Genomic DNA, 72,089 nt, shown 5'->3' with positions numbered 1-72,089 from the left:
AAATTTTTCGCCATGCCCGATGAGACTGCCAAGTTTGGTGAATTTTTGTGCATGTTTCGGGGGTCAAAAATGCGATCGAACAATCGGAAAAATAATAATAATAATAATTTCTACAAAAACAATAGGGACTTCGCAGCCGTCGCAGCTCGGGCCCTAATAACAATAGGGACCTCGCAGCGGTCACTGCTCGGGCCCTAATAATATTAATAATAATAATTTCCACAAAAACAATGGGGACCTCGTAGCGGTCGCTGCTCGGGCCCTAATAATAATTTCTACATAAACAATAGGGACCTCGCCGCGGTCGCTGCTCGGGCCCCAATAATAATTTCTACACAAAGTCCATTGTGGTGACCCGCCCCCTTTTAAGTAAATTCAAAATGGCCGACTTCCTGTAAAACCTAGCTCATTGCTCCAAGAGACTTTTTTGTAGGTCTTGGTCTTATACATACAGTGAACCCTCGCTACTTCGCGGTTCACCTTTCGCGGGTTCAGTGCTTCGCGGGTATAAAAAATATTCGGGGGCATTGTAGTTTCGCCGAGCGGCACGACGGGGCGCTGGAGCGGTTAGACGGCCGGCGTGCGCCGAAGAAGAGCGTGGGCGAAGAGGAGAGTGGACGAAGAAGAGCACGTTCCCCCGGACACGATCGGTGGCGACGTTTCGCGCGGTTCGGACCGTACCAGAGCTCCGGCCGGCGTGCGTGGCAGTTAAGCCGTAGAGGAGCACCTTCCCCGGGCACGGGCGGTGCCAAGCGGCCCCTAAGTTTAATGGAATGGAAGCTCCGGAGGAGGAGGGCATGCTCGCGTCACAGTAAGCCGAAGAGGAGCACCTTCCCCGGGCACGGGCGGTTCCAAGCGGCCCCTAAGTTTAACCGAATGGAAGCTCCGGAGGAGGAGGGCATGCTCGCGACACAGTAAGCCGAAGAGGAGCACCTTCCCCGGGCACGGCGGTGCCAAGCGGCCCCTAAGTTTAACCGAATGGAAGCTCCGGGGGAGGAGGGTGGGCGTGTGTCACAGTTAAGCCGAATTGGAGCACCTCTTCCGCCCGGGCACGAGCGGAGCGCGAAGCTGTCAGTTATGAATGAATAAATAAATAAATAAATAAAGAATGGCACCTTTCATTGCACAGGGCACACCGGACGGCGTACCAGCAGGTAAAAGTCGGAGTAATTAAATAAATACAAAAAGAATGGCTGGGGAATAAAAAAATAATACGTTTTAATAATAATTTGTTTTTTTTGTTATAACATGAATTTCACTCTCTCTCTCCCCGTATATATATATATATATATATATATATATTGTATTTTTTTTTAAAGCATTTTTGAAGGTGCGCCGCTACTTCGCGGATTTTCAGTTTTCGCGGGTGGTCTCGGTCCCCATTAACCGCGATAACCGAGGGTTCACTGTACTCCATAAAATTTACAAAAAGCGAGGTGAAACACTCAACCAGGGCTGCTCTGCATGTTGTGCTGGGCCACCTGGAACAACAGCGGAGCTATGCAAGGATGCTCTTTGTGGACTACAGCTCGGCATTCAACACAATCATCCCAGACATCCTCGTCGCCAAACTGGACACTCTCGGCCTCCCTGCCCTCACACACATCTGGATTAAGGACTTTCTGACCAACAGACCCCAGACTGTGTTGCTCGGCCCCTACACGTCCTCCACCCTCATGGTGAGCACCGGTTCCCCCCAAGGATGCGTGCTGAGCCCTCTCCTGTACGCCCTCTACACCTACGACTGCAGCCCGGCCCGCGGCAACAACACCATCGTCAAGTTTGCTGACGACACGACAGTGGTCGGTCTGATCTCGGAAGGTGACGAGACAGCCTACAGAGAGGAGGTAGGGAGACTGACAACTTGGTGCAAGGACAACAGACTGCACCTTAACTCTGCTAAAACAAAGGAGATTGTCGTCGACTTCAGGAGGAACAAGACGCTGCCGCACCCCTCTGCATCGAAGGCGTGTGTGTGGAGAGGGTCCACACGTTCAAGTTCCTGGGAGTACAGATCTCCGATGACCTTTCTTGGAGTCACAACACCACAGCAGTGGTAAAGAAGGTCCGCCAACGTCTGCACTTCCTGAGAGTCCTCAGGAAATTCAACCTGGACAGGAAGCTGCTGCTGGCCTTCTACCACTCGTCCATCGAGAGCCTGCTGACGTACTCTGTCTCCACCTGGTACAGCGGCTGCACTGAGGCGGACAGAGTGAGGCTCCAGAGGACAGTCAAAACAGCGCAAAGGATTATTGGCTGCCCTCTCCCCTCGCTGTCGGACATCTACACCGCCCGGTGCCTCAGAGGGGCTCTCAACATCGTCAAAGACAATACCCACCCAAACTCACACCTGTTCGACCGGTTGCCCTCTGGCAGGCGCTACAGATGCATCAAATCAAGGACCAATAGACTGAGAAACAGTTTCTTTCCGAGAGCCATCTCCATACTGAACTCTCACACACACACGAGACCACCCTAACCTTGCAAAACAGCATTGTGATGTGTTTCTATATGCCCTATTCAGTACTGAATTCCATTGCACTGTCTTATTTATTTATCTAATTTATATATTGTCTGTATTATTGTTGTATTGCACTGGAGAGGGGAGCCCTCTAATCTCGTTGCACACTTGAGTACAATGACAATAAAGGGATTTCTATTTCTATTCTATTCTTTTTTTAACTTTTCTCGAGGGCCAAGGCGAGCCATTTCAAAAAAGCTGCACAACTAACGTATAAAATATTGATAAATTTGCTCTGCCTGATGTGTGTGTAAAGTTTCACGAGTTGTCGTTCATATTTAGAACCTCATAATCAGCGTTGTTTTATTGCCGAACAGTGCAATGCCACTCCCACAACTTTTCACGAAAAAGGATGAATTTCGTATTGTGACATCCTCATGGCCGAAACAGTCATCCGAGCATATATGAGGGCGACCTTGTTGAGTTGCACGGAGAAAAACATCCAAGAAAATAACTTGTATTAGCTTTTACCAGTTGGTGGCGCTACTACTACGATGAAAAATAAGTTGGTAGATGTCTTCAGGGCTGAAGTATCCTCAAATGTGTACAACTTCGAGAAGATAGGATCATCTGAGTCATGTTGCCGGAGCTTTTGTTGCCACAAAGTACAATCGGACTTTTCAGCACCGTAATAGCCACGCCTTTTGCCAAAACGTCACAAAATTCGGCAGAGAGTAAGATCATTGTCTTGAGTCTTTTCTGACTAATTTTCAGTCGGATTCGTCAAAAGGGCACCGTGCAGTACGTGAAAATTAAAATAAAAACACATTTTTGATTCCACTTGGCGGCGCTGTGTGTATAACAAAATAATAACATTAAGATGTCTTCAGGTCGGGACGTTTTATTTACAGGTGAAGGTTTGGATTTTTAGGAGCATGTGCAGGGGCGTTATTAAGCATTCATTTATTTGTATTAGGTTCATTTTGTCTTCTTATTATTGATATTTGACTGATTCATTAAAAGCAGACAATTATGTTTTAGGTTAATTTTTTACCTGACATGTTTCGGCGAGTCTTTCGCCTTCTTCAGAGTGTCGCATGATGGTGTCTTGAGACCCGTCTTTATCAGCTGATGTTCCATGTGGGTGTGACTTACCTGTCAAAAAAATGAAAAATCAGAGCAGTAAAAGAACAAGCACAACATGAACATTACAAATCAGCAATCACTGACCACTGCAAAAGGGAAAACCACATCATAGACCGGGAGAAGGGCAAGGTCATCCGCACCGAAGAGAACAAACAACAGCGCTGGATCAGAGAGGCCATTGAGATCTGCAAGCGAGGCATAAAAACCATGAACAGAGACAATCCTCTCTACCACCTGGAGCAGCATCTTGGCGGAGTGAACGGACAGCGGGGGGCGTGACTTGCCTTCATTCTTGTGACAGGTAAGTCACGCCCTCATGGAACATCAGCTGATAAAGACGGGTCACAAGACACCATCATGTGACACTCTGAAGAAGGCGAAAGACTTTCGTATTGTGACATCCTCAAGGCCTAAACACTCATCCGAGCAAATATAAGGTAGATTTTGTTAACCTGCCCGGAGAAAAAAATCAACGAAAATAATTTGTATTTGTTTTAACCAGTTGGTGGCGCTACCACTGCGATCAAAAATAAGTTGGCAGCCGTCTTCAGGGCCTGAATATCCTCAAATGTGAAAAATTTCGAGAAGATGGATCATCTGAATCATTTTGCAGGAACTTTTGTTGCCACGGAGAATAATCAGACTCTGCGGCACCGTAATAGCCACGCCCTTCGAAGGAAAGTCACAAAAATAGGGATAGAGTAAGATCAATGTCTTGAGTCTTTTCTAGCCAATTTTCAATCGGATTCGTTAAAAGGGCACCGTGCAGTACGTCAAAATGTAAAAAATTATATTGATTGGCGCAAGGTGTATAACAGAGTATAAACATATAGATGTCTTCAGGTACCGACTCTTTATGTACATGTGAAGTTTTGGATTTTTAGCAGCATGTGCAGGAGAGTTATTAAGCATTTTGTCCATTGCGGCGAAGGAAATCTTAAGTGAAAACTTTGAAGCCCCGCCCCCGTCATATAGTATTTCGGAAACAAAAGATTTTAGCCCCAATTTTAGCCCCAGTGTTTGTCCCAGGTCTTAAGATGCTACAGACAGAATTTTAAGGCAATCAGATGAAGCCTTTAGGATCAGGGTGCAAAAGAATGACCCCTGTAAACATGCAAAAAAGGGCAAAAGTCGGACTTTCAAAAATTCATAACTCACTTCCTGTTCATATTAGACGTTTAAAATATCAAATTTCTCCCCATGCCCGATGAGATTGCCAAGTTTGGTGAGTTTTTGTGCATGTTTCGGGGGTCAAAAATGCAATCGAACAATCGGAAAAATAATAATAATAATAATTTCTACAAAAACAACAGGGACTTCGCAGCGGTCGCTGCTCAGGCCCTAATAATAATAATAATAATAATAATAAAAGTAATAATATTTTCTACAAAAACAATAGGGACCTCGCAGCCGTCGCAGCTCGGGCCCTAATAACAATTTCTAGAAAAACAATAGGGACCTCGCAGCGGTCACTGCTCGGGCCCTAATAATAATAATAATAATAATTTCTACAAAAACAATAGGGACCTCGCCGCGGTCGCTGCTCGGGCCCCAATTATAATTTCTACACAAAGTCCATTGTGGTGACCCGCCCCCTTTTAAGTAAATTCAAAATGGCCGACTTCCTGTAAAACCTAGCTCATTGCTCCAAGAGACTTTTTTGTAGGTCTTGGTCTTATACATACAGTGAACCCTCGCTACTTGGCGGTTCACCTTTCGCGGGTTCAGTGCTTCGCGGGTCTAAAAAATATTCGGGGGCATTGTAGTTTCGCCGAGCGGCACGACGGGGCGCTGGAGCGGTTAGACGGCCGGTGTGCGCCGAAGAAGAGCGTGGGCGAAGAGGAGAGTGGACGAAGAAGAGCACGTTCCCCCGGACACGATCGGTGGCGACGTTTCGCGCGGTTCGGACAGTACCAGAGCTCCGGCCGGCGTGCGTGGCAGTTAAGCCGTAGAGGAGAACCTTCCCCGGGCACGGGCGGTGCCAAGCGGCCCCTAAGTTTAACCGAATGGAAGCTCCGGAGGAGGAGGGCATGCTCGCGTCACAGTAAGCCGAAGAGGAGCACCTTCCCCGGGCACGGGCGATTCCAAGCGGCCCCTAAGTTTAACCGAATGGAAGCTCCGGAGGAGGAGGGCATGCTCGCGTCACAGTAAGCCGAAGAGGAGCACCTTCCCCGGGCACGGGCGGTGCCAAGCGGCCCCTAAGTTTAACCGAATGGAAGCTCCGGGGGAGGAGGGCGGGTGTGTGTCACAGTTAAGCCGAATTGGAGCACCTCTTCCGCCCGGGCACGAGCGGAGCGCGAAGCTGTCAGTTATGAATGTATAAAAGAATAAATAAATAAATGAATAAAGAATGCCACCTTTCATTTCACAGGGCACACCGGACGGCGTACCAGCAGATAAAAGTCGGAGTAATTAAATAAATACAAAAAGAATGGCTGGGGAATAAAAAAATAATACGTTTTAATAATAATTTGGTTTTTTTGTTATAACATGAATTTCACTCTCTCTCTCCCCATATATATATATATATATATATATATATATATATATATATATATATATATATATATATTTATATATTTATTATATATATTGTATATTTTTTTAAGCATTTTTGAAGGTGCGCCGCTACTTCGCGGATTTTCAGTTTTCGCGGGTGGTCTCTGTCCCCATTAACCGCGATTACCGAGGGTTCACTGTACTCCATAAAATTTACAAAAAGCGAGGTGAAACACTCAACCAGGGCTGCTTTTTTTAACATTTCTCGAGGGCCATGGCGAGCCATTTCAAAAAAGCTGCACAACTAACGTATAAAATATTGATAAATTTGCTCGGCCTGATGTGTGTGTAAAGTTTCACGAGTTGTCGTTCATATTTAGAACCTCATAATCAGCGTTGTTTTATTGCCGAACAGTGCAATGCCACTCCCACAACTTTACACGAAAAAGGACGAATTTCGTATTGTGACATCCTCATGGCCGAAACAGTCATCCGAGCATATATGAGGGCGACCTTGTTGAGTTGCACGGGGAAAAACATCCAAGAAAATAACTTGTATTAGCTTTTACCAGTTGGTGGCGCTACTACTACGATGAAAAATAAGTTGGTCGATGTCTTCAGGGCTGAAGTATCCTCAAATGTGTACAACTTCGAGAAGATAGGATCATCTGAGTCATGTTGCCGGAGCTTTTGTTGCCACAGAGTACAATCTGACTTTTCAGCACCGTAATAGCCACGCCTTTTGCCAAAACGTCACAAAATTCGGCAGAGAGAAAGATCATTGTCTTGAGTCTTTTCTGACTAATTTTCAGTCGGATTTGTCAAAAGGGCACCGTGCAGGATGTGAAAATTAAAATAAAAACACATTTTTGATTCCACTTGGCGGCGCTGTGTGTAGAACAAAATAATAACATTAAGATGTCTTCAGGTCGGGACGTTTTATTTACAGGTGAAGGTTTGGATTTTCAGGAGCATGTGCAGGGGAGTTATTAAGCATTCATTTATTTGTATTAGGTTCATTTTGTCTTCTTATTATTGATATTTGACTGATTCATTAAAAGCAGACAATTATGTTTTAGGTTAATTTTTTACCTGACATGTTTCGGCGAGTCTTTCGCCTTCTTCAGAGTGTCGCATGATGGTGTCTTGAGACCCGTCTTTATCAGCTGATGTTCCATGAGGGTGTGACTTACCTGTCAAAAAAATGAAAAATCAGAGCAGTAAAAGAACAAGCACAACATGAACATTACAAATCAGCAATCACTGACCACTGCAAAAGGGAAAACCACATCATGGACCGGGAGAAGGGCAGGGTCATCCGCACCGAAGAGAACAAACAACAGCGCTGGATCAGAGAGGCCATTGAGATCTGCAAGCGAGGCATAAAAACCATGAACAGAGACAAGGGAGCCTTCATCCTCTCTACCACCTAGAGCAGCATCTTGGCGGAGTGAACGGACAGCGGGGGGTGTGACTTGCCTTCATTCTTGTGACAGGTAAGTCACGCCCTCATGGAACATCAGCTGATAAAGACGGGTCACAAGACACCATCATGTGACACTCTGAAGAAGGCGAAAGACTTTCGTATTGTGACATCCTCAAGGCCTAAACACTCATCCGAGCAAATATAAGGTAGATTTTGTGAACCTGCCCGGAGAAAAACATCAACGAAAATAATTTGTATTTGTTTTAACCAGTTGGTGGCGCTACCACTGCGATCAAAAATAAGTTGGCAGCCGTCTTCAGGGCCTGAATATCCTCAAATGTGAAAAATTTCGAGAAGATGGATCATCTGAATCATTTTGCAGGAACTTTTGTTGCCACGGAGAATAATCAGACTCTGCGGCACCGCAATAGCCACGCCCTTCGAAGGAAAGTCACAAAAATAGGGATAGAGTAAGATCAATGTCTTGAGTCTTTTCTAGCCAATTTTCAATCGGATTCGTTAAAAGGGCACCGTGCAGTACGTCAAAATGTAAAAAATGTTATTGATTGGCGCAAGGTGTATAACAGAATATAAACATATAGATGTCTTCAGGTACCGACTCTTTATGTACATGTGAAGTTTTGGATTTTTAGCAGCATGTGCAGGAGAGTTATTAAGCATTTTGTCCATTGCGGCGAAGGAAATCTTAAGTGAAAACTTTGAAGCCCCGCCCCCGTCATATAGTATTTCGGAAACAAAAGATTTTAGCCCCAGTGTTTGTCCCAGGTCTTAAGATGCTACAGACAGAATTTTAAGGCAATCAGATGAAGCCTTTAGGATCAGGGTGCAAAAGAATGACCCCTGTAAACATGCAAAAAAGGGCAAAAGTCGGACTTTCAAAAATTCATAACTCACTTCCTGTTCATATTAGACGTTAAAATATCAAATTTCTCGCCATGCCCGATGAGACTGCCAAGTTTGGTGAGTTTTTGTGCATGTTTTGGGGTCAAAAATGCGATCGTACAATCGGAAAAATAATAATAATAATAATTTCTACAAAAACAACAGGGACTTCGCAGCGGTCGCTGCTCAGGCCCTAATAATAATAATAATAATAATAATAAAAGTAATGATATTTTCTACAAAAACAATAGGGACCTCGCAGCCGTCGCAGCTCGGGCCCTAATAACAATTTCTAGAAAAACAATAGGGACCTCGCAGCGGTCACTGCTCGGGCCCTAATAATAATAATAATAATAATTTCCACAAAAACAATGGGGACCTCGTAGCGGTCGCTGCTCGGGCCCTAATAATAATTTCTACATAAACAATAGGGACCTCGCCGCGGTCGCTGCTCGGGCCCCAATAATAATTTCTACACAAAGTCCATTGTGGTGACCCGCCCCTTTTAAGTAAATTCAAAATGGCCGACTTCCTGTAAAACCTAGCTCATTGCTCCAAGAGACTTTTTTGTAGGTCTTGGTCTTATACATACGGTGAACCCTCGCTACTTCGCGGTTCACCTTTCGCGGGTTCAGTGCTTCGCGGGTATAAAAAATATTCGGGGGCATTGTAGTTTCGCCGAGCGGCACGACGGGCGCTGGAGCGGTTAGACGGCCGGCGTGCGCCGAAGAAGAGCGTGGGCGAAGAGGAGAGTGGACGAAGAAGAGCACGTTCCCCCGGACACGATCGGTGGCGACGTTTCGCGCGGTTCGGACCGTACCAGAGCTCCGGCCGGCGTGCGTGGCAGTTAAGCCGTAGAGGAGTACCTTCCCCGGGCACGGGCGGTGCCAAGCGGCCCCTAAGTTTAACCGAATGGAAGCTCCGGAGGAGGAGGGCATGCTCGCGTCACAGTAAGCCAAAGAGGAGCACCTTCCCCGGGCACGGGCGGTTCCAAGCGGCCCCTAAGTTTAACCGAATGGAAGCTCCGGAGGAGGCGGGCATGCTCGCGTCACAGTAAGCCAAAGAGGAGCACCTTCCCCGGGCACGGGCGGTGCCAAGCGGCCCCTAAGTTTAACCGAATGGAAGCTCCGGGGCAGGAGGGCGGGCGTGTGTCACAGTAAAGCCGAATTGGAACACCTCTTCCGCCCGGGCACGAACGGAGCGCGAAGCTGTCAGTTATGAATGAATAAATGAATAAATAAATAAATAAATAAAGAATGCCACCTTTCATTTCACAGGGCACACCGGACGGCGTACCAGCAGGTAAAAGTCGGAGTAATTAAATAAATACAAAAAGAATGGCTGGGGAATAAAAAAATAATACGTTTTAATAATAATTTGGTTTTTTTGTTATAACATGAATTTCACTCTCTCTCTCTCTCTCTCCCCGTATATATATATATATATATATATATATATATATATATATATATATATATATATATATATATATATATATATATATTATTATATATATTGTATTTTCTTTTAAGCATTTTTGAAGGTGCGCCGCTACTTCGCGGATTTTCAGTTTCCGCGGGTGGTCTCGGTCCCCATTAACCGCGATAACCGAGGGTTCACTGTACTCCATAAAATTTACAAAAAGCGAGGTGAAACACTCAACCAGGGCTGCTTTTTTGAACATTTCTCGAGGGCCATGGCGAGCCATTTCAAAAAAGCTGCACAACTAACGTATAAAATATTGATAAATTTGCTCTGCCTGATGTGTGTGTCAAGTTTCACGAGTTGTCGTTCATATTTAGAACCTCGTAATCAGCGTTGTTTTATTGCCAAACAGTGCAATGCCACTCCCACAACTTTTCACGAAAAAGGATGAATTTCGTATTGTGACATCCTCATGGCCGAAACAGTCCTCCGAGCATATATGAGGGCGACCTTGTTGAGTTGCACGGAGAAAAACATCCAAGAAAATAACTTGTATTAGCTTTTACCAGTTGGTGGCGCTACTACTACGATGAAAAATAAGTTGGTAGATGTCTTCAGGGCTGAAGTATCCTCAAATGTGTACAACTTCGAGAAGATAGGATCATCTGAGTCATGTTGCCGGAGCTTTTGTTGCCACAGAGTACAATCGGACTTTTCAGCACCGTAATAGCCACGCCTTTTGCCAAAACGTCACAAAATTCGGCAGAGAGTAAGATCATTGTCTTGAGTCTTTTCTGACTAATTTTCAGTCGGATTCGTCAAAAGGGCACCGTGCAGTATGTGAAAATTAAAATAAAAACAAATTTTTGATTCCACTTGGCGGCGCTGTGTGTATAACAAAATAATAACATTAAGATGTCTTCAGGTCGGGACATTTTATTTACAGGTGAAGGTTTGGATTATTAGGAGCATGTGCAGGGGAGTTATTAAGCATTCATTTATTTGTATGAGGTTCATTTTGTCTTCTTATTATTGATATTTGACAGATTCATTAAAAGCAGACAATTATGTTTTAGGTAAATGTTTTACCTGACATGTTTCGGCGAGTCTTTCGCCTTCTTCAGAGTGTCGCATGATGGTGTCTTGAGACCCGTCTTTATCAGCTTATGTTCCATGAGGGTGTGAATTACCTGTCAAAAAAATGAAAAATCATAGCAGTAAAAGAACAAGCACAACATGAATATTACAAATCAGCAATCACTGACCACTGCAGAAGGGAAAACCACATCATGGACCGGGAGAAGGGCAGGGTCATCCGCACCGAAGAGAACAAACAACAGCGCTGGATCAGAGAGGCCATTGAGATCTGCAAGCGAGGCATAAAAACCATGAACAGAGACAAGGGAGCCTTCATCCTCTCTACCACCTGGAGCAGCATCTTGGCGGAGTGAACGGACAGCGGGGGGTGTGACTTGCCTTCATTCTTGTGACAGGTAAGTCACGCCCTCATGGAACATCAGCTGATAAAGACGGGTCACAAGACACCATCATGTGACACTCTGAAGAAGGCGAAAGACTTTCGTATTGTGACATCCTCAAGGCCTAAACACTAATCCGAGCAAATATAAGGTAGATTTTGTGAACCTGCCCGGAGAAAAACATCAACGAAAATAATTTGTATTTGTTTTACCAGTTGGTGGCGCTACCACTGCGATCAAAAATAAGTTGGCAGCCGTCTTCAGGGCCTGAATATCCTCAAATGTGAAAAATTTCGAGAAGATGGATCATCTGAATCATTTTGCAGGAACTTTTGTTGCCACGGAGAATAATCAGACTCTGCGGCACCGCAATAGCCACGCCCTTCGAAGGAAAGTCACAAAAATAGGGATAGAGTAAGATCAATGTCTTGAGTCTTTTCTCGCCAATTTTCAATCGGATTCGTTAAAAGGGCACCGTGCAGTACGTCAAAACGTAAAAAATGATATTGATTGGCGCAAGGTGTATAACAGAATATAAACATATAGATGTCTTCAGGTACCGACTCTTTATGTACATGTGAAGTTTTGGATTTTTAGCAGCATGTGCAGGAGAGTTATTAAGCATTTTGTCCATTGCGGCGAAGGAAATCTTAAGTGAAAACTTTGAAGCCCCGCCCCCGTCATATAGTATTTCGGAAACAAAAGATTTTAGCCCCAGTGTTTGTCCCAGGTCTTAAGATGCTACAGACAAAATTTTAAGGCAATCAGATGAAGCCTTTAGGATCAGGGTGCAAAAGAATGACCCCTGTAAACATGCAAAAAAGAGCAAAAGTCGGACTTTCAAAAATTCATAACTCACTTCCTGTTCATATTAGACGTTTAAAATATCAAATTTCTCGCCATGCCCGATGAGACTGCCAAGTTTGGTGAGTTTTTGTGCATGTTTCGGGGGTCAAAAATGCGATCGAACAATCGGAAAAATAATAATAATAATAATTTCTACAAAAACAACAGGGACTTCGCAGCGGTCGCTGCTCAGGCCCTAATAATAATAATAATAATAATAATAAAAAAAGTAATAATATTTTCTAGAAAAACAATAGGGACCTCGCAGCGGTCACTGCTCGGGCCCTAATAATAATAATAATAATAATTTCCACAAAAACAATGGGGACCTCGTAGCGGTCGCTGCTCGGCCCTAATAATAATTTCTATATAAACAATAGGGACCTCGCCGCGGTCGCTGCTCGGGCCCCAATAATAATTTCTACACAAAGTCCATTGTGGTGACCCGCCCCCTTTTAAGTAAATTCAAAATGGCCGACTTCCTGTAAAACCTAGCTCATTGCTCCAAGAGACTTTTTTGTAGGTCTTGGCCTTATACATACAGTGAACCCTCGCTACTTCGCGGTTCACCTTTCGCGGGTTCAGTGCTTCGCGGGTATAAAAAATATTCGGGGGCATTGTAGTTTCGCCGAGCGGCACGACGGGCGCTGGAGCGGTTAAACGGCCGGCGTGCGCCGAAGAAGAGCGTGGGCGAAGAGGAGATTGGACGAAGAAGAGCACGTTCCCCCGGACACGATCGGTGGCGACGTTTCGCGCGGTTCGGACCGTACCAGAGCTCCGGCCGGCGTGCGTGGCAGTTAAGCCGTAGAGGAGCACCTTCCCCGGGCACGGGCGGTGCCAAGCGGCCCCTAAGTTTAACCGAATGGAAGCTCCGGAGGAGGAGGGCATGCTCGCGTCACAGAAAGCCGAAGAGGAGCACCTTCCCCGGGCACGGGCGGTTCCAAGCGGCCCCTAAGTTTAACCGAATGGAAGCTCCGGAGGAGGAGGGCATGCTCGCGTCACAGTAAGCCGAAGAGGAGCACCTTCGCCGGGCACGGGCGGTTCCAAGCGGCCCCTAAGTTTAACCGAATGGAAGCTCCGGAGGAGGAGGGCATGCTCGCGACACAGTAAGCCGAAGAGGAGCACCTTCCCCGGGCACGGGCGGTGCCAAGCGGCCCCTAAGTTTAACCGAATGGAAGCTCCGGGGGAGGAGGGCGGGCGTGTGTCACAGTTAAGCCGAATTGGAACACCTCTTCCGCCCGGGCACGAACGGAGCGCGAAGCTGTCAGTTATGAATGAATAAATGAATAAATAAATAAATAAATAAAGAATGCCACCTTTCATTTCACAGGGCACACCGGACGGCGTACCAGCAGGTAAAAGTCGGAGTAATTAAATAAATACAAAAAGAATGGCTGGGGAATAAAAAAATAATACGTTTTAATAATAATTTGGTTTTTTTGTTATAACATGAATTTCACTCTCTCTCTCTCTCCTCGTATATATATATATATATATATATATATATATAAATATATATATATATATATATATTTATATATTTATTATATATATTGTATTTTTTTTTAAGCATTTTTGAAGGTGCGCCGCTACTTCGCGGATTTTCAGTTTTTGCGGGTGGTCTCGGTCCCCATTATAATATAATAATAATAATATAATATTCCCTTTATTAGTCCCACAATGGGGAAATTTGAGATTCGAACCCAGGCCTCGTGGGGAGACTGGGTCCTGAACGCGGCGCCTTAGACCACTCGGCCATCCTGGCAGCCATAATAATACTAATATTCCCTTTATTAGTCCCACAATGGGGAAATTCGAGATTCGAACCCAGGCCTCCTGGGGAGACTGGGTCCTGAACGCGGCGCCTTAGACCACTCGGCCATCCTGGCAGCCAAAGAAATCATGCGAGGCACATCAGGTGGGGATCGAACCCGCGCCGATAATACGTGCTTGCACTGCAATTCTTGTCATTGACCATTCGACCATTTTAACATTAACCGCGATAACGAGGGGTTTCACTGTACTCCATAAAATTTACAAAAAGCGAGGTGAAACACTCAACCAGGGCTGCTTTTTTGAACATTTCTCGAGGGCCATGGCGAGCCATTTCAAAAAAGCTGCACAACTAACGGATAAAATATTGATAAATTTGCTCTGCCTGATGTGTGTGTAAAGTTTCACGAGTTGTCGTTCATATTTAGAACCTCATAATCAGCGTTGTTTTATTGCCGGAACAGTGCAATGCCACTCCCACAACTTTTCACGAAAAAAGGATGAATTTCGTATTGTGACATCCTCATGGCCGAAACAGTCATCCGAGCATATATGAGGGCTGACCTTGTTGAGTTTGCACGGAGAAAAACATCCAAGAAAATAATTTTGTATTAGCTTTTACCAGTTGGTGGCGCTACTACTACGATGAAAAATAAGTTGGTAGATGTCTTCAGGGCTGAAGTATCATCAAATGTGTACAACTTCGAGAAGATAGGATCATCTGAGTCATGTTGCCGGAGCTTTTGTTGCCACAAAGTACAATCGGACTTTTCAGCACCGTAATAGCCACGCCTTTTGCCAAAACGTCACAAAATTCGGCAGAGAGTAGATCATTGTCTTGAGTCTTTTCTGACAAATTTTCAGTCGGATTCGTCAAAAGGGCACCGTGCAGTATGTGAAAATTAAAATAAAAACACATTTTTGATTCCACTTGGCGGCGCTGTGTGTATAACAAAATAATAACATTAAGATGTCTTCAGGTCGGGACGTTTTATTTACAGGTGAAGGTTTTGGATTTTTAGGAGCATGTGCAGGGGAGTTATTAAGCATTCATTTATTTGTATTAGGTTCATTTTGTCTTCTTATTATTGATATTTGACAGATTCATTAAAAGCAGACAATTATGTTTTAGGTTAATTTTTTACCTGACATGTTTCGGCGAGTCTTTCGCCTTCTTCAGAGTGTCGCATGATGGTGTCTTGAGACCCGTCTTTATCAGCTGATGTTCCATGAGGGTGTGACTTACCTGTCAAAAAAATGAAAAATCAGAGCAGTAAAAGAACAAGCACAACATGAATATTACAAATCAGCAATCACTGACCACTGCAAAAGGGAAAACCACATCATGGACCGGGAGAAGGGCAGGGTCATCCGCAACGAAGAGAACAAACAACAGCGCTGGATCAGAGAGGCCATTGAGATCTGCAAGCGAGGCATAAAAACCATGAACAGAGACAAGGGAGCCTTCATCCTCTCTACCACCTGGAGCAGCATCTTGGCGGAGTGAACGGACAGCGGGGGGCGTGACTTGCCTTCATTCTTGTGACAGGTAAGTCACGCCCTCATGGAACATCAGCTGATAAAGGCGGGTCACAAGACACCATCATGTGACACTCTGAAGAAGGCGAAAGACTTTCATATTGTGACATCCTCAAGGCCTAAACACTCATCCGAACAAACATAAGGTAGATTTTGTTAACCTGACCGGAGAAAAACATCAACGAAAATAATTTGTATTTGTTTTAACCAGTTGGTGGCGCTACCACTGCGATCAAAAATAAGTTGGCAGCCGTCTTCAGGGCCTGAATATCCTCAAATGTGAAAAATTTCGAGAAGATGGATCATCTGAATCATTTTGCAGGAACTTTTGTTGCCACGGAGATTAATCAGACTCTGCGGCACCGTAATAGCCACGCCCTTCGAAGGAAAGTCACAAAAATAGGGATAGAGTAAGATCAATGTCTTGAGTCTTTTCTAGCCAATTTTCAATCGGATTCGTTAAAAGGGCACCGTGCAGTACGTCAAAATGTATAAAATTATATTGATTGGCGCAAGGTGTATAACTGAATATAAACATATCGATGTCTTCAGGTACCGACTCTTTATGTACATGTGAAGTTTTGGATTTTTAGCAGCATGTGCAGGAGAGTTATTAAGCATTTTGTCCATTGCGGCGAAGGAAATCTTAAGTGAAAACTTCGAAGCCCCGCCCCCGTTCATATAGTATTTCGGAAACAAAAGATTTTAGCCCCAGTGTTTGTCCCAGGTCTTAAGATGCTACAGACAGAATTTTAAGGCAATCAGATGAAGCCTTTAGGATCAGGGTGCAAAAGAATGACCCCTGTAAACATGCAAAAAAGGGCAAAAGTCGGACTTTCAAAAATTCATAACTCACTTCCTGTTCATATTAGACGTTAAAATATCAAATTTTTCGCCATGCCCGATGAGACTGCCAAGTTTGGTGAATTTTTGTGCATGTTTCGGGGGTCAAAAATGCGATCGAACAATCGGAAAAATAATAATAATAATAATTTCTACAAAAACAATAGGGACTTCGCAGCCGTCGCAGCTCGGGCCCTAATAACAATAGGGACCTCGCAGCGGTCACTGCTCGGGCCCTAATAATATTAATAATAATAATTTCCACAAAAACAATGGGGACCTCGTAGCGGTCGCTGCTCGGGCCCTAATAATAATTTCTACATAAACAATAGGGACCTCGCCGCGGTCGCTGCTCGGGCCCCAATAATAATTTCTACACAAAGTCCATTGTGGTGACCCGCCCCCTTTTAAGTAAATTCAAAATGGCCGACTTCCTGTAAAACCTAGCTCATTGCTCCAAGAGACTTTTTTGTAGGTCTTGGTCTTATACATACAGTGAACCCTCGCTACTTCGCGGTTCACCTTTCGCGGGTTCAGTGCTTCGCGGGTATAAAAAATATTCGGGGGCATTGTAGTTTCGCCGAGCGGCACGACGGGGCGCTGGAGCGGTTAGACGGCCGGCGTGCGCCGAAGAAGAGCGTGGGCGAAGAGGAGAGTGGACGAAGAAGAGCACGTTCCCCCGGACACGATCGGTGGCGACGTTTCGCGCGGTTCGGACCGTACCAGAGCTCCGGCCGGCGTGCGTGGCAGTTAAGCCGTAGAGGAGCACCTTCCCCGGGCACGGGCGGTGCCAAGCGGCCCCTAAGTTTAATGGAATGGAAGCTCCGGAGGAGGAGGGCATGCTCGCGTCACAGTAAGCCGAAGAGGAGCACCTTCCCCGGGCACGGGCGGTTCCAAGCGGCCCCTAAGTTTAACCGAATGGAAGCTCCGGAGGAGGAGGGCATGCTCGCGACACAGTAAGCCGAAGAGGAGCACCTTCCCCGGGCACGGCGGTGCCAAGCGGCCCCTAAGTTTAACCGAATGGAAGCTCCGGGGGAGGAGGGTGGGCGTGTGTCACAGTTAAGCCGAATTGGAGCACCTCTTCCGCCCGGGCACGAGCGGAGCGCGAAGCTGTCAGTTATGAATGAATAAATAAATAAATAAATAAAGAATGGCACCTTTCATTGCACAGGGCACACCGGACGGCGTACCAGCAGGTAAAAGTCGGAGTAATTAAATAAATACAAAAAGAATGGCTGGGGAATAAAAAAATAATACGTTTTAATAATAATTTGTTTTTTTTGTTATAACATGAATTTCACTCTCTCTCTCCCCGTATATATATATATATATATATATATATATTGTATTTTTTTTTAAAGCATTTTTGAAGGTGCGCCGCTACTTCGCGGATTTTCAGTTTTCGCGGGTGGTCTCGGTCCCCATTAACCGCGATAACCGAGGGTTCACTGTACTCCATAAAATTTACAAAAAGCGAGGTGAAACACTCAACCAGGGCTGCTCTGCATGTTGTGCTGGGCCACCTGGAACAACAGCGGAGCTATGCAAGGATGCTCTTTGTGGACTACAGCTCGGCATTCAACACAATCATCCCAGACATCCTCGTCGCCAAACTGGACACTCTCGGCCTCCCTGCCCTCACACACATCTGGATTAAGGACTTTCTGACCAACAGACCCCAGACTGTGTTGCTCGGCCCCTACACGTCCTCCACCCTCATGGTGAGCACCGGTTCCCCCCAAGGATGCGTGCTGAGCCCTCTCCTGTACGCCCTCTACACCTACGACTGCAGCCCGGCCCGCGGCAACAACACCATCGTCAAGTTTGCTGACGACACGACAGTGGTCGGTCTGATCTCGGAAGGTGACGAGACAGCCTACAGAGAGGAGGTAGGGAGACTGACAACTTGGTGCAAGGACAACAGACTGCACCTTAACTCTGCTAAAACAAAGGAGATTGTCGTCGACTTCAGGAGGAACAAGACGCTGCCGCACCCCTCTGCATCGAAGGCGTGTGTGTGGAGAGGGTCCACACGTTCAAGTTCCTGGGAGTACAGATCTCCGATGACCTTTCTTGGAGTCACAACACCACAGCAGTGGTAAAGAAGGTCCGCCAACGTCTGCACTTCCTGAGAGTCCTCAGGAAATTCAACCTGGACAGGAAGCTGCTGCTGGCCTTCTACCACTCGTCCATCGAGAGCCTGCTGACGTACTCTGTCTCCACCTGGTACAGCGGCTGCACTGAGGCGGACAGAGTGAGGCTCCAGAGGACAGTCAAAACAGCGCAAAGGATTATTGGCTGCCCTCTCCCCTCGCTGTCGGACATCTACACCGCCCGGTGCCTCAGAGGGGCTCTCAACATCGTCAAAGACAATACCCACCCAAACTCACACCTGTTCGACCGGTTGCCCTCTGGCAGGCGCTACAGATGCATCAAATCAAGGACCAATAGACTGAGAAACAGTTTCTTTCCGAGAGCCATCTCCATACTGAACTCTCACACACACACGAGACCACCCTAACCTTGCAAAACAGCATTGTGATGTGTTTCTATATGCCCTATTCAGTACTGAATTCCATTGCACTGTCTTATTTATTTATCTAATTTATATATTGTCTGTATTATTGTTGTATTGCACTGGAGAGGGGAGCCCTCTAATCTCGTTGCACACTTGAGTACAATGACAATAAAGGGATTTCTATTTCTATTCTATTCTTTTTTTAACTTTTCTCGAGGGCCAAGGCGAGCCATTTCAAAAAAGCTGCACAACTAACGTATAAAATATTGATAAATTTGCTCTGCCTGATGTGTGTGTAAAGTTTCACGAGTTGTCGTTCATATTTAGAACCTCATAATCAGCGTTGTTTTATTGCCGAACAGTGCAATGCCACTCCCACAACTTTTCACGAAAAAGGATGAATTTCGTATTGTGACATCCTCATGGCCGAAACAGTCATCCGAGCATATATGAGGGCGACCTTGTTGAGTTGCACGGAGAAAAACATCCAAGAAAATAACTTGTATTAGCTTTTACCAGTTGGTGGCGCTACTACTACGATGAAAAATAAGTTGGTAGATGTCTTCAGGGCTGAAGTATCCTCAAATGTGTACAACTTCGAGAAGATAGGATCATCTGAGTCATGTTGCCGGAGCTTTTGTTGCCACAAAGTACAATCGGACTTTTCAGCACCGTAATAGCCACGCCTTTTGCCAAAACGTCACAAAATTCGGCAGAGAGTAAGATCATTGTCTTGAGTCTTTTCTGACTAATTTTCAGTCGGATTCGTCAAAAGGGCACCGTGCAGTACGTGAAAATTAAAATAAAAACACATTTTTGATTCCACTTGGCGGCGCTGTGTGTATAACAAAATAATAACATTAAGATGTCTTCAGGTCGGGACGTTTTATTTACAGGTGAAGGTTTGGATTTTTAGGAGCATGTGCAGGGGCGTTATTAAGCATTCATTTATTTGTATTAGGTTCATTTTGTCTTCTTATTATTGATATTTGACTGATTCATTAAAAGCAGACAATTATGTTTTAGGTTAATTTTTTACCTGACATGTTTCGGCGAGTCTTTCGCCTTCTTCAGAGTGTCGCATGATGGTGTCTTGAGACCCGTCTTTATCAGCTGATGTTCCATGTGGGTGTGACTTACCTGTCAAAAAAATGAAAAATCAGAGCAGTAAAAGAACAAGCACAACATGAACATTACAAATCAGCAATCACTGACCACTGCAAAAGGGAAAACCACATCATAGACCGGGAGAAGGGCAAGGTCATCCGCACCGAAGAGAACAAACAACAGCGCTGGATCAGAGAGGCCATTGAGATCTGCAAGCGAGGCATAAAAACCATGAACAGAGACAATCCTCTCTACCACCTGGAGCAGCATCTTGGCGGAGTGAACGGACAGCGGGGGGCGTGACTTGCCTTCATTCTTGTGACAGGTAAGTCACGCCCTCATGGAACATCAGCTGATAAAGACGGGTCACAAGACACCATCATGTGACACTCTGAAGAAGGCGAAAGACTTTCGTATTGTGACATCCTCAAGGCCTAAACACTCATCCGAGCAAATATAAGGTAGATTTTGTTAACCTGCCCGGAGAAAAAAATCAACGAAAATAATTTGTATTTGTTTTAACCAGTTGGTGGCGCTACCACTGCGATCAAAAATAAGTTGGCAGCCGTCTTCAGGGCCTGAATATCCTCAAATGTGAAAAATTTCGAGAAGATGGATCATCTGAATCATTTTGCAGGAACTTTTGTTGCCACGGAGAATAATCAGACTCTGCGGCACCGTAATAGCCACGCCCTTCGAAGGAAAGTCACAAAAATAGGGATAGAGTAAGATCAATGTCTTGAGTCTTTTCTAGCCAATTTTCAATCGGATTCGTTAAAAGGGCACCGTGCAGTACGTCAAAATGTAAAAAATTATATTGATTGGCGCAAGGTGTATAACAGAGTATAAACATATAGATGTCTTCAGGTACCGACTCTTTATGTACATGTGAAGTTTTGGATTTTTAGCAGCATGTGCAGGAGAGTTATTAAGCATTTTGTCCATTGCGGCGAAGGAAATCTTAAGTGAAAACTTTGAAGCCCCGCCCCCGTCATATAGTATTTCGGAAACAAAAGATTTTAGCCCCAATTTTAGCCCCAGTGTTTGTCCCAGGTCTTAAGATGCTACAGACAGAATTTTAAGGCAATCAGATGAAGCCTTTAGGATCAGGGTGCAAAAGAATGACCCCTGTAAACATGCAAAAAAGGGCAAAAGTCGGACTTTCAAAAATTCATAACTCACTTCCTGTTCATATTAGACGTTTAAAATATCAAATTTCTCCCCATGCCCGATGAGATTGCCAAGTTTGGTGAGTTTTTGTGCATGTTTCGGGGGTCAAAAATGCAATCGAACAATCGGAAAAATAATAATAATAATAATTTCTACAAAAACAACAGGGACTTCGCAGCGGTCGCTGCTCAGGCCCTAATAATAATAATAATAATAATAATAAAAGTAATAATATTTTCTACAAAAACAATAGGGACCTCGCAGCCGTCGCAGCTCGGGCCCTAATAACAATTTCTAGAAAAACAATAGGGACCTCGCAGCGGTCACTGCTCGGGCCCTAATAATAATAATAATAATAATTTCTACAAAAACAATAGGGACCTCGCCGCGGTCGCTGCTCGGGCCCCAATTATAATTTCTACACAAAGTCCATTGTGGTGACCCGCCCCCTTTTAAGTAAATTCAAAATGGCCGACTTCCTGTAAAACCTAGCTCATTGCTCCAAGAGACTTTTTTGTAGGTCTTGGTCTTATACATACAGTGAACCCTCGCTACTTGGCGGTTCACCTTTCGCGGGTTCAGTGCTTCGCGGGTCTAAAAAATATTCGGGGGCATTGTAGTTTCGCCGAGCGGCACGACGGGGCGCTGGAGCGGTTAGACGGCCGGTGTGCGCCGAAGAAGAGCGTGGGCGAAGAGGAGAGTGGACGAAGAAGAGCACGTTCCCCCGGACACGATCGGTGGCGACGTTTCGCGCGGTTCGGACAGTACCAGAGCTCCGGCCGGCGTGCGTGGCAGTTAAGCCGTAGAGGAGAACCTTCCCCGGGCACGGGCGGTGCCAAGCGGCCCCTAAGTTTAACCGAATGGAAGCTCCGGAGGAGGAGGGCATGCTCGCGTCACAGTAAGCCGAAGAGGAGCACCTTCCCCGGGCACGGGCGATTCCAAGCGGCCCCTAAGTTTAACCGAATGGAAGCTCCGGAGGAGGAGGGCATGCTCGCGTCACAGTAAGCCGAAGAGGAGCACCTTCCCCGGGCACGGGCGGTGCCAAGCGGCCCCTAAGTTTAACCGAATGGAAGCTCCGGGGGAGGAGGGCGGGTGTGTGTCACAGTTAAGCCGAATTGGAGCACCTCTTCCGCCCGGGCACGAGCGGAGCGCGAAGCTGTCAGTTATGAATGTATAAAAGAATAAATAAATAAATGAATAAAGAATGCCACCTTTCATTTCACAGGGCACACCGGACGGCGTACCAGCAGATAAAAGTCGGAGTAATTAAATAAATACAAAAAGAATGGCTGGGGAATAAAAAAATAATACGTTTTAATAATAATTTGGTTTTTTTGTTATAACATGAATTTCACTCTCTCTCTCCCCATATATATATATATATATATATATATATATATATATATATATATATATATATATATATATTATATATTTATTATATATATTGTATATTTTTTTAAGCATTTTTGAAGGTGCGCCGCTACTTCGCGGATTTTCAGTTTTCGCGGGTGGTCTCTGTCCCCATTAACCGCGATTACCGAGGGTTCACTGTACTCCATAAAATTTACAAAAAGCGAGGTGAAACACTCAACCAGGGCTGCTTTTTTTAACATTTCTCGAGGGCCATGGCGAGCCATTTCAAAAAAGCTGCACAACTAACGTATAAAATATTGATAAATTTGCTCGGCCTGATGTGTGTGTAAAGTTTCACGAGTTGTCGTTCATATTTAGAACCTCATAATCAGCGTTGTTTTATTGCCGAACAGTGCAATGCCACTCCCACAACTTTACACGAAAAAGGACGAATTTCGTATTGTGACATCCTCATGGCCGAAACAGTCATCCGAGCATATATGAGGGCGACCTTGTTGAGTTGCACGGGGAAAAACATCCAAGAAAATAACTTGTATTAGCTTTTACCAGTTGGTGGCGCTACTACTACGATGAAAAATAAGTTGGTCGATGTCTTCAGGGCTGAAGTATCCTCAAATGTGTACAACTTCGAGAAGATAGGATCATCTGAGTCATGTTGCCGGAGCTTTTGTTGCCACAGAGTACAATCTGACTTTTCAGCACCGTAATAGCCACGCCTTTTGCCAAAACGTCACAAAATTCGGCAGAGAGAAAGATCATTGTCTTGAGTCTTTTCTGACTAATTTTCAGTCGGATTTGTCAAAAGGGCACCGTGCAGGATGTGAAAATTAAAATAAAAACACATTTTTGATTCCACTTGGCGGCGCTGTGTGTAGAACAAAATAATAACATTAAGATGTCTTCAGGTCGGGACGTTTTATTTACAGGTGAAGGTTTGGATTTTCAGGAGCATGTGCAGGGGAGTTATTAAGCATTCATTTTTTGTATTAGGTTCATTTTGTCTTCTTATTATTGATATTTGACTGATTCATTAAAAGCAGACAATTATGTTTTAGGTTAATTTTTTACCTGACATGTTTCGGCGAGTCTTTCGCCTTCTTCAGAGTGTCGCATGATGGTGTCTTGAGACCCGTCTTTATCAGCTGATGTTCCATGAGGGTGTGACTTACCTGTCAAAAAAATGAAAAATCAGAGCAGTAAAAGAACAAGCACAACATGAACATTACAAATCAGCAATCACTGACCACTGCAAAAGGGAAAACCACATCATGGACCGGGAGAAGGGCAGGGTCATCCGCACCGAAGAGAACAAACAACAGCGCTGGATCAGAGAGGCCATTGAGATCTGCAAGCGAGGCATAAAAACCATGAACAGAGACAAGGGAGCCTTCATCCTCTCTACCACCTAGAGCAGCATCTTGGCGGAGTGAACGGACAGCGGGGGGTGTGACTTGCCTTCATTCTTGTGACAGGTAAGTCACGCCCTCATGGAACATCAGCTGATAAAGACGGGTCACAAGACACCATCATGTGACACTCTGAAGAAGGCGAAAGACTTTCGTATTGTGACATCCTCAAGGCCTAAACACTCATCCGAGCAAATATAAGGTAGATTTTGTGAACCTGCCCGGAGAAAAACATCAACGAAAATAATTTGTATTTGTTTTAACCAGTTGGTGGCGCTACCACTGCGATCAAAAATAAGTTGGCAGCCGTCTTCAGGGCCTGAATATCCTCAAATGTGAAAAATTTCGAGAAGATGGATCATCTGAATCATTTTGCAGGAACTTTTGTTGCCACGGAGAATAATCAGACTCTGCGGCACCGCAATAGCCACGCCCTTCGAAGGAAAGTCACAAAAATAGGGATAGAGTAAGATCAATGTCTTGAGTCTTTTCTAGCCAATTTTCAATCGGATTCGTTAAAAGGGCACCGTGCAGTACGTCAAAATGTAAAAAATGTTATTGATTGGCGCAAGGTGTATAACAGAATATAAACATATAGATGTCTTCAGGTACCGACTCTTTATGTACATGTGAAGTTTTGGATTTTTAGCAGCATGTGCAGGAGAGTTATTAAGCATTTTGTCCATTGCGGCGAAGGAAATCTTAAGTGAAAACTTTGAAGCCCCGCCCCCGTCATATAGTATTTCGGAAACAAAAGATTTTAGCCCCAGTGTTTGTCCCAGGTCTTAAGATGCTACAGACAGAATTTTAAGGCAATCAGATGAAGCCTTTAGGATCAGGGTGCAAAAGAATGACCCCTGTAAACATGCAAAAAAGGGCAAAAGTCGGACTTTCAAAAATTCATAACTCACTTCCTGTTCATATTAGACGTTAAAATATCAAATTTCTCGCCATGCCCGATGAGACTGCCAAGTTTGGTGAGTTTTTGTGCATGTTTCGGGGTCAAAAATGCGATCGTACAATCGGAAAAATAATAATAATAATAATTTCTACAAAAACAACAGGGACTTCGCAGCGGTCGCTGCTCAGGCCCTAATAATAATAATAATAATAATAATAAAAGTAATGATATTTTCTACAAAAACAATAGGGACCTCGCAGCCGTCGCAGCTCGGGCCCTAATAACAATTTCTAGAAAAACAATAGGGACCTCGCAGCGGTCACTGCTCGGGCCCTAATAATAATAATAATAATAATTTCCACAAAAACAATGGGGACCTCGTAGCGGTCGCTGCTCGGGCCCTAATAATAATTTCTACATAAACAATAGGGACCTCGCCGCGGTCGCTGCTCGGGCCCCAATAATAATTTCTACACAAAGTCCATTGTGGTGACCCGCCCCTTTTAAGTAAATTCAAAATGGCCGACTTCCTGTAAAACCTAGCTCATTGCTTCAAGAGACTTTTTTGTAGGTCTTGGTCTTATACATACAGTGAACCCTCGCTACTTCGCGGTTCACCTTTCGCGGGTTCAGTGCTTCGCGGGTATAAAAAATATTCGGGGGCATTGTAGTTTCGCCGAGCGGCACGACGGGCGCTGGAGCGGTTAGACGGCCGGCGTGCGCCGGAGAAGAGCGTGGGCGAAGAGGAGAGTGGACGAAGAAGAGCACGTTCCCCCGGACACGATCGGTGGCGACGTTTCGCGCGGTTCGGACCGTACCAAGGCTCCGGCCGGCGTGCGTGGCAGTTAAGCCGTAGAGGAGCACCGTCCCCGGGCACGGGCGGTGCCAAGCGGCCCCTAAGTTTAACCGAATGGAAGCTCCGGAGGAGGAGGGCATGCTCGCGTCACAGTAAGCCGAAGAGGAGCACCTTCCCCAGGCACGGGCGGTTCCAAGCGGCCCCTAAGTTTAACCAAATGGAAGCTCCGGAGGAGGAGGGCATGCTCGCGTCACAGTAAGCCGAAGAGGAGCACCTTTGCCGGGCACGGGCGGTTCCAAGCGGCCCCTAAGTTTAACCGAATGGAAGCTCCGGAGGAGGCGGGCATGCTCGCGTCACAGTAAGCCGAAGAGGAGCACCTTCCCCGGGCACGGGCGGTGCCAAGCGGCCCCTAAGTTTAACCGAATGGAAGCTCCGGGGGAGGAGGGCGGGCGTGTGTCACAGTTAAGCCGAATTGGAACACCTCTTCCGCCCGGACACGAACGGAGCGCGAAGCTGTCAGTTATGAATGAATAAATGAATAAATAAATAAATAATTAAAGAATGCCACCTTTCATTTCACAGGGAACACCGGACGGCGTACCAGCTGGTAAAAGTCGGAGTAATTAAATAAATACAAAAAGAATGGCTGGGGAATAAAAAAATAATACGTTTTAATAATAATTTGGTTTTTTTGTTATAACATGAATTTCACTCTCTCTCTCTCTCTCTCCCCGTATATATATATATATATATATATATATATATATATATTTATTATATATATTGTATTTTCTTTTAAGCATTTTTGAAGGTGCGCCGCTACTTCGCGGATTTTCAGTTTCCGCGGGTGGTCTCGGTCCCCATTAACCGCGATAACCGAGGGTTCACTGTACTCCATAAAATTTACAAAAAGCGAGGTGAAACACTCAACCAGGGCTGCTTTTTTGAACATTTCTCGAGGGCCATGGCGAGCCATTTCAAAAAAGCTGCACAACTAACGTATAAAATATTGATAAATTTGCTCTGCCTGATGTGTGTGTCAAGTTTCACGAGTTGTCGTTCATATTTAGAACCTCATAATCAGCGTTGTTTTATTGCCAAACAGTGCAATGCCACTCCCACAACTTTTCACGAAAAAGGATGAATTTCGTATTGTGACATCCTCATGGCCGAAACAGTCCTCCGAGCATATATGAGGGCGACCTTGTTGAGTTGCACGGAGAAAAACATCCAAGAAAATAACTTGTATTAGCTTTTACCAGTTGGTGGCGCTACTACTACGATGAAAAATAAGTTGGTAGATGTCTTCAGGGCTGAAGTATCCTCAAATGTGTACAACTTCGAGAAGATAGGATCATCTGAGTAATGTTGCCGGAGCTTTTGTTGCCACAGAGTACAATCGGACTTTTCAGCACCGTAATAGCCACGCCTTTTGCCAAAACGTCACAAAATTCGGCAGAGAGTAAGTGAGTCTTTTCTGACTAATTTTCAGTCGGATTCGTCAAAAGGGCACCGTGCAGTACGTGAAAATTAAAATAAAAACAAATTTTTGATTCCACTTGGCGGCGCTGTGTGTATAACAAAATAATAACATTAAGATGTCTTCAGGTCGGGACGTTTTATTTACAGGTGAAGGTTTGGATTTTTAGGAGCATGTCCAGGGGAGTTATTAAGCATTCATTTATTTGTATTAGGTTCATTTTGTCTTCTTATTATTGATATTTGACTGATTCATTAAAAGCAGACAATTATGTTTTAGGTTAATTTTTTACCTGACATGTTTCGGCGAGTCTTTCGCCTTCTTCAGAGTGTCGCATGATGGTGTCTTGAGACCCGTCTTTATCAGCTGATGTTCCATGAGGGTGTGACTTACCTGTCAAAAAAATTAAAAAATCAGAGCAGTAAAAGAACAAGCACAACATGAACATTACAAATCAGCAATCACTGACCACTGCAAAAGGGAAAACCACATCATGGACTGGGAGAAGGGCAGGGTCATCCGCACCGGAGAGAACAAACTACAGCGCTGGATCAAAGAAGCAATTGAGATCTGCAAGCGAGGCATAAAAACCATGAACAGAGACAAGGGAGCCTTCATCCTCTCTACCACCTGGAGCAGCATCTTGGCGGAGTGAACGGACAGCGGGGGGCGTGACTTGCCTTCATTCTTGTGACAGGTAAGGCACGCCTTCATGGAACATCAGCTGATAAAGACTGGTCACAAGACACCATCACAGGGTTCGAAGTTAACTTTAAAAACTGCTTCCCCATAGGGCAAGTGCCACTAAAATTTGCCTTGCCCGAGTGGCCAAATTACTTGCCCAACTAGGGCAAGTGACAATTTTTTTTCTCTTGCCCTGAGTGACTTTTTGTATGACAAAGTGTCTAATTACAAATTGCATGAATTTTTTGTTCGGACAGTTCCCGCCTAGAAAGAATTAAAAATACGTTACAATCATCAGTGTTGCTTATATAAAAATGTATCATGTATTAACACATTAATTAGGTGTCTGCTGACCCAGGATTATGTTATTGTTATGTTATGTTATATATCAAAGAGAATGTGGAATGACACTGAACGATGGAAGGTGGAAGGATGTGGAAACATCGTGAATGACATTGAATGATTTGGAATGACACTGAAAGATTTTGAATAATACTGAATGACACTGAATGAAGTAAAACTCTCTGGGAACGGGCCAATTCAAGATAGCTGCCGCACTGTGGGGGAGGCTTTGGTACCAAATTTGGAAAGAGACCCAAACGGTTGGGTCCATTTTATATCAGTGTGGGGGTGAAACGTTGGTCTTGGCGGAGCTGTCTGAATATTGGAGAAGTGAGAAGACAAAGTAAAACAGAACAATTAAAATCACTCTTCAAATACATATTGTTTGGTAAGCAGAGCATGATTTACAGCTCACCATTTTATTGCATGCACCAAGCATGTTATACATTTTTCTGTCCACGGGATGGCGTAGTCAAGAAAAATGAAGCATCTCGAAGCCCATTCGTGTGTGAAGTATTTCCCTGCAGGGCTTGGCTGCTTTATGGGGCTTCATTTTGCCATCACTAGTTTTAGATAGTTTTAATTTTTGAAAGAGCATTTTCATTTTACAGTGAACCCTCGCTACTTCGCGGTTCACCTTTCGCGGGTTCAGTGCTTCGCGGGTCTAAAAAATATTCGGGGGCATTGTAGTTTCGCCGAGCGGCACGACGGGGCGCTGGAGCTGTTAGACGGCCGGCATGCGCCGAAGAAGAGCGTGGGCGAAGAGGAGAGTGGACGAAGAAGAGCACGTTCCCCCGGGCACGATTTGGGGCGACGTTTCGCGCGGTTCGGACCGTACCAGAGCTCCGGCCAGCGTGCGTGGCAGTTAAGCCGAAGAGGAACAACTTCCGCCCGGGCACTAGCGGGGCGACATTTCGCTCTGTTCGGGAGCGTACGAGAGCTCCGGAGGAGGCCGGCCGGCGTGCGTGGCAGTTAAGCCGAAGAGGAGCACCTTCCCCGGGCACGGGCGGTGTCAAGCGGCCCCTAAGTTTAACCGAATGGAAGCTCCGGAGGAGGAGGGCATGCTCGCGTCACAGTTAAGCCGAAGAAAAGCACCTTCCCCGGGCACGGGCGGTGCCAAACGGCCCTTAAGTTTAACCGAATGGAAGCTCCGGGGGAGGAGGGCGGGCGTGTGTCACAGTTAAGCCGAATAGGAGCACCTTCCCCGGGCACGGGCGGGGCGAAATGAAACCGAGTTCAATCGAACGGAGACACGCTTCGGGGGAGCAGGTCCGGCGTGCATGACAATTAAGCCGAAGAGGAGCACCTCTTCCGCCCGAGCACGAGCGGAGCGCGAGGCTGTCAGTTATGAATGAATAAATGAATAAAAAAAATAAATGAAGAATGCCACCTTTCATTTCACAGGGCACACCGGACGGCGTACCAGCAGGTAAAGGTCGAAGCAATTAAAAAAATACAAAAAGAAGTAATTGAATAAATACAAAAATAATGGCTGGGGAATAAAAAAATAATAAGTTTTAATAATAATTTTTTTTTTTTGTTATAGCATGAATTTCACTCTCTCTCTCTCTACCCGTGTGTATATATATATATATATATATATATATATATATATTTATTAATTTTTTTTTTTTAAACATTTTTGAAGGTGCACCACTACTTCGCACTTTTTTTTTTAAGCATTTTTGAAGGTGCGCCGCTACTTCGCGGATTTTCAGTTTTCGCGGGTGGTCTCGGTCCCCATTAACCGCGATAACCGAGGGTTCACTGTATTTTTTTCATTATCGAATTTTATTTTTTTCTATTCAAGTTTTGAGTTCATTTTCGTTTACTAAAATAACCTTGGGCTGCAACTACTATCACAGCAACGGCTCATTATATTTTGGCTGCTAAATATGCCAATTTGTCAGAGAGAAGACCGTGACAAAGAATGGCCCAATCGCAATAAACACTCTACACCATACGTTCCTCGTTGACGTGTACATGGGGTGTTGCAGAGCACAGGTTCCAAGCAAAATTGGGACAATGCGTGTGACGACACCAACTTCCGCCTCCTATGTCATCGAGCTTGGCGGCACGTTATCATTATGTATTTATTTGTAACAATTTTGACGTTGAGAGTGATATTAAAACTTAAGTAATGTGGTAGTTAGGAAAAAACCCTGGCTTGGGACCCACCGGAACAAGCTATAGCTTCATTTGTACTATTTGAGGCGCTCTCACAATCTGCGGCGCATGCACACAAGGTCGCTAAGTACGCTAGCTGCACTCGGACAAAACACGTAGGTGACTTTAAAAGAGTGACCGAAATTGCACACATGCAACTGTTTATCATAATGTCATAATTCGATATGTACATTTGAAGAGAATTTTTTTCAGCATGGGCACAAGAATTCCACCGAACATCGCCAGTTCAATGGGATTTTGGTTAAGTCCGCAAATAATTGTGGACAATATACTTTGGCTGCGCGCTCGAATAATTTTACTCGTATATACTTCAATGAGGGTGTAGTGTGGGTATCGGGATCTTTAACACGCCCTAACACGAAGCTGACTCTCCAACCGCCACAGCCTTTTAATGACGAAATTATAAAATAAACAAAAACACTGTTCAACAACATAAAATAAAATAAAAAATCACATCATACTTACATTTATAAACTTTAATCCTCAAGAACATTATTCTCAGGTTGACCGAAAGACGAGGACACGGGAGCGCCTCGGGCATGTTCTTCTTCCTTGTGTAGGCGAATGACGTTTTAAGGTGCTTGTCCGCCACCTGCTGTGCTGAACTATGTATTAAATAAGAAAAGCAAATTGTTGAATGTTTTTTCCCCAATGAAGACTGAATTGTAAAATACCCGGAAATGGCTTTTCTGTTTTATTGTGCATTTAAAAAAAATTCAGATTGTCCTTTTTTGTTGAGATAATTGTTGAATATTGAAATTGCACATGTAACTGGTAATTTAGTTTTAGATATTATTTGAACCAGTGGAGGGCCATGCATTTCACACCTGGGCCTTCAATGAAGTCCTACTTCGTCCTACTTGAATAAATCCCCCTCATAATACCATAATTTATGACACCACGGGTGGACAAACAATATACAGAAAAGCACTTAGACAGCACTGACCGAGTGTTGGACGATATAGCTTCTCTTGAAAGGTCCGTGTTGAAAATGGCCTCGCAAGTGAATCTTCAATTTCTAAAGATAAAGATGTCTTTTAATTGTCCCATAACGGGGACATTTGCAGTGTTACAGCAGCAAAGATATACATCACACAGTGGCACCGACGTAATGTAGCCGTTAATGTATAACATTGGCAGCAGGCATTCATAAAAAGCATGCAAATATACACAGTATATACGTATATACACAGATCCCCATGTATATACACACTTACAGCCCACAACATATACAAGTGTAAGGAAACACTCCTAATGCCTGTCTATGGTTCAGAGGGGAAATAAATAAAAACGCTGCAATGATAAAAAAAAATACTGAATGATTGAAAATACTGCAATGATAAAAATACTGCAAGAATAAAAGTACTGTACCCAGCCAACATGTCCAACTGGGCCCCAAATGGGGTAAATGCGGGATTCCTGGGTACCAAGTGGGAATGGGCTAGAAGTGGGCAATGGTACAGGGTTCCATGTGGGCGCCATCTGGGATTGGTGGGCATGGGCTTAAACTGGGCAAATGTTGTGGGTGCAATACGGGTTGTGTATGGGCTAAGTGGGCATGGGTTAGAACTGGTAAAGATAAAGATAAAGATGTCCTTTATTAGTCCCACAATGGGGAAATTTGAGGTGTTACAGCAGCAAAGATATAGCTCACACAGAGTCGGCGGCGTAATGTAGCCGTTAATGTATAACATTAGCAGCAGACATTCATAAAAAGCATGCAAATATACACAGTATAAACGTATCTAAGTGTAAGGAAACACTCCTAATGTCTGTCCATTATACAGAGGGGAAAATGCTGTAATGATAAAAACTACTGAATCTACTACTGAAACCATTTATAGGTCCTATTTGGGTTATGTGTGGGCTAAGTGGGCATGGGTTAGAACTGGTCAACCATGTGAGGGTCTCATATGGGCTGTATATGGGCCAAGTGGGCATGGGTTAGAGCTGGTCAACCATGTCTGGGTCCTATTTGGGTTATGTGTGGGCTAAGTGGGCATGGGTTAGAAGTGGTCACCATTTATCGGTCCTGTTTGGGTTATGTGTGGGATAAGTGGGCATAGGTTAGAGCTGGTCAACCATGTCTGGGTCCTGTATGGGTTATGGATGAGCTAAGCGGGCATGGGTTTGAAAATTTGTTCTGGAGCCTTTTTGATATTTAATGCATGCTATGCTAATAGTAACCACCCGAAGACTATTCTCAGTAGAACTATTCAATGGATGCCAAAACGATAGAGACATGGCCATGGAGCCTATGCTGCGAGATTGTGAAAGGACTAAAATAAGTGTAGGATTTTTGAGGACCAGAAGTCAGCTTTTATTAGGTTTGACATTGATTTAACTTATGGAACAATGCAAATTATGGTCGGGTTGTTGTTGGACTTTTTCCGCTTTTGACTAAGGGACGGGTGTTTTTATTTTCTGGGACTCTTTAGAACAAGCGGCACGGTGGCGGACTGGTTAGCAAGTCCGCATCACAGTACAGAAGTGCAAGGTTCTCCCTGTGCCTGCTAGGGTTTTCGCCGGTTTCCTCCCACTTTCCAAAAACATTCATGATAGGTTGATTGGTCACTGGTCCAAGGTCTGAGTGTGAGAGCGGATGGTTGCTTGTCTCTGTGTGCCCTGCGATTGACTGGCAACCAGTTCAGGGTGTACCCTGTCGACTGCCCGAAGACAGCTGGGATAGGCTCCAGCACTCCCGGGGACCCTTGTGAGGACAAGAAGCAGTACAGAGGATTGATTGATTTATTAAAATTAAAATTAAATTCATGTATTTATCTATGCTAAATTTAACAAGGCTGGACGTTATATTTTGTGAATTTACATGTACCCCCAACTGTGACTTAATAACCCTTAAGGGACAAGATAACATTTTATAATATTCCAGACAGCTAAGATTGTCATCTATGAACTATTTGACAAGGCAGGTCCAGCATCGTCAGCCACATCCAACAGTCAACACAGTTACTTTTTTTTTAATAAACAAAATCAACATTATTAATTAATGTTATTTTATTAATTCTGTATGCTGTGAAAGATCTTTATTCAAAGTATATTTGAAGTTATTTCTACCTTATTGCTTGATTTTTGTAGATTCAAGTTGGAGTTGTCAAAATTACAGATTCTTTTGAAGGCAGCATATTCAAACTGTGAGAAAAGGAGCGAATGCAAGCTACGCGGTCTTTGAGGTGCGGCAGAAGAGCTGAAAGCACGGTGAGTCCCGAACGATAATTGAATTAATTAATTAATCTTGGGTAAATGTCTGGCTCTCATTTTTTAGACTTACTTTACAATGTGTTTTGTAATTTTTCAAGGTTGCCTGTGTTGGAAAACTGCTTGGTGCGTTAGCTAAAACACAGTATGCTAAAATGATAAGTGACGAGAACACAGAGGGTATATCAACAACGTACGTACTCGAATTATTTTGGGGAAAACTTAAGTACATTATAATCACCCTTTTAATAATACTGATAAGCGTTGTGTGTTTTATTTATTTTTATGAGGACCTTTACAACGAGCTACATATTGTTAGCATTGGGCCTACGACGCTAAACACAGTGTCCCTCGATCTCTCTCCAAAATTCTCCAAAAGACTTAAGCTTTCACTCAAATTAATACAATCTACTCCACTAGCTCATTTAAGGCTTTTTTGTGATGTGTTTGATTTGGGTAAGTAAAGCAAAACATATTAACTGTTGAATGTTGCCTGTTATTTAAATAATAGAAATTCAAGATGAAAGTTGAACAGATATTGAAATGCTAGATTGGCTCATTCAGAATCATGCCACAATGTGCTTTGTATGTTTTGTGTGTGGGTTTATCAAGCTCTAATTCAATGCAGTGTCCAAAACGAGCGCGCATAATTGTTGGATGAATGTTGGTTAATAGAGTCAGATAATAGTTAAAATTCCAACAGTTGAACAGATGTTGAAATGCTAGATTGGCTCATTCAGAATCATGCCACAATGTGCTTTGTATGTTTTGTGTGTAGGCTTATCAAGCTCTAATTCAATGCAGTGTTGAGCTGCATTTGAGAGGAACTACGTAAGTAACTAATGTGGAAAAATTGTGACTTCTTTGTGTACTTTTATTTTGAATATTCAAATTTTGTGGGTAAAGGTTAGAGAAAATAAGTTTAAAATGAGAGCTGTACAGGTATTTAAGTTTTTGGTTTGTAAAATACCCGAATGTGGGTTTCAGCAGGTGAGGCAATGATTGGACAGAGCAAAAGCTATGCTCCAAAATAGAAGTGATTACACCTTCACTAGACTAACCTGCAGCTAATTACATAATTATAAAATTAACACTTTAACCTGGCTTCCCCATCACAGATGTATTCTTTTAAATGCAAAGCTTTTTGTTCTAGCTTTTGTTGTTAAATGACATTCATGCCCAAGTGTCTATGCATCCATTGCAGGGATGTTTTCTCAAGTGACGAGTCTGAAGCCTGTGATGACGAAGTACCATCTACACCTCCCCATGGATTGTCACAGAGAAAAAGCTTCCTAACCAAGAGAGGCGCTGCAGAAGGTCCTTGAGTACGTCCAACGTGTTGAGTCTGTGAGTCTACTGCAGGATCTAATGCAGGTATGAAAATGATGAAATTTTAATGTATTATCTTCAAAATTATAAATAATTATTTAATTTCTTGAAATATAAAATTAGGTACCCTAAACCCAAGTAGGAACCCCAGTCCCAGTACATTCCTGATTCTGGAGCTACAGAGATCAAACCATCCTACTGTATCACTAAATAGCCCCACCTCTAAAACCCTGATTCGGAAGGCCGAGTTGAAAGACTTCAGAGTTCAAGATGGTCAACTGCAACTATGATAAGCCGAATGTGTTCACCCCAAGTCGGAAACTGAGAAAAAGACTCAATTTTCACATGATTTCAGTCCCTTCTATATTTAAAAGAATGTATTGGGGCTCTAAAAATGTGAAATATTTTTACAAGTATTTCTTTTACTACTCATAGGCAGTTTCATAATAATAGTACAATTTGGCATCGTGTATTGTTTTTTGGTTCCATTCAAAATGCACAAGACGTATAGACATATTTTGTTTGTGGATCGCTGCAGCATCACACGAGCGCACAGAGACAAACGTGGCAGCAACTTAAAACAATTAAAATATCGAATCGAAATCGAGAACTGAAAATCAAAAATCGAATCGGGGCTTGAGTGAATCGTTACCTCCCTAATCATAATCATTTTGGTAGAATGTTGGGCTCTTGCCCTTTGAGTGTATATGGCGTTACCGAAGCTGTTCACTTAATCGACAATTCCTTTCCTGTGACGTTTATCATACCCAGTTTAACTGCCAAAATATTTTTAAGTGTGTGATGATTATCTGGATCGAGTGACACCCATGTTATAATGGTTGCAGGTATTGGTGGATTGGACGATAGTGTCAGAACAATGATGGCGTTCATCATGACAAATCCTCTGTCTCTGAAGTACAATCTCTTTGGACATCGTAGCAAGAACAAGCGCCGAGACCTGCCTTTTTCGGATGTTCTATACGGTAATATATTTTTTTTTTTTTTTTTTTTTTTAAGGGATTGTGGTGTGAAGACATTTCAGCATAGGGCTGGGCGATTAACCGAAAATTTACCGTTACCGAAATTTATTAGAATGACCGACATCATTTTGCCCATGTCGGTAAATTCGGTGTCTAAAAAAAAAAAAGAAAAAGGAAAGTCTTTTCTGTCTGCGGCAATGTTCATGCCTCTTTAAGTCTGCTCCAGCGCATGTAGTCACGTGACTCAGGCGCTGTAGAAGAATGTAAACAAGACGCGTTCGTAGCTGGCGATTCAAATTCAGAAGAGGCTGACACGGCTAAAGACGAAGTAACGTTAGTTGAAATTGGTCTTGTCGCGCTTGTCCCAAAAAGAAATTCGACATCTGTCGTTTGGAAATGTTTTGGGTTCCATAAAGACGATGTTTGCGCAAAAGAACATGAACTACAAAGTGCGTCGTAAGCACTTGAAACAGCGCGTCCAACCTTTTCTTTTTCACCACCCACAACACAACCATGCTGTTGACTTGGAGCTTGTGCTAAAAGTTCAAAGTGAGAAGCAAGGTTGGACAAGTGACAACAGCCCACTAACGGAGGCGAAACCATACGAGAGAACGTCTCAGTGGTGGACGCGATAGCCTAGCACATAGCTAAAGATAGAGCTCCTGAAGTTACAGTGGAGCGCACAGGATTTAAACGCCTCAGGAACGTAGCCGACAAGAGGTACGAAAATATTTGCCGCAAACAGCACTTCCCGATATGGACAACATCGGGACGGGAGCGGAGACATGTCGAGCATTTTGCATCCACATCCGACTTGTGGTCGAGTCGCAACATGGATCCCTGTTTGAGCCTGAAATGTGCAGTACATAGACGAGAAGTGGCGACTGCGCACCGGAGTACTCGAGACGGCACATTTTACTGATGAAGCACACGCGTTTGTTTGGCACTGGCATTCCATTGATTTTTTTTTTTTTCATTTTATTTAGCATTTTGTTTACAGGCGACTAGTGCCTTTGCACATGGCATTATTTATATTGTTTACAAGATACCTTTACACAAATCTAAGCATTTGCAAATGGCATTACACCATCTCGGCACAATCTATTTGCAGGAAAAGATTTTGTGAGAGGTACCCTTTTTTTTCCTGTTCTTTGTGACATTGTTCAAGTCATGCAAAGCAAGCTATTTTGAATGTTTATTCAAATGATTTTTGTACTTCTATTTTTCATTGAAAGTAATGTGTACCAGTTGGTCAATAAAAAAAAGCAGTTAATATGCATTTTCTGCATTTATTTTGATTTTGGTCCTCAGGGGGAATTTATCGTGCATTTATCGTTATCGAGGTAAAATTGCCCAATTTATCGCGATATTGATTTTAGGTCATATCGCCCAGCCCTATTTCAGCATGTCCCATAAGGTTTCACAATCATTAAATAGCTTTACTAAGTTGGCTTCTTGTCTTTTTTGTTTTAGGAGCACTGAAAAGGAATGGAGCCACAAAGGACATCAACGAGAAGGACACAGGCAACCCTGTCCAAGTGGTTCATGGGAGCTTGTGATCAAGGTGGGAATAGGGCAGTTCGAGCTCGGAGATCTCAAGGCAACTGTCAGGTTTAAAACGTCCTGACGCCATTTTTAGACTGAAGGTGGCATAAATCCAGACCAAACCAGTTAGAGTTTTGTTTTTGACCATTCGCGAATGGGAGAGGAAGTCAGGAGGTGAAGCAGGCGTCTTGCCAGTTCAATCTCGCGCACTCTCTCTCACTCTCTACCACCCGTTCGGTCTTTTATCAGCAACCTAAGCAGACAATGGAGGTCTGTCTGAAATTCTAGCAGGCAGGCAGGAAGCAATCAACCACAGTAGTCAGTCAGGAATTCGAAACTAAAGTGTGTGCGTGTGTTCCAGTTGTGCGCGTGTGTGCTAAAGCAATAATGTGAGTGTCTGTGTGTGTGTGCGCAATTATAACTGATACAAATAGTGTATAAAAACATGATTAGAAATACACAAACTATTTACATATCCTCATCCCATCTCACATTCCCCCGTTTGTGGGTTTAAATCATGTCCTTACGGCTTTAAGACAGATCATCATAATGAAATCATACAACAGTGTGGTCATCCGTGGAGGGGCGAAAACCCTCAGTAGGGACAAAATTCCCCTCCTCCCTTCCGGCGTGGAACGAGATTCTCATGGTATGTTGGTCACTTGGGAATAAAACATAAAAAAACTTCAATATACCTAGTGAAAAATAACAAAACTGTCTCCACGCAGAGCTTGTCTCCACGCAGAGCTTGTCTCTGCGGCGACTTGATGGAGGCCCTTGCCTCGTTGTAGGAGGGGACAGCCGTCTTTACCTCCCGGATCTTCGTGTGTGGTGTATGTGTGTGCATGTGTGGGGGCAGGGGCAAAAGGGTCCATGTGTTATTTAGGTTTCAGTGTCCAGTTCGAGTTTGTCATTGTCCAGTTCGAATTCGTCATTCTCAACATCAATCAGGTTGTAATGGTACATTTGGGCAACAAACATGCAGTTAATAATCATCTTTGTCATAAGAATAATGCAACATGAACAGACTACACATAACAAAAATGAAAACCATAATTATCCCGATATATTGTCTTTCAAATTCTTCGTAGTGGTCATAACATCAATAATTGTTTCATTTTATTAAAAATGTAAATGCAGTAATGTTCTCCAATCAAGGCTAAAATTCTTTATGTACGTCATTAATTTCCAAACAATATCTAATCTTTTTGTTCTGTGGCTTCAACATTCGTATCTGTGGCTGGTTGTGCGGTTCCGATGTGCGTGTGGTCCGATATTGTGACTCAGGTGGGCTCCTGTTCGAGGGATTCGCGTTGCTCGGCCTTTAGCTGGAAACCGGAGAAGCTTGTACTGCAACTGGTGGATCCAGCTGCCACGCCCCGCGACCTTTGCTGCCGTCGGGGTCACTGCAATCATCTGGCGAGGGCCATCTCAGCATTCACTTGTCCCAACGAAGTCGTTTCAGCACCTTGAAGAAGAGTTGGTCTCCCACACGGACGTGATTTCTCTGTGGATCAGAACACACTGGCCAGTAATTGCGTCTTTTTTTTTTTTTTTTTTTTTTTTTTTTTTTTGGGCAAAACATGTTTCCCATGTGGACTGGGACTGATGTGCCAGTCGCTGGTGGTTCTGATGAACCTGAGAGTCGATAGGGGATAGTGTCCTAACTTCGGCTGGCACTATCCTCATTGCTGTGATTGAAACACAGTCTGGTCATTGTCTCCTTTTTTTCCCTCATATTCTTGATAAGTCTGCCCTTAACAGTCCCATTAGTGCGTTCCACAAGTCCTGCAGACTGTATGCACAATGACGCTTTGAGTCAATTTTGCAACAACTGTCCCACTTGTTACAACATCATTCACAAAATGCATAATTTTCACTTCAAATCACTTCTTGAAATTCCAAATGTCAGGATAATTTGTGTTAGGTTGAAGATGTATTTTATCCCATATTTTACTCTATTAGTATTGCAAAAGAATTGTTCCACAGCGTGACCCATGTTTGACCATATGGATGAGAAGACTTCACAGAGAAGCGGATGCCTGAAGACTGGATCAACGTCTGCAACATCAAAGGAGGTGTGCTGAGAACCTCTGAAACAAAAGGACTGAGACTTTAGTACCAGAGCACTAAAAGGGCATATCTGCCTTTTCAATCAGTGGATGACTGCCATTGATGTCTGTCTTTCCTCTTGTGTCTGAGATGTTTACATGTTCCTGCTGGTGCTCCCCCCTTCATCTCTTAGTGCAAATACATTGTATTGTTAGGGACTTCCCTAATAAAATAGAGGGCTCGGCGGAGTGTGCTCCAGAACGAATTTGGAGATGTAACTGAGCACACCTCTGTTCGTTCTCCTCGCGAGTAAAAGATCAACTCTTGTCTTCCTTCCATTCATTTAGCCTATGTTCAGTGAATGCTTAGGTGATTGAACCTGACAATTTGATTACACAACACTTTTTCCAACTGTTTTAGCATCAACATATGTTGTCGGAAACAACTTAATCCATTTTGAAAACATATGAATTACAACCAAACAATATTGCATCTCAAACAAATAACACTGTCTAAAAAAAAGTTTTTTGTTGAAAAGTCTGTATGTGGGAACAATTTCATATCATACTACCCCTCTCTTGACTCATGGTTATGCTCGTGTGTCACTCTTATTACTTTTCCAATCAATGAATTAGGCAGCCAGGATTTGCCATCTGCCAATTTGCTGATCCTGTCCTCAGCAATGTTTGCACCTTTGTTCTCCCAATTTGTGCGTTCAATTACTGGTACCTTTTTCCCTGGCGTGGGATCAAATTGTCAAGTTGATTTTCTGCGTGTGTGTGCGTGTGGGGGTGTGTTCATTTTCCCTTTTAGCTGCGCTGTGTCGATATAAAGGCGAGGCAGTTTCCAATTGTAATTGTGTCATTTTCTGTTAAGTGAATTTTGCGTTCACAAATAACTATTTTAGACGTGCTTTATGCACAACTTTTCTTTTCCTGTTGTGGTTTTTAAAGCCCAATGTCGACAGAACGCATGAACATTTATCTTGACTGTCAGTCCACATTGTAACCATACAACTCATACAAGATGGGAAACCCCAAATTTTAATTAGCTCACACCCGCCTACGCTCTTCCTGCTTATCCTAACAATCTCTTATCCGTTGGTATCACAATGTTAGTACTCCCATCGCATAAAAGTCAGTTTGATTTCAGGCTGCGACCTTGGTTCTCAAACACTTTTACTTCTTATCAGTCTGGAATGCGCACCTGGTCTGTGTTACAAGTCTGAGTTCCTCCAGTCGGGAGGAAGGTCAAGTCGCGGTTTGGTGATAATTTGGACGGCTCCACAGTCGTGTGGCGCCTCCTAGATGATGCGGGGAAAAAATGACGCTGGGCTGAAATGCACCGCAACTTATCAGTATAATGTGTCCCTGTGACAATTAGGCCGGCGTGCAATGTGAATGTGGTGGGAAAAGAATGTAATTTTTTGATTCCTTAAAGCAGCAGTGAAAGCTCTTAATCACACTCTAAGTGGTTCTCTGCCACGAAATCCAAATTGTTGTGACTAAATATGCAAATGAATTCATTTTGCCCTGGTTCCTGCAGTAACCCAGGCTAATGAAGTCATTTTTTGCAGTCACTGTTTTGCTCAAATGGCTTATAATAATTTGGTAGTGCGTTAAGATGCTTTGTCGATACAATCTTGGAGTGTATCTTCACAAGTTCCAACATACACAACCCATTCCATGGCCATGACGATACTGTTTTAAAGATTACCAAGGCTTGTTGGACCTTTCTCTGCCACATAAATTACAGCCCTGAGAGGCACTGGGCCTCAACTTTATCTATGAAGGGTCAGGGATTTAATGGGGGTCACCGAGGCGTCCCAAGGAAAGTTTTTACAGAAAAGTGGTCTGGCAATATCTTTTCTCTTTCTTATCACTGACAATGCGCCCCTTTAAAGTTTTGACGTTTGTTTGAATTCGCCCGTGCTTATTAATTCTATTGAAGTCCAATTTTGTCAGTGTATCACGGCCTAATGAGTAAAACGCATGTTGATGTAGAACTCCTTCTACACACACTTTTATGTTTGACTTTTTACGTCACGTGATCCTCCATTGCTACCACAACTCGTCCTGAAAAGTTAATGTTTTGTAACAAGACTTACTGCTTCCTCCTTTCTTTCTTTTCTTTTTCCTTCCTTCTGCCCAACACGTTCATGCTTTCTGTGCATAATTTAGAATTTTCTTTTCCATTTTACAAGTTGGCCAATTTAAATTAGGTTGTTTTATTTGAAAAGCCTGTAATTCTCTTTTTTTTCCCCTTTTCACCTAATCACAAATTTCTTATCACAAAAATGAACATGTTAATTCTATTTTATTTCCTATTTTTCCAATCTTGTGACTCATTTCACTTCAACCAGTTCTACCTTAAAGTGGACAAGTACACATCAATGTTTTTTGTAGTTTCTATTTTCTTCTCTGCTTTAATGAAAATTATAGCCCTTCTAGCCAAATTTTTCCTGTGTCATTTCTATCTCTGCATTTCATTCCATTTCTGGCCTACCTTAATACTAAAACAAAAATGCTCTTTCAAAAATTAAAACTATCTAAAACTAGTGATGGCAAAATGAAGCCCCATAAAGCAGCCAAGCCCTGCAGGGAAATACTTCACACACGAATGGGCTTCGAGATGCTTCATTTTTCTTGACTACGCCATCCCATGGACAGAAAAATGTATAACATGCTTGGTGCATGCAATAAAATGGTGAGCTGTAAATCATGCTCTGCCCACCAAACAATATGTATTTGAAGAGTGATTTTAATTGTTCTGTTTTACTTTGTCTTCTAACTTCTCCAATATTCAGACAGCTCCGCCGAGACCAACGTTTCACCCCCACACTGATATAAAATGGACCCAACCGTTTGGGTCTCTTTCCAAATTTGGTACCAAAGCCTCCCCCACAGTGCGGCAGCTATCTTGAATTGGCCCGTTCCCAGAAAGTTTTACTTCATTCAGTGTCATTCAGTATTATTCAAAATCTTTCAGTGTCATTCCAAATCATTCAATGTCATTCACAATCTTTCCACATCCTTCCACCTTCCATCGTTCAGTGTCATTCCACATTCTCTTTCATATATAACATAACATAACAATAACATAATCCTGGGTCAGCAGACACCTAATTAATGTGTTAATACATGATACATTTTTCTATAAGCAACCCTTATGATTGTAACGTATTTTTAATTCTTTCTAGGCGGGAACTGTCCGAACAAAAAATTCATGCAATTTGTAATTAGACACTTTGTCATACAAAAAGTCACTCAGGGCAAGAGAAAAAAAATTGTCACTTGCCCAAGTTGGGCAAGTAATTTGGCCACTCGGGCAAGGCAAATTTTAGTGGCACTTGCCCTATGGGCAAGCAGTTTTTAAAGTTAACTTCGAACCCTGTGATGGTGTCTTGTGACCTGTCTTTATCAGCTGATGTTCCATGAAGGCGTGCCTTACCTGTCACAAGAATGAAGGCAAGTCACGCCCCCCGCTGTCCATTCACTCCGCCAAGACGCTGCTCCAGGTGGTAGAGAGGATGAAGGCTCCCTTGTCTCTGTTCATGGTTTTTATGCCTCGCTTGCAGATCTCAATGGCCTCTCTGATCCAGCGCTGTAGTTTGTTCTCTTCTGTGCGGATGACCCTGCCCTTCTCCCGGTCCATGATGTGGTTTTCCCTTTTGCAGTGGTCAGTGATTGCTGATTTGTAATGTTCATGTTGTGCTTGTTCTTTTACTGCTCTGATTTTTTAATTTTTTTGACAGGTAAGTCACACCCTCATGGAACATCAGCTGATAAAGACTGGTCTCAAGACACCATCATGCGACACTCTGAAGAAGGCGAAAGACTCGCCGAAACATGTCAGGTAAAAAATTAACCTAAAACATAAATGTCTGCTTTTAATGAATCAGTCAAATATCAATAATAAGAAGACAAAATGAACCTAATACAAATAAATGAATGCTTAATAACTCCCCTGCACACGCTCCTAAAAATCCAAACCTTCACCTGTAAATAAAACGTCCCGACCTGAAGACATCTTAATGTTATTATTTTGTTTTACACACAGCGCCGCCAAGTGGAATCAAAAATTTGTTTTTATTTTAATTTTCACGTACTGCACGGTGCCCTTCTGACGAATCCGACTGAAAATTAGTCAGAAAAGACTCAAGACAATGATCTTACTCTCTGCCGAATTTTGTGACGTTTTGGCAAAAGGCGTGGCTATTACGGTGCTGAAAAGTCAGATTGTACTTTGTGACAACAAAAGCTCCGGCAACATGACTCAGATGATCCTATCTTCTCGAAGTTGTACACATTTGAGGATACTTCAGCCCTGAAGACTTCTACCAACTTATTTTTCATCGTAGTAGTAGCGCCACCAACTGGTAAAAGCTAATACAAGTTATTTTCTTGGATGTTTTTCTCCGTGCAACTCAACAAGGTCGCCCTCATATATGCTCGGATTACTGTTTCGGCCATGAGGATGTCACAATACGAAATTCGTCCTTTTTCGTGAAAGGTTGTGGGAGTGGCATTGCACTGTTCGGCAATAAAACAACGCTGATTATGAGGTTGTAAATATGAACGACAACTCGTGAAACTTTACACACACATCAGGCCGAGCAAATTTATAAATATATATATATATATATATATATATACGGGGAGAGAGAGAGTGAAATTCATGTTACAACAAAAAAAAACAAATTATTATTAAAACATATTATTTTTTAATTCCCCAGCCATTCTTTTTGTATTTATTTAATTACTCCGACTTTTACCTAATGGTACGCCGTCCGGTGTGCCCTGTGAAATGAAAGGTGGCATTCTTTATTTATTTATTCATTTATTCATTCATAACTGACAGCCTCGCGCTCCGCTCGTGCCCGGGCGGAAGAGGTGCTCCAATTCGGCTTAACTGTGACACACGCCCGCCCTCCTCCCCCGGAACTTCCATTCGGTTAAACTTAGGGGCCGCTTGGCACCGCCCATGCCCGGGGAAGGTGCTCCTCTTCGGCTTACTGTGACGCGAGCATGCCCTCCTCCTCCGGAGCTTCCATTCGGTTAAACTTAGGGGCCGCTTGAAACCGCCCGTGCCCGGGGAAGGTGCTCCTCTTCGGCTTACTGTGACGCGAGCATCCCCTCCTCCTCCGGAGCTTCCATTCGGTTAAACTTAGGGGCCGCTTGGAACCGCCCGTGCCCGTGGAAGGTGCTCCTCTTCGGCTTACTGTGACGCGAGCATGCCCTCCTCCTCCGGAGCTTCCATTCGGTTAAACTTAGGGGCCGCTTGGCACCGCCCGTGCCCGGGGAAGGTGTTCCTCTACGGCTTAACTGCCACGCACGCCGGCCGGAGCTCTGGTACGGTTCAAACCGCGCGAAACGTCGCCACCGATCGTGTCCGGGGGAACGTGCTCTTCTTCGCCCACGCTCTTCTTCGGCGCACGCCGGCCGTCTAACTGCTCCAGCGCCCCGTCGTGCCGCTCGGCGAAACTACAATGCCCCCGAATATTTTTTAGACCCGCGAAGCACTGAACCCGCGAAAGGTGAACCGCGAAGTAGCGAGGGTTCACTGTATGTATAAGACCAAGACCTACAAAAAAGTCTCTTGGAGCAATGAGCTAGGTTTTACAGGAAGTCGGCCATTTTGAATTTACTTAAAAGGGGGCGGGTCACCACAATGGACTTTGTGTAGAAATTATTATTGGGGCCCGAGCAGCGACCGCGGCGAGGTCCCTATTGTTTTTGTAGAAAATATTATTACTTTTATTATTATTATTATTATTATTATTAGGGCCTGAGCAGCGACCGCTGCGAAGTCCCTATTGTTTTTGTAGAAATTATTATTATTATTATTTTTCCGATTGTTCGATCGCATTTTTGACCCCCGAAACATGCACAAAAACTCACCAAACTTGGCAGTCTCATCGGGCATGGCGAAAAATTTGATATTTTAACGTCTAATATGAACAGGAAGTGAGTTATGAATTTTTGAAAGTCCGACTTTTGCCCTTTTTTGCATGTTTACAGGGGTCATTCTTTTGCACCCTGATCCTAAAGGCTTCATCTGATTGCCTTAAAATTCTGTCTGTAGCATCTGAAGACCTGGGACAAACACTGGGGCTAAAATTTTTTGTTTCCGAAATACTATATGACGGGGGCGAGGCATCAAAGTTTTCACTTAAGATTTCCTTCGCCGCAATGGACAAAATGCTTAATAACTCTCCTGCACATGCTGCTAAAAATCCAAAACTTCACATGTACATAAAGAGTCTGTACCTGAAGACATCTATATGTTTATATTCAGTTATACACCTTGCGCCAATCAATATCATTTTTTACATTTTGACGTACTGCACGGTGCCCTTTTAACGAATCTGATTGAAAATTGGCTAGAAAAGACTCAAGACATTGATCTTACTCTATCCCTATTTTTACGACTTTCCTTCAAAGGGCGTGGCTATTACGGTGCCGCAGAGTCTGATTATTCTCCGTGGCAACAAAAGTTCCTGCAAAATGATTCAGATGATCCATCTTCTGGAAATCTTTCACATTTGAGGATATTCAGGCCCTGAAGACGGCTGCCAACTTATTTTTGATCGCAGTGATAGTGCCACCAACTGGTTAAAACAAATACAAATTATTTTCGTTGATGTTTTTCTCCGGGCAGGTGAACATAATCTACCTTATATTTGCTCGGATGAGTGTTTAGGCCTTGAGCATGTCACAATACGAAAGTCTTTCGCCTTCTTCAGAGTGTCACATGATGCTGTCTTGTGACCCGTCTTTATCAGCTGATGTTCCATGAGGGCGTGACTTACCTGTCACAAGAATGAAGGCAAGTCACGCCCCCCGCTGTCCGTTCACTCCGCCAAGATGCTGCTCCAGGTGGTAGAGAGGATGAAGGCTCCCTTGTCTCTGTTCATGGTTTTTATGCCTCGCTTGCAGATCTCAATGGCCTCTCTGATCCAGCGCTGTTGTTTGTTCTCTTCTGTGCGGATGACCCTGCCCTTCTCCCGGTCCATGATGTGGTTTTCCCTTTTGCAGTGGTCAGTGATTGCTGATTTGTAATGTTCATGTTGTGCTTGTTCTTTTACTGCTCTGATTTTTTCATTTTTTTGACAGGTAAGTCACACCCTCATGGAACATCAGCTCAAGACACCATCATGCGACACTCTGAAGAAGGCAAAAGACTCGCCGAAACATGTCAGGTAAAAAATTAACCTAAAACATAATTGTCTGCTTTTAATGAATCAGTCAAATATCAATAATAAGAAGACAAAATGAACCTAATACAAATAAATGAATGCTTAATAACTCCCCTGCACATGCTCCTAAAAATCCAAACCTTCACCTGTAAATAAAACGTCCCGACCTGAAGACATCTTAATGTTATTATTTTGTTATACACACAGCGCCGCCAAGTGGAATCAAAAATTTGTTTTTATTTTAATTTTCACGTACTGCACGGTGCCCTTTTGACGAATCCGACTGAAAATTAGTCAGAAAAGACTCAAGACAATGATCTTACTCTCTGCCGAATTTTGTGACGTTTTGGCAAAAGGCGTGGCTATTAAGGTGCTGAAAAGTCCGATTGTACTCTGTGGCAACAAAAGCTCCGGCAACATGACTCAGATGATCCTATCTTCTCGAAGTTGTACACATTTGAGGATACTTCAGCCCTGAAGACATCTACCGACTTATTTTTCATCGTAGTAGTAGCGCCACCAACTGGTAAAAGCTAATACAAGTTATTTTCTTGGATGTTTTTCTCCGTGCAACTCAACAAGGTCGCCCTCATATATGCTCGGATGACTGTTTCGGCCATGAGGATGTCACAATACGAAATTAGTCCTTTTTCGTGAAAAGTTGTGGGAGTGGCATTGCACTGTTCGGCAATAAAACAACGCTGATTATGAGGTTCTAAATATGAACGACAACTCGTGAAACTTTACACACACATCAGGCCGAGCAAATTTATCAATATTTTATACGTTAGTTGTGCAGCTTTTTTGAAATGGCTCGCCATGGCCCTCGAGAAATGTTCAAAAAAGCAGCCCTGATTGAGTGTTTCACCTCGCTTTTTGTAAATTTTATGGAGTACAGTGAACCCTCGGTTATCGCGGTTAATGGGGACCGAGACCACCCGCGAAAACTGAAAATCCGCGAAGTAGCGGCGCACCTTCAAAAATGCTTAAAAAAAATATACAATATATATATATATATATATATATATATATATATATATATATATATATATATATATATATATATACGGGGAGAGAGAGAGTGAAATTCATTTTATAACAAAAAAACCAAATTATTATTAAAACGTATTATTTTTTTATTCCCCAGCCATTCTTTTTGTATTTATTTAATTACTCCGACTTTTACCTGCTGGTACGCCGTCCGGTGTGCCCTGTGAAATGAAAGGTGGCATTCTTTATTTATTTATTCATTTATTCATTCATAACTGACAGCCTCGCGCTCCGCTCGTGCCCGGGCGGAAGAGGTGCTCCAATTCGGCTTAACTGTGACACACGCCCGCCCTCCTCCCCCGGAACTTCCATTCGGTTAAACTTAGGGGCCGCTTGGCACCGCCCGTGCCCGGGGAAGGTGCTCCTCTTCGGCTTACTGTGACGCGAGCATGCCCTCCTCCTCCGGAGCTTCCATTCAGTTAAACTTAGGGGCCGCTTGGAACCGCCCGTGCCCGGGGAAGGTGCTCCTCTTCGGCTTACTGTGACGCGAGCATGCCCTCCTCCTCCGGAGCTTCCATTCGGTTAAACTTAGGGGCCGCTTGGAACCGCCCGTGCCCGGGGAAGGTGCTCCTCTTCGGCTTACTGTGACGCGAGCATGCCCTCCTCCTCCGGAGCTTCCATTCGGTTAAACTTAGGGGCCGCTTGGCACCGCCCGTGCCCGGGGAAGGTGCTCCTCTACGGCTTAACTGCCACGCACGCCGGCCGGAGCTCTGGTACGGTCCGAACCGCGCGAAACGTCGCCACCGATCGTGTCCGGGAGAACGTGCTCTTCTTCGTCCACTCTCCTCTTCGCCCACGCTCTTCTTCGGCGCACGCCGGCCGTCTAACCGCTCCAGCGCCCCGTCGTGCCGCTCGGCGAAACTACAATGCCCCCGAATATTTTTTAGACCCGCGAAGCACTGAACCCGCGAAAGGTGAACCGCGAAGTAGCGAGGGTTCACTGTATGTATAAGACCAAGACCTACAAAAAAGTCTCTTGGAGCAATGAGCTAGGTTTTACAGGAAGTCGGCCATTTTGAATTTACTTAAAAGGGGGCGGGTCACCACAATGGACTTTGTGTAGAAATTATTATTGGGGCCCGAGCAGCGACCGCGGCGAGGTCCCTATTGTTTTTGTAGAAAATATTATTACTTTTATTATTATTATTATTATTATTATTAGGGCCTGAGCAGCGACCGCTGCGAAGTCCCTATTGTTTTTGTAGAAATTATTATTATTATTATTTTTCCGATTGTTCGATCGCATTTTTGACCCCCGAAACATGCACAAAAACTCACCAAACTTGGCAGTCTCATCGGGCATGACGAAAAATTTGATATTTTAACGTCTAATATGAACAGGAATTGAGTTATGAATTTTTGAAAGTCTGACTTTTGCCCTTTTTTGCATGTTTACAGGGGTCATTCTTTTGCACCCTGATCTAAAGGCTTCATCTGATTGCCTTAAAATTCTGTCTGTAGCATCTGAAGACCTGGCACAAACACTGGGGCTAAAATTTTTTGTTTCCGAAATACTATATGACGGGGGCGGGGCATCAAAGTTTTCACTTAAGATTTCCTTCGCCGCAATGGACAAAATGCTTAATAACTCTCCTGCACATGCTGCTAAAAATCCAAAACTTCACATGTACATAAAGAGTCTGTACCTGAAGACATCTATATGTTTATATTCAGTTATACACCTTGCGCCAATCAATATCATTTTTTACATTTTGACGTACTGCACGGTGCCCTTTTAACGAATCTGATTGAAAATTGGCTAGAAAAGACTCAAGACATTGATCTTACTCTATCCCTATTTTTGTGACTTTCCTTCGAAGGGCGTGGCTATTACGGTGCCGCAGAGTCTGATTATTCTCCGTGGCAACAAAAGTTCCTGCAAAATGATTCAGATGATCCATCTTCTCGAAATTTTTCACATTTGAGGATATTCAGGCCCTGAAGACGGCTGCCAACTTATTTTTGATCGCAGTGGTCGCGCCACCAACTGGTTAAAACAAATACAAATTATTTTCGTTGATTTTTTTCTCCGGGCAGGTTAACAAAATCTACCTTACATTTGCTCGGATGAGTGTTTAGGCCTTGAGGATGTCACAATACTACGTAAGTCTTTCGCCTTCTTCAGAGTGTCACATGATGGTGTCTTGTGGCCCGTCTTTATCAGCTGATGTTCCATGAGGGCGTGACTTACCTGTCACAAGAATGAAGGCAAGTCACGCCCCCCGCTGTCCGTTCACTCCGCCAAAATGCTCCTCCAGGTGGTAGAGAGGATGAAGGCTCCCTTGTCTCTGTTCATGGTTTTTATGCCTCGCTTGCAGATCTCAATGGCCTCTCTGATCCAGCGCTGTTGTTTGTTCTCTTCGGTGCGGATGACCCTGCCCTTCTCCCGGTCCATGATGTGGTTTTCCCTTTTGCAGTGGTCAGTGATTGCTGATTTGTAATGTTCATGTTGTGCTTGTTCTTTTACTGCTCTGATTTTTCATTTTTTTGACAGGTAAGTCACACCCTCATGGAACATCAGCTGATAAAGACGGGTCTCAAGACACCATCATGCGACACTCTGAAGAAGGCGAAAGACTCGCCGAAACATGTCAGGTAAAAAATTAACCTAAAACATAATTGTCTGCTTTTAATGAATCAGTCAAATATCAATAATAAGAAGACAAAATGAACCTAATACAAATAAATGAATGCTTAATAACTCCCCTGCACATGCTCCTAAAAATCCAAACCTTCACCTGTAAATAAAACGTCCCGACCTGAAGACATCTTAATGTTATTATTTTGTTATACACACAGTGCCGCCAAGTGGAATCAAAAATTTGTTTTTATTTTAATTTTCACGTACTGCACGGTGCCCTTTTGACGAATCCGACTGAAAATTAGTCAGAAAAGACTCAAGACAATGATCTTACTCTCTGCCGAATTTTGTGACGTTTTGGCAAAAGGCGTGGCTATTAAGGTGCTGAAAAGTCCGATTGTACTCTGTGGCAACAAAAGCTCCGGCAACATGACTCAGATGATCCTATCTTCTCGAAGTTGTACACATTTGAGGATACTTCAGCCCTGAAGACATCTACCAACTTATTTTACATCGTAGTAGTAGCGCCACCAACTGGTAAAAGCTAATACAAGTTATTTTCTTGGATGTTTTTCTCCGTGCAACTCAACAAGGTCGCCCTCATATATGCTCGGATGACTGTTTCGGCCATGAGGATGTCACAATACGAAATTCCTGATTTTTCGTGAAAAGTTGTGGGAGTGGCATTGCACTGTTCGGCAATAAAACAAAGCTGATTATGAGGTTCTAAATATGAACGACAACTCGTAAAACTTTACACACACATCAGGCCGAGCAAATTTATCAATATTTTATACGTTAGTTGTGCAGCTTTTTTGAAATGGCTCGCCATGGCCCTCGAGAAATGTTAAAAAAAAGCAGCTCTGGTTGAGTGTTTCACCTCGCTTTTTGTAAATTTTATGGAGTACAGTGAACCCTCGGTTATCGCGGTTAATGGGGACCGAGACCATCCGCGAAAACTGAAAATCCGCGAAGTAGCGGCGCACATTCAAAAATGCTTAAAAAAAATATACAATATATATAATAAATATATAAATATATATATATATATATATATATATATATATATATATATATATATACGGGGAGAGAGAGAGTGAAATTCATGTTATAACAAAAAAACCAAATTATTATTAAAACGTATTGTTTTTTTATTCCCCAGCCATTCTTTTTGTATTTATTTAATTACTCCGACTTTTACCTGCTGGTACGCCGTCCGGTGTGCCCTGTGAAATGAAAGGTGGCATTCTTTATTTATTTATTCATTTATTCATTCATAACTGACAGCCTCGCGCTCCGCTCGTGCCCGGGCAGAAGAGGTGCTCCAATTTGGCTTAACTGTGACACACGCCCGTCCTCCTCCCCCGGAGCTTCCATTCGGTTAAACTTAGGGGCCGCTTGGCACCGCCCGTGCCCGGGGAAGGTGCTCCTCTTCGGCTTACTGTGACGCGAGCATGCCCTCCTCCTCCGGAGCTTCCATTCGGTTAAACTTAGGGGCCGCTTGGAACCGCCCGTGCCCGGGGAAGGTGCTCCTCTTCGGCTTACTGTGACGCGAGCATGCCCTCCTCCTCCGGAGCTTCCATTCGGTTAAACGTAGGGGCCGCTTGGCACCGCCCGTGCCCGGGGAAGGTGCTCCTCTACGGCTTAACTGCCACGCACGCTGGCCGGAGCTCTGGTACGGTCCGAACCGCGCGAAACGTCGCCACCGATCGTGTCCGGGGGAACGTGCTCTTCTTCGTCCACTCTCCTCTTCGCCCACGCTCTTCTTCGGCGCACGCCGGCCGTCTAACCGCTCCAGCGCCCCGTCGTGCCGCTCGGCGAAACTACAATGCCCCCGAATATTTTTTAGACCCGCGAAGCACTGAACCCGCGAAAGGTGAACCGCGAAGTAGCGAGGGTTCACTGTATGTATAAGACCAAGACCTACAAAAAAGTCTCTTGGAGCAATGAGCTAGGTTTTACAGGAAGTCGGCCATTTTGAATTTACTTAAAAGGGGGCGGGTCACCACAATGGACTTTGTGTAGAAATTATTATTGGGGCCCGAGCAGCGACCGCGGCGAGGTCCCTATTGTTTTTGTAGAAGATATTATTACTTTTATTATTATTATTATTATTATTATTAGGGCCTGAGCAGCGACCGCTGCGAAGTCCCTATTGTTTTTGTAGAAATTATTATTATTATTATTTTTCCGATTGTTCGATCGCATTTTTGACCCCCGAAACATGCACAAAAACTCACCAAACTTGGCAGTCTCATCGGGCATGGCGAAAAATTTGATATTTTAACGTCTAATATGAACAGGAAGTGAGTTATGAATTTTTGAAAGTCCGACTTTTGCCCTTTTTTGCATGTTTACAGGGGTCATTCTTTTGCACCCTGATCCTAAAGGCTTCATCTGATTGCCTTAAAATTCTGTCTGTAGCATCTGAAGACCTGGCACAAACACTGGGGCTAAAATTTTTTGTTTCCAAAATACTATATGACGGGGGCGGGGCATCAAAGTTTTCACTTAAGATATCCTTCGCCGCAATGGACAAAATGCTTAATAACTCTCCTGCACATGCTGCTAAAAATCCAAAACTTCACATGTACATAAAGAGTCTGTACCTGAAGACATCTATATGTTTATATTCAGTTATACACCTTGCGCCAATCAATATCATTTTTTACATTTTGACGTACTGCACGGTGCCCTTTTAACGAATCTGATTGAAAATTGGCTAGAAAAGACTCAAGACATTGATCTTACTCTATCCCTATTTTTGTGACTTTCCTTCGAAGGGCGTGGCTATTACGGTGCCGCAGAGTCTGATTATTCTCCGTGGCAACAAAAGTTCCTGCAAAATGATTCAGATGATCCATCTTCTCGAAATTTTTCACATTTGAGGATATTCAGGCCCTGAAGACGGCTGCCAACTTATTTTTGATCGCAGTGGTAGCGCCACCAACTGGTTAAAACAAATACAAATTATTTTCGTTGATTTTTTTCTCCGGGCAGGTTAACAAAATCTACCTTACATTTGCTCGGATGAGTGTTTAGGCCTTGAGGATGTCACAATACGAAAGTCTTTCGCCTTCTTCAGAGTGTCACATGATGGTGTCTTGTGGCCCGTCTTTATCAGCTGATGTTCCATGAGGGCGTGACTTACCTGTCACAAGAATGAAGGCAAGTCACGCCCCCCGCTGTCCGTTCACTCCGCCAAAATGCTGCTCCAGGTGGTAGAGAGGATGAAGGCTCCCTTGTCTCTGTTCATGGTTTTTATGCCTCGCTTGCAGATCTCAATGGCCTCTCTGATCCAGCGCTGTTGTTTGTTCTCTTCGGTGCGGATGACCCTGCCCTTCTCCCGGTCCATGATGTGGTTTTCCCTTTTGCAGTGGTCAGTGATTGCTGATTTGTAATGTTCATGTTGTGCTTGTTCTTTGACTGCTCTGATTTTTCATTTTTTTGACAGGTAAGTCACACCCTCATGGAACATCAGCTGATAAAGACGGGTCTCAAGACACCATCATGCGACACTCTGAAGAAGGCGAAAGACTCGCCGAAACATGACAGGTAAAAAATTTACCTAAAACATAATTGTCTGCTTTTAATGAATCAGTCAAATATCAATAATAAGAAGACAAAATGAACCTAATACAAATAAACGAATGCTTAATAACTCCCCTGCACATGCTCCTAAAAATCCAAACCTTCACCTGTAAATAAAACGTCCCGACCTGAAGACATCTTAATGTTATTATTTTGTTATACACACAGTGCCGCCAAGTGGAATCAAAAATTTGTTTTTATTTTAATTTTCACGTACTGCACGGTGCCCTTTTGACGAATCCGACTGAAAATTAGTCAGAAAAGACTCAAGACAATGATCTTACTCTCTGCCGAATTTTGTGACGTTTTGGCAAAAGGCGTGGCTATTAAGGTGCTGAAAAGTCCGATTGTACTCTGTGGCAACAAAAGCTCCGGCAACATGACTCAGATGATCCTATCTTCTCGAAGTTGTACACATTTGAGGATACCTCAGCCCTGAAGACATCTACCAACTTATTTTACATCGTAGTAGTAGCGCCACCAACTGGTAAAAGCTAATACAAGTTATTTTCTTGGATGTTTTTCTCCGTGCAACTCAACAAGGTCGCCCTCATATATGCTCGGATGACTGTTTCGGCCATGAGGATGTCACAATACGAAATTCGTGATTTTTCGTGAAAAGTTGTGGGAGTGGCATTGCACTGTTCGGCAATAAAACAAAGCTGATTATGAGGTTCTAAATATGAACGACAACTCGTAAAACTTTACACACACATCAGGCCGAGCAAATTTATCAATATTTTATACGTTAGTTGTGCAGCTTTTTTGAAATGGCTCGCCATGGCCCTCGAGAAATGTTAAAAAAAAGCAGCTCTGGTTGAATGTTTCACCTCGCTTTTTGTAAATTTTATGGAGTACAGTGAACTCTCTGTTATCGCGGTTAATGGGGACCGAGACCATCCGCGAAAACTGAAAATCCGCGAAGTAGCGGCGCACCTTCAAAAATGCTTAAAAAAAATATACAATATATATAATAAATATATAAATATATATATATATATATATATATATATATACGGGGAGAGAAAGAGTGAAATTCATGTTATAACAAAAAAAACAAATTATTATTAAAACGTATTATTTTTTTATTCCCCAGCCATTCTTTTTGTATTTATTTAATTACTCCGACTTTTACCTGCTGGTACGCCGTCCGGTGTGCCCTGTGAAATGAAAGGTGGCATTCTTTATTTATTTATTCATTTATTCATTCATAACTGACAGCCTCGCGCTCCGCTCGTGCCCGGGCAGAAGAGGTGCTCCAATTTGGCTTAACTGTGACACACGCCCGTCCTCCTCCCCCGGAGCTTCCATTCGGTTAAACTTAGGGGCCGCTTGGCACCGCCCGTGCCCGGGGAAGGTGCTCCTCTTCGGCTTACTGTGACGCGAGCATGCCCTCCTCCTCCGGAGCTTCCATTCGGTTAAACTTAGGGGCCGCTTGGAACCGCCCGTGCCCGGGGAAGGTGCTCCTCTTCGGCTTACTGTGACGCGAGCATGCCCTCCTCCTCCGGAGCTTCCATTCGGTTAAACTTAGGGGCCGCTTGGCACCGCCCGTGCCCGGGGAAGGTGCTCCTCTACGGCTTAACTGCCACGCACGCTGGCCGGAGCTCTGGTACGGTCCGAACCGCGCGAAACGTCGCCACCGATCGTGTCCGGGGGAACGTGCTCTTCTTCGTCCACTCTCCTCTTCGCCCACGCTCTTCTTCGGCGCACGCCGGCCGTCTAACCGCTCCAGCGCCCCGTCGTGCCGCTCGGCGAAACTACAATGCCCCCGAATATTTTTTAGACCCGCGAAGCACTGAACCCGCGAAAGGTGAACCGCGAAGTAGCGAGGGTTCACTGTATGTATAAGACCAAGACCTACAAAAAAGTCTCTTGGAGCAATGAGCTAGGTTTTACAGGAAGTCGGCCATTTTGAATTTACTGAAAAGGGGGCGGGTCACCACAATGGACTTTGTGTAGAAATTATTATTGGGGCCCGAGCAGCGACCGCGGCGAGGTCCCTATTGTTTTTGTAGAAGATATTATTACTTTTATTATTATTATTATTATTATTATTAGGGTCTGAGCAGCGACCGCTGCGAAGTCCCTATTGTTTTTGTAGAAATTATTATTATTATTATTTTTCCGATTGTTCGATCGCATTTTTGACCCCCGAAACATGCACAAAAACTCACCAAACTTGGCAGTCTCATCGGGCATGGCGAAAAATTTGATATTTTAATGTCTAATATGAACAGGAAGTGAGTTATGAATTTTTGAAAGTCCGACTTTTGCCCTTTTTTGCATGTTTACAGGGGTCATTCTTTTGCACCCTGATCCTAAAGGCTTCATCTGATTGCCTTAAAATTCTGTCTGTAGCATCTGAAGACCTGGCACAAACACTGGGGCTAAAATTTTTTGTTTCCGAAATACTATATGACGGGGGCGAGGCATCAAAGTTTTCACTTAAGATTTCCTTCGCCGCAATGGACAAAATGCTTAATAACTCTCCTGCACATGCTGCTAAAAATCCAAAACTTCACATGTTCATAAAGAGTCTGTACCTGAAGACTTCTATATATTTATATTCATTTATACACCTTGCGCCAATCAATATCATTTTTTACATTTTGACGTACTGCACGGTGCCCTTTTAACGAATCTGATTGAAAATTGGCTAGAAAAGACTCAAGACATTGATCTTACTCTATCCCTATTTTTGTGACTTTCCTTCGAAGGGCGTGGCTATTACGGTGCCGCAGAGTCTGATTATTCTCCGTGGCAACAAAAGTTCCTGCAAAATGATTCAGATGATCCATCTTCTCGAAATTTTTCACATTTGAGGATATTCAGGCCCTGAAGACGGCTGCCAACTTATTTTTGATCGCAGTGGTAGCGCCACCAACTGGTTAAAACAAATACAAATTATTTTCGTTGATTTTTTTCTCCGGGCAGGTTAACAAAATCTACCTTACATTTGCTCGGATGAGTGTTTAGGCCTTGAGGATGTCACAATACGAAAGTCTTTCGCCTTCTTCAGAGTGTCACATGATGGTGTCTTGTGGCCCGTCTTTATCAGCTGATGTTCCATGAGGGCGTGACTTACCTGTCACAAGAATGAAGGCAAGTCACGCCCCCCGCTGTCCGTTCACTCCGCCAAAATGCTGCTCCAGGTGGTAGAGAGGATGAAGGCTCCCTTGTCTCTGTTCATGGTTTTTATGCCTCGCTTGCAGATCTCAATGGCCTCTCTGATCCAGCGCTGTTGTTTGTTCTCTTCGGTGCGGATGACCCTGCCCTTCTCCCGGTCCATGATGTGGTTTTCCCTTTTGCAGTGGTCAGTGATTGCTGATTTGTAATGTTCATGTTGTGCTTGTTCTTTGACTGCTCTGATTTTTCATTTTTTTGACAGGTAAGTCACACCCTCATGGAACATCAGCTGATAAAGACGGGTCTCAAGACACCATCATGCGACACTCTGAAGAAGGCGAAAGACTCGCCGAAACATGTCAGGTAAAATATTAACCTAAAACATAATTGTCTGCTTTTAATGAATCAGTCAAATATCAATAATAAGAAGACAAAATGAACCTAATACAAATAAATGAATGCTTAATAACTCCCCTGCACATGCTCCTAAAAATCCAAACCTTCACCTGTAAATAAAACGTCCCGACCTGAAGACATCTTAATGTTATTATTTTGTTATACACACAGTGCCGCCAAGTGGAATCAAAAATTTGTTTTTATTTTAATTTTCACGTACTGCACGGTGCCCTTTTGACGAATCCGACTGAAAATTAGTCAGAAAAGACTCAAGACAATGATCTTACTCTCTGCCGAATTTTGTGACGTTTTGGCAAAAGGCGTGGCTATTAAGGTGCTGAAAAGTCCGATTGTACTCTGTGGCAACAAAAGCTCCGGCAACATGACTCAGATGATCCTATCTTCTCGAAGTTGTACACATTTGAGGATACTTCAGCCCTGAAGACATCTACCAACTTATTTTACATCGTAGTAGTAGCGCCACCAACTGGTAAAAGCTAATACAAGTTATTTTCTTGGATGTTTTTCTCCGTGCAACTCAACAAGGTCGCCCTCATATATGCTCGGATGACTGTTTCGGCCATGAGGATGTCACAATACGAAATTCGTGATTTTTCGTGAAAAGTTGTGGGAGTGGCATTGCACTGTTCGGCAATAAAACAAAGCTGATTATGAGGTTCTAAATATGAACGTCAACTCGTAAAACTTTACACACACATCAGGCCGAGCAAATTTATCAATATTTTATACGTTAGTTGTGCAGCTTTTTTGAAATGGCTCGCCATGGCCCTCGAGAAATGTTAAAAAAAAGCAGCTCTGGTTGAGTGTTTCACCTCGCTTTTTGTAAATTTTATGGAGTACAGTGAACCCTCGGTTATCGCCGTTAATGGGGACCGAGACCATCCGCGAAAACTGAAAATCCGCGAAGTAGCGGCGCACCTTCAAAAATGCTTAAAAAAAATATACAATATATATAATAAATATATATATATATATATATATATATATATATATATATACGGGGAGAGAGAGAGTGAAATTCATGTTATAACAAAAAAACCAAATTATTATTAAAACGTATTATTTTTTTATTCCCCAGCCATTCTTTTTGTATTTATTTAATTACTCCGACTTTTACCTGCTGGTACGCCGTCCGGTGTGCCCTGTGAAATGAAAGGTGGCATTCTTTATTTATTTATTCATTTATTCATTCATAACTGACAGCCTCGCGCTCCGCTCGTGCCCGGGCAGAAGAGGTGCTCCAATTTGGCTTAACTGTGACACACGCCCGTCCTCCTCCCCCGGAGCTTCCATTCGGTTAAACTTAGGGGCCGCTTGGCACCGCCCGTGCCCGGGGAAGGTGCTCCTCTTCGGCTTACTGTGACGCGAGCATGCCCTCCTCCTCCGGAGCTTCCATTCGGTTAAACTTAGGGGCCGCTTGGAACCGCCCGTGCCCGGGGAAGGTGCTCCTCTTCGGCTTAGTGTGACGCGAGCATGCCCTCCTCCTCCGGAGCTTCCATTCGGTTAAACTTAGGGCCGCTTGGCACCGCCCGTGCCCGGGGAAGGTGCTCCTCTACGACTTAACTGCCACGCACGCTGGCCGGAGCTCTGGTACGGTCCGAACCGCGCGAAACGTCGCCACCGATCGTGTCCGGGGGAACGTGCTCTTCTTCGTCCACTCTCCTCTTCGCCCACGCTCTTCTTCGGCGCACGCCGGCCGTCTAACCGCTCCAGCGCCCCGTCGTGCCGCTCGGCGAAACTACAATGCCCCCGAATATTTTTTAGACCCGCGAAGCACTGAACCCGCGAAAGGTGAACCGCGAAGTAGCGAGGGTTCACTGTATGTATAAGACCAAGACCTACAAAAAAGTCTCTTGGAGCAATGAGCTAGGTTTTACAGGAAGTCGGCCATTTTGAATTTACTTAAAAGGGGGCGGGTCACCACAATGGACTTTGTGTAGAAATTATTATTGGGGCCCGAGCAGCGACCGCGGCGAGGTCCCTATTGTTTTTGTAGAAAATATTATTACTTTTATTATTATTATTATTATTATTATTAGGGCCTGAGCAGCGACCGCTGCGAAGTCCCTATTGTTTTTGTAGAAATTATTATTATTATTATTTTTCCGATTGTTCGATCGCATTTTTGACCCCCGAAACATGCACAAAAACTCACCAAACTTGGCAGTCTCATCGGGCATGGCGAAAAATTTGATATTTTAACGTCTAATATGAACAGGAAGTGAGTTATGAATTTTTGAAAGTCCGACTTTTGCCCTTTTTTGCATGTTTACAGGGGTCATTCTTTTGCACCCTGACCCTAAAGGCTTCATCTGATTGCCTTAAAATTCTGTCTGTAGCATCTGAAGACCTGGCACAAACACTGGGGCTAAAATTTTTTGTTTCCGAAATACTATATGACGGGGGCGGGGCATCAAAGTTTTCACTTAAGATTTCCTTCGCCGCAATGGACAAAATGCTTAATAACTCTCCTGCACATGCTGCTAAAAATCCAAAACTTCACATGTACATAAAGAGTCTGTACCTGAAGACATCTATATGTTTATATTCAGTTATACACCTTGCGCCAATCAATATCATTTTTTACATTTTGACGTACTGCACGGTGCCCTTTTAACGAATCTGATTGAAAATTGGCTAGAAAAGACTCAAGACATTGATCTTACTCTATCCCTATTTTTGTGACTTTCCTTCGAAGGGCGTGGCTATTACGGTGCCGCAGAGTCTGATTATTCTCCGTGGCAACAAAAGTTCCTGCAAAATGATTCAGATGATCCATCTTCTCGAAATTTTTCACATTTGAGGATATTCAGGCCCTGAAGACGGCTGCCAACTTATTTTTGATCGCAGTGGTAGCGCCACCAACTGGTTAAAACAAATACAAATCATTTTCGTTGATTTTTTTCTCCGGGCAGGTTAACAAAATCTACCTTACATTTGCTCGGATGAGTGTTTAGGCCTTGAGGATGTCACAATACGAAAGTCTTTCGCCTTCTTCAGAGTGTCACATGATGGTGTCTTGTGGCCCGTCTTTATCAGCTGATGTTCCATGAGGGCGTGACTTACCTGTCACAAGAATGAAGGCAAGTCACGCCCCCCGCTGTCCGTTCACTCCGCCAAAATGCTGCTCCAGGTGGTAGAGAGGATGAAGGCTCCCTTGTCTCTGTTCATGGTTTTTATGCCTCGCTTGCAGATCTCAATGGCCTCTCTGATCCAGCGCTGTTGTTTGTTCTCTTCGGTGCGGATGACCCTGCCCTTCTCCCGGTCCATGATGTGGTTTTCCCTTTTGCAGTGGTCAGTGATTGCTGATTTGTAATGTTCATGTTGTGCTTGTTCTTTTACTGCTCTGATTTTTCATTTTTTTGACAGGTAAGTCACACCCTCATGGAACATCAGCTGATAAAGACGGGTCTCAAGACACCATCATGCGACACTCTGAAGTAGGCGAAAGACTCGCCGAAACATGTCAGGTAAAAAATTAACCTAAAACATAATTGTCTGCTTTTAATGAATCAGTCAAATATCAATAATAAGAAGACAAAATGAACCTAATACAAATAAATGAATGCTTAATAACTCCCCTGCACATGCTCCTAAAAATCCAAACCTTCACCTGTAAATAAAACGTCCCGACCTGAAGACATCTTAATGTTATTATTTTGTTATACACACAGTGCCGCCAAGTGGAATCAAAAATTTGTTTTTATTTTAATTGTCACGTACTGCACGGTGCCCTTTTGACGAATCCGACTGAAAATTAGTCAGAAAAGACTCAAGACAATGATCTTACTCTCTGCCGAATTTTGTGACGTTTTGGCAAAAGGCGTGGCTATTAAGGTGCTGAAAAGTCCGATTGTACTCTGTGGCAACAAAAGCTCCGGCAACATGACTCAGATGATCCTATCTTCTCGAAGTTGTACACATTTGAGGATACTTCAGCCCTGAAGACATCTACCAACTTATTTTACATCGTAGTAGTAGCGCCACCAACTGGTAAAAGCTAATACAAGTTATTTTCTTGGATGTTTTTCTCCGTGCAACTCAACAAGGTCGCCCTCATATATGCTCGGATGACTGTTTCGGCCATGAGGATGTCACAATACGAAATTCCTGATTTTTCGTGAAAAGTTGTGGGAGTGGCATTGCACTGTTCGGCAATAAAACAAAGCTGATTATGAGGTTCTAAATATGAACGACAACTCGTAAAACTTTACACACACATCAGGCCGAGCAAATTTATCAATATTTTATACGTTAGTTGTGCAGCTTTTTTGAAATGGCTCGCCATGGCCCTCGAGAAATGTTAAAAAAAAGCAGCTCTGGTTGAGTGTTTCACCTCGCTTTTTGTAAATTTTATGGAGTACAGTGAACCCTCGGTTATCGCGGTTAATGGGGACCGAGACCATCCGCGAAAACTGAAAATCCGCGAAGTAGCGGCGCACCTTCAAAAATGCTTAAAAAAAATATACAATATATATAATAAATATATAAATATATATATATATATATATATATATATATATATATATATATATATACGGGGAGAGAGAGAGTGAAATTCATGTTATAACAAAAAAACCAAATTATTATTAAAACGTATTGTTTTTTTATTCCCCAGCCATTCTTTTTGTATTTATTTAATTACTCCGACTTTTACCTGCTGGTACGCCGTCCGGTGTGCCCTGTGAAATGAAAGGTGGCATTCTTTATTTATTTATTCATTTATTCATTCATAACTGACAGCCTCGCGCTCCGCTCGTGCCCGGGCAGAAGAGGTGCTCCAATTTGGCTTAACTGTGACACACGCCCGTCCTCCTCCCCCGGAGCTTCCATTCGGTTAAACTTAGGGGCCGCTTGGCACCGCCCGTGCCCGGGGAAGGTGCTCCTCTTCGGCTTACTGTGACGCGAGCATGCCCTCCTCCTCCGGAGCTTCCATTCGGTTAAACTTAGGGGCCGCTTGGAACCGCCCGTGCCCGGGGAAGGTGCTCCTCTTCGGCTTACTGTGACGCGAGCATGCCCTCCTCCTCCGGAGCTTCCATTCGGTTAAACGTAGGGGCCGCTTGGCACCGCCCGTGCCCGGGGAAGGTGCTCCTCTACGGCTTAACTGCCACGCACGCTGGCCGGAGCTCTGGTACGGTCCGAACCGCGCGAAACGTCGCCACCGATCGTGTCCGGGGGAACGTGCTCTTCTTCGTCCACTCTCCTCTTCGCCCACGCTCTTCTTCGGCGCACGCCGGCCGTCTAACCGCTCCAGCGCCCCGTCGTGCCGCTCGGCGAAACTACAATGCCCCCGAATATTTTTTAGACCCGCGAAGCACTGAACCCGCGAAAGGTGAACCGCGAAGTAGCGAGGGTTCACTGTATGTATAAGACCAAGACCTACAAAAAAGTCTCTTGGAGCAATGAGCTAGGTTTTACAGGAAGTCGGCCATTTTGAATTTACTTAAAAGGGGGCGGGTCACCACAATGGACTTTGTGTAGAAATTATTATTGGGGCCCGAGCAGCGACCGCGGCGAGGTCCCTATTGTTTTTGTAGAAGATATTATTACTTTTATTATTATTATTATTATTATTATTAGGGCCTGAGCAGCGACCGCTGCGAAGTCCCTATTGTTTTTGTAGAAATTATTATTATTATTATTTTTCCGATTGTTCGATCGCATTTTTGACCCCCGAAACATGCACAAAAACTCACCAAACTTGGCAGTCTCATCGGGCATGGCGAAAAATTTGATATTTTAACGTCTAATATGAACAGGAAGTGAGTTATGAATTTTTGAAAGTCCGACTTTTGCCCTTTTTTGCATGTTTACAGGGGTCATTCTTTTGCACCCTGATCCTAAAGGCTTCATCTGATTGCCTTAAAATTCTGTCTGTAGCATCTGAAGACCTGGCACAAACACTGGGGCTAAAATTTTTTGTTTCCAAAATACTATATGACGGGGGCGGGGCATCAAAGTTTTCACTTAAGATATCCTTCGCCGCAATGGACAAAATGCTTAATAACTCTCCTGCACATGCTGCTAAAAATCCAAAACTTCACATGTACATAAAGAGTCTGTACCTGAAGACATCTATATGTTTATATTCAGTTATACACCTTGCGCCAATCAATATCATTTTTTACATTTTGACGTACTGCACGGTGCCCTTTTAACGAATCTGATTGAAAATTGGCTAGAAAAGACTCAAGACATTGATCTTACTCTATCCCTATTTTTGTGACTTTCCTTCGAAGGGCGTGGCTATTACGGTGCCGCAGAGTCTGATTATTCTCCGTGGCAACAAAAGTTCCTGCAAAATGATTCAGATGATCCATCTTCTCGAAATTTTTCACATTTGAGGATATTCAGGCCCTGAAGACGGCTGCCAACTTATTTTTGATCGCAGTGGTAGCGCCACCAACTGGTTAAAACAAATACAAATTATTTTCGTTGATTTTTTTCTCCGGGCAGGTTAACAAAATCTACCTTACATTTGCTCGGATGAGTGTTTAGGCCTTGAGGATGTCACAATACGAAAGTCTTTCGCCTTCTTCAGAGTGTCACATGATGGTGTCTTGTGGCCCGTCTTTATCAGCTGATGTTCCATGAGGGCGTGACTTACCTGTCACAAGAATGAAGGCAAGTCACGCCCCCCGCTGTCCGTTCACTCCGCCAAAATGCTGCTCCAGGTGGTAGAGAGGATGAAGGCTCCCTTGTCTCTGTTCATGGTTTTTATGCCTCGCTTGCAGATCTCAATGGCCTCTCTGATCCAGCGCTGTTGTTTGTTCTCTTCGGTGCGGATGACCCTGCCCTTCTCCCGGTCCATGATGTGGTTTTCCCTTTTGCAGTGGTCAGTGATTGCTGATTTGTAATGTTCATGTTGTGCTTGTTCTTTGACTGCTCTGATTTTTCATTTTTTTGACAGGTAAGTCACACCCTCATGGAACATCAGCTGATAAAGACGGGTCTCAAGACACCATCATGCGACACTCTGAAGAAGGCGAAAGACTCGCCGAAACATGACAGGTAAAAAATTTACCTAAAACATAATTGTCTGCTTTTAATGAATCAGTCAAATATCAATAATAAGAAGACAAAATGAACCTAATACAAATAAACGAATGCTTAATAACTCCCCTGCACATGCTCCTAAAAATCCAAACCTTCACCTGTAAATAAAACGTCCCGACCTGAAGACATCTTAATGTTATTATTTTGTTATACACACAGTGCCGCCAAGTGGAATCAAAAATTTGTTTTTATTTTAATTTTCACGTACTGCACGGTGCCCTTTTGACGAATCCGACTGAAAATTAGTCAGAAAAGACTCAAGACAATGATCTTACTCTCTGCCGAATTTTGTGACGTTTTGGCAAAAGGCGTGGCTATTAAGGTGCTGAAAAGTCCGATTGTACTCTGTGGCAACAAAAGCTCCGGCAACATGACTCAGATGATCCTATCTTCTCGAAGTTGTACACATTTGAGGATACCTCAGCCCTGAAGACATCTACCAACTTATTTTACATCGTAGTAGTAGCGCCACCAACTGGTAAAAGCTAATACAAGTTATTTTCTTGGATGTTTTTCTCCGTGCAACTCAACAAGGTCGCCCTCATATATGCTCGGATGACTGTTTCGGCCATGAGGATGTCACAATACGAAATTCGTGATTTTTCGTGAAAAGTTGTGGGAGTGGCATTGCACTGTTCGGCAATAAAACAAAGCTGATTATGAGGTTCTAAATATGAACGACAACTCGTAAAACTTTACACACACATCAGGCCGAGCAAATTTATCAATATTTTATACGTTAGTTGTGCAGCTTTTTTGAAATGGCTCGCCATGGCCCTCGAGAAATGTTAAAAAAAAGCAGCTCTGGTTGAATGTTTCACCTCGCTTTTTGTAAATTTTATGGAGTACAGTGAACTCTCTGTTATCGCGGTTAATGGGGACCGAGACCATCCGCGAAAACTGAAAATCCGCGAAGTAGCGGCGCACCTTCAAAAATGCTTAAAAAAAATATACAATATATATAATAAATATATAAATATATATATATATATATATATATATATATACGGGGAGAGAAAGAGTGAAATTCATGTTATAACAAAAAAAACAAATTATTATTAAAACGTATTATTTTTTTATTCCCCAGCCATTCTTTTTGTATTTATTTAATTACTCCGACTTTTACCTGCTGGTACGCCGTCCGGTGTGCCCTGTGAAATGAAAGGTGGCATTCTTTATTTATTTATTCATTTATTCATTCATAACTGACAGCCTCGCGCTCCGCTCGTGCCCGGGCAGAAGAGGTGCTCCAATTTGGCTTAACTGTGACACACGCCCGTCCTCCTCCCCCGGAGCTTCCATTCGGTTAAACTTAGGGGCCGCTTGGCACCGCCCGTGCCCGGGGAAGGTGCTCCTCTTCGGCTTACTGTGACGCGAGCATGCCCTCCTCCTCCGGAGCTTCCATTCGGTTAAACTTAGGGGCCGCTTGGAACCGCCCGTGCCCGGGGAAGGTGCTCCTCTTCGGCTTACTGTGACGCGAGCATGCCCTCCTCCTCCGGAGCTTCCATTCGGTTAAACTTAGGGGCCGCTTGGCACCGCCCGTGCCCGGGGAAGGTGCTCCTCTACGGCTTAACTGCCACGCACGCTGGCCGGAGCTCTGGTACGGTCCGAACCGCGCGAAACGTCGCCACCGATCGTGTCCGGGGGAACGTGCTCTTCTTCGTCCACTCTCCTCTTCGCCCACGCTCTTCTTCGGCGCACGCCGGCCGTCTAACCGCTCCAGCGCCCCGTCGTGCCGCTCGGCGAAACTACAATGCCCCCGAATATTTTTTAGACCCGCGAAGCACTGAACCCGCGAAAGGTGAACCGCGAAGTAGCGAGGGTTCACTGTATGTATAAGACCAAGACCTACAAAAAAGTCTCTTGGAGCAATGAGCTAGGTTTTACAGGAAGTCGGCCATTTTGAATTTACTGAAAAGGGGGCGGGTCACCACAATGGACTTTGTGTAGAAATTATTATTGGGGCCCGAGCAGCGACCGCGGCGAGGTCCCTATTGTTTTTGTAGAAGATATTATTACTTTTATTATTATTATTATTATTATTATTAGGGTCTGAGCAGCGACCGCTGCGAAGTCCCTATTGTTTTTGTAGAAATTATTATTATTATTATTTTTCCGATTGTTCGATCGCATTTTTGACCCCCGAAACATGCACAAAAACTCACCAAACTTGGCAGTCTCATCGGGCATGGCGAAAAATTTGATATTTTAATGTCTAATATGAACAGGAAGTGAGTTATGAATTTTTGAAAGTCCGACTTTTGCCCTTTTTTGCATGTTTACAGGGGTCATTCTTTTGCACCCTGATCCTAAAGGCTTCATCTGATTGCCTTAAAATTCTGTCTGTAGCATCTGAAGACCTGGCACAAACACTGGGGCTAAAATTTTTTGTTTCCGAAATACTATATGACGGGGGCGAGGCATCAAAGTTTTCACTTAAGATTTCCTTCGCCGCAATGGACAAAATGCTTAATAACTCTCCTGCACATGCTGCTAAAAATCCAAAACTTCACATGTTCATAAAGAGTCTGTACCTGAAGACTTCTATATATTTATATTCATTTATACACCTTGCGCCAATCAATATCATTTTTTACATTTTGACGTACTGCACGGTGCCCTTTTAACGAATCTGATTGAAAATTGGCTAGAAAAGACTCAAGACATTGATCTTACTCTATCCCTATTTTTGTGACTTTCCTTCGAAGGGCGTGGCTATTACGGTGCCGCAGAGTCTGATTATTCTCCGTGGCAACAAAAGTTCCTGCAAAATGATTCAGATGATCCATCTTCTCGAAATTTTTCACATTTGAGGATATTCAGGCCCTGAAGACGGCTGCCAACTTATTTTTGATCGCAGTGGTAGCGCCACCAACTGGTTAAAACAAATACAAATTATTTTCGTTGATTTTTTTCTCCGGGCAGGTTAACAAAATCTACCTTACATTTGCTCGGATGAGTGTTTAGGCCTTGAGGATGTCACAATACGAAAGTCTTTCGCCTTCTTCAGAGTGTCACATGATGGTGTCTTGTGGCCCGTCTTTATCAGCTGATGTTCCATGAGGGCGTGACTTACCTGTCACAAGAATGAAGGCAAGTCACGCCCCCCGCTGTCCGTTCACTCCGCCAAAATGCTGCTCCAGGTGGTAGAGAGGATGAAGGCTCCCTTGTCTCTGTTCATGGTTTTTATGCCTCGCTTGCAGATCTCAATGGCCTCTCTGATCCAGCGCTGTTGTTTGTTCTCTTCGGTGCGGATGACCCTGCCCTTCTCCCGGTCCATGATGTGGTTTTCCCTTTTGCAGTGGTCAGTGATTGCTGATTTGTAATGTTCATGTTGTGCTTGTTCTTTGACTGCTCTGATTTTTCATTTTTTTGACAGGTAAGTCACACCCTCATGGAACATCAGCTGATAAAGACGGGTCTCAAGACACCATCATGCGACACTCTGAAGAAGGCGAAAGACTCGCCGAAACATGTCAGGTAAAATATTAACCTAAAACATAATTGTCTGCTTTTAATGAATCAGTCAAATATCAATAATAAGAAGACAAAATGAACCTAATACAAATAAATGAATGCTTAATAACTCCCCTGCACATGCTCCTAAAAATCCAAACCTTCACCTGTAAATAAAACGTCCCGACCTGAAGACATCTTAATGTTATTATTTTGTTATACACACAGTGCCGCCAAGTGGAATCAAAAATTTGTTTTTATTTTAATTTTCACGTACTGCACGGTGCCCTTTTGACGAATCCGACTGAAAATTAGTCAGAAAAGACTCAAGACAATGATCTTACTCTCTGCCGAATTTTGTGACGTTTTGGCAAAAGGCGTGGCTATTAAGGTGCTGAAAAGTCCGATTGTACTCTGTGGCAACAAAAGCTCCGGCAACATGACTCAGATGATCCTATCTTCTCGAAGTTGTACACATTTGAGGATACTTCAGCCCTGAAGACATCTACCAACTTATTTTACATCGTAGTAGTAGCGCCACCAACTGGTAAAAGCTAATACAAGTTATTTTCTTGGATGTTTTTCTCCGTGCAACTCAACAAGGTCGCCCTCATATATGCTCGGATGACTGTTTCGGCCATGAGGATGTCACAATACGAAATTCGTGATTTTTCGTGAAAAGTTGTGGGAGTGGCATTGCACTGTTCGGCAATAAAACAAAGCTGATTATGAGGTTCTAAATATGAACGTCAACTCGTAAAACTTTACACACACATCAGGCCGAGCAAATTTATCAATATTTTATACGTTAGTTGTGCAGCTTTTTTGAAATGGCTCGCCATGGCCCTCGAGAAATGTTAAAAAAAAGCAGCTCTGGTTGAGTGTTTCACCTCGCTTTTTGTAAATTTTATGGAGTACAGTGAACCCTCGGTTATCGCCGTTAATGGGGACCGAGACCATCCGCGAAAACTGAAAATCCGCGAAGTAGCGGCGCACCTTCAAAAATGCTTAAAAAAAATATACAATATATATAATAAATATATATATATATATATATATATATATATATATATATACGGGGAGAGAGAGAGTGAAATTCATGTTATAACAAAAAAACCAAATTATTATTAAAACGTATTATTTTTTTATTCCCCAGCCATTCTTTTTGTATTTATTTAATTACTCCGACTTTTACCTGCTGGTACGCCGTCCGGTGTGCCCTGTGAAATGAAAGGTGGCATTCTTTATTTATTTATTCATTTATTCATTCATAACTGACAGCCTCGCGCTCCGCTCGTGCCCGGGCAGAAGAGGTGCTCCAATTTGGCTTAACTGTGACACACGCCCGTCCTCCTCCCCCGGAGCTTCCATTCGGTTAAACTTAGGGGCCGCTTGGCACCGCCCGTGCCCGGGGAAGGTGCTCCTCTTCGGCTTACTGTGACGCGAGCATGCCCTCCTCCTCCGGAGCTTCCATTCGGTTAAACTTAGGGGCCGCTTGGAACCGCCCGTGCCCGGGGAAGGTGCTCCTCTTCGGCTTAGTGTGACGCGAGCATGCCCTCCTCCTCCGGAGCTTCCATTCGGTTAAACTTAGGGCCGCTTGGCACCGCCCGTGCCCGGGGAAGGTGCTCCTCTACGACTTAACTGCCACGCACGCTGGCCGGAGCTCTGGTACGGTCCGAACCGCGCGAAACGTCGCCACCGATCGTGTCCGGGGGAACGTGCTCTTCTTCGTCCACTCTCCTCTTCGCCCACGCTCTTCTTCGGCGCACGCCGGCCGTCTAACCGCTCCAGCGCCCCGTCGTGCCGCTCGGCGAAACTACAATGCCCCCGAATATTTTTTAGACCCGCGAAGCACTGAACCCGCGAAAGGTGAACCGCGAAGTAGCGAGGGTTCACTGTATGTATAAGACCAAGACCTACAAAAAAGTCTCTTGGAGCAATGAGCTAGGTTTTACAGGAAGTCGGCCATTTTGAATTTACTTAAAAGGGGGCGGGTCACCACAATGGACTTTGTGTAGAAATTATTATTGGGGCCCGAGCAGCGACCGCGGCGAGGTCCCTATTGTTTTTGTAGAAAATATTATTACTTTTATTATTATTATTATTATTATTATTAGGGCCTGAGCAGCGACCGCTGCGAAGTCCCTATTGTTTTTGTAGAAATTATTATTATTATTATTTTTCCGATTGTTCGATCGCATTTTTGACCCCCGAAACATGCACAAAAACTCACCAAACTTGGCAGTCTCATCGGGCATGGCGAAAAATTTGATATTTTAACGTCTAATATGAACAGGAAGTGAGTTATGAATTTTTGAAAGTCCGACTTTTGCCCTTTTTTGCATGTTTACAGGGGTCATTCTTTTGCACCCTGACCCTAAAGGCTTCATCTGATTGCCTTAAAATTCTGTCTGTAGCATCTGAAGACCTGGCACAAACACTGGGGCTAAAATTTTTTGTTTCCGAAATACTATATGACGGGGGCGGGGCATCAAAGTTTTCACTTAAGATTTCCTTCGCCGCAATGGACAAAATGCTTAATAACTCTCCTGCACATGCTGCTAAAAATCCAAAACTTCACATGTACATAAAGAGTCTGTACCTGAAGACATCTATATGTTTATATTCAGTTATACACCTTGCGCCAATCAATATCATTTTTTACATTTTGACGTACTGCACGGTGCCCTTTTAACGAATCTGATTGAAAATTGGCTAGAAAAGACTCAAGACATTGATCTTACTCTATCCCTATTTTTGTGACTTTCCTTCGAAGGGCGTGGCTATTACGGTGCCGCAGAGTCTGATTATTCTCCGTGGCAACAAAAGTTCCTGCAAAATGATTCAGATGATCCATCTTCTCGAAATTTTTCACATTTGAGGATATTCAGGCCCTGAAGACGGCTGCCAACTTATTTTTGATCGGATGAGTGTTTAGGCCTTGAGGATGTCACAATACGAAAGTCTTTCGCCTTCTTCAGAGTGTCACATGATGGTGTCTTGTGGCCCGTCTTTATCAGCTGATGTTCCATGAGGGCGTGACTTACCTGTCACAAGAATGAAGGCAAGTCACGCCCCCCGCTGTCCGTTCACTCCGCCAAAATGCTGCTCCAGGTGGTAGAGAGGATGAAGGCTCCCTTGTCTCTGTTCATGGTTTTTATGCCTCGCTTGCAGATCTCAATGGCCTCTCTGATCCAGCGCTGTTGTTTGTTCTCTTCGGTGCGGATGACCCTGCCCTTCTCCCGGTCCATGATGTGGTTTTCCCTTTTGCAGTGGTCAGTGATTGCTGATTTGTAATGTTCATGTTGTGCTTGTTCTTTTACTGCTCTGATTTTTCATTTTTTTGACAGGTAAGTCACACCCTCATGGAACATCAGCTGATAAAGACGGGTCTCAAGACACCATCATGCGACACTCTGAAGTAGGCGAAAGACTCGCCGAAACATGTCAGGTAAAAAATTAACCTAAAACATAATTGTCTGCTTTTAATGAATCAGTCAAATATCAATAATAAGAAGACAAAATGAACCTAATACAAATAAATGAATGCTTAATAACTCCCCTGCACATGCTCCTAAAAATCCAAACCTTCACCTGTAAATAAAACGTCCCGACCTGAAGACATCTTAATGTTATTATTTTGTTATACACACAGTGCCGCCAAGTGGAATCAAAAATTTGTTTTTATTTTAATTGTCACGTACTGCACGGTGCCCTTTTGACGAATCCGACTGAAAATTAGTCAGAAAAGACTCAAGACAATGATCTTACTCTCTGCCGAATTTTGTGACGTTTTGGCAAAAGGCGTGGCTATTAAGGTGCTGAAAAGTCCGATTGTACTCTGTGGCAACAAAAGCTCCGGCAACATGACTCAGATCATCCTATCTTCTCGAAGTTGTACACATTTGAGGATACTTCAGCCCTGAAGACATCTACCAACTTATTTTATATCGTAGTAGTAGCGCCACCAACTGGTAAAAGCTAATACAAGTTATTTTCTTGGATGTTTTTCTCCGTGCAACTCAACAAGGTCGCCCTCATATATGCTCGGATGACTGTTTCGGCCATGAGGATGTCACAATACGAAATTCGGGATTTTTCGTGAAAAGTTGTGGGAGTGGCATTGCACTGTTCGGCAATAAAACAAAGCTGATTATGAGGTTCTAAATATGAACGACAACTCGT

Source organism: Idiotropiscis lumnitzeri, unplaced genomic scaffold (genome assembly GCF_059441095.1).
Source record: "Idiotropiscis lumnitzeri isolate Australia: NSW breed Sydney's pygmy pipehorse unplaced genomic scaffold, RoL_Ilum_1.0 HiC_scaffold_119, whole genome shotgun sequence".
In the NCBI taxonomy this organism is placed as follows: domain Eukaryota; kingdom Metazoa; phylum Chordata; class Actinopteri; order Syngnathiformes; family Syngnathidae; genus Idiotropiscis; species Idiotropiscis lumnitzeri.
Note: the sequence above shows the minus strand (reverse complement) of the source record.